The 61808-nt window shown below is 37.7% G+C and overlaps 6 protein-coding genes and 1 long non-coding RNA gene across 11 annotated transcripts; 5 read left to right on the top strand and 2 right to left on the bottom strand.

Moving 5' to 3' along the window:
- The first annotated feature begins 3653 nt into the window (after positions 1–3653).
- On the top strand, positions 3654–10737 carry LOC306988669 (serine protease 1-like). Of its 2 annotated transcripts, none has more exons than XM_079593779.1 (6): positions 3654–3854; positions 5873–5990; positions 6397–6516; positions 6601–6663; positions 7442–7533; positions 10558–10737. In XM_079593779.1, the coding sequence occupies exons 1-6, from the start codon at positions 3763–3765 to the stop codon at positions 10667–10669; spliced, it is 597 nt and encodes a 198-aa protein (XP_079449905.1). In that variant the 5' UTR covers positions 3654–3762; the 3' UTR covers positions 10670–10737. The 2 variants fall into 2 exon arrangements, with proteins under 2 accessions (XP_079449905.1, XP_079449904.1); XM_079593778.1 differs by having other exon boundaries at positions 3730–3854; positions 6601–6741; positions 10558–10722.
- Positions 10738–16598: 5861 nt separating this feature from the next.
- Positions 16599–35797, top strand: LOC306988216 (transmembrane protease serine 9-like; the record flags this gene model as incomplete). Its single annotated transcript, XM_079593019.1, has 14 exons — positions 16599–16682; positions 20490–20591; positions 20723–20873; positions 21053–21194; positions 21375–21632; positions 21709–21824; positions 22367–22444; positions 23661–23793; positions 24223–24338; positions 34605–34732; positions 34815–34965; positions 35056–35194; positions 35279–35539; positions 35639–35797. The coding sequence occupies exons 1-14, from the start codon at positions 16616–16618 to the stop codon at positions 35795–35797; spliced, it is 2001 nt and encodes a 666-aa protein (XP_079449145.1). The 5' UTR covers positions 16599–16615.
- LOC306988668 (mast cell protease 1A-like) lies at positions 24988–26923 on the top strand. Its single transcript, XM_079593777.1, has 5 exons — positions 24988–25173; positions 25331–25481; positions 25747–25876; positions 26405–26653; positions 26736–26923. Exons 1-5 carry the CDS (start codon positions 25119–25121, stop codon positions 26907–26909), a joined length of 759 nt encoding a protein of 252 aa, XP_079449903.1. The 5' UTR covers positions 24988–25118; the 3' UTR covers positions 26910–26923.
- On the top strand, positions 27801–33458 carry LOC306988667 (cathepsin G-like). Of its 4 annotated transcripts, none has more exons than XM_079593776.1 (8): positions 27801–27848; positions 28009–28083; positions 28200–28224; positions 30497–30566; positions 30651–30801; positions 30892–31030; positions 31586–31846; positions 31940–33458. In XM_079593776.1, the coding sequence occupies exons 4-8, from the start codon at positions 30509–30511 to the stop codon at positions 32087–32089; spliced, it is 759 nt and encodes a 252-aa protein (XP_079449902.1). In that variant the 5' UTR covers positions 27801–27848; positions 28009–28083; positions 28200–28224; positions 30497–30508; the 3' UTR covers positions 32090–33458. The 4 variants fall into 4 exon arrangements, with proteins under 4 accessions (XP_079449902.1, XP_079449901.1, XP_079449900.1 ...); XM_079593775.1 differs by having other exon boundaries at positions 30494–30566; XM_079593774.1 differs by having other exon boundaries at positions 28196–28224.
- Positions 35798–36635: 838 nt separating the features above from the next.
- micos13 (mitochondrial contact site and cristae organizing system subunit 13) lies at positions 36636–41289 on the bottom strand. The gene is made up of 4 exons (XM_079593771.1): positions 40892–41289; positions 40444–40600; positions 37274–37325; positions 36636–37150 (listed from the first exon to the last, which is right to left on the bottom strand). The coding sequence occupies exons 1-4, from the start codon at positions 40918–40920 to the stop codon at positions 37053–37055; spliced, it is 336 nt and encodes a 111-aa protein (XP_079449897.1). The 5' UTR covers positions 40921–41289; the 3' UTR covers positions 36636–37052.
- On the top strand, positions 41157–45566 carry hsd11b1la (hydroxysteroid (11-beta) dehydrogenase 1-like a). Its single transcript, XM_079593770.1, has 6 exons — positions 41157–41845; positions 43157–43287; positions 43370–43573; positions 43960–44053; positions 44141–44306; positions 44547–45566. The coding sequence occupies exons 1-6, from the start codon at positions 41758–41760 to the stop codon at positions 44728–44730; spliced, it is 867 nt and encodes a 288-aa protein (XP_079449896.1). The 5' UTR covers positions 41157–41757; the 3' UTR covers positions 44731–45566.
- Positions 45567–50253: 4687 nt separating this feature from the next.
- LOC306988328 lies at positions 50254–56162 on the bottom strand. Its single transcript, XR_013795373.1, has 3 exons — positions 56122–56162; positions 53304–53408; positions 50254–50544 (listed from the first exon to the last, which is right to left on the bottom strand). It is a non-coding gene; the product is annotated as an uncharacterized lncRNA (long non-coding RNA).
- Positions 56163–61808: the final 5646 nt, after the last annotated feature.

The following is a 61808-nucleotide window of genomic DNA, read 5'->3' as shown; positions in this document are numbered from 1 at the left end:
TATATTGGTCCAATGGGGGTTTCCAATAGCACGGGGAAGGTTTCTTGCGCGTTCCGTCTTTCCAGCATCTCAAAGTAATTGGTTTAAATGCGATACATTTCTCATATGTACTGTATTTACTCGTTATTTCATCTGACTCCATAAATGAAAGGTTTTGATAATATCTATGCATCACTAAAAGTGAGCGAATGTTTGATTATTACTTTTAGACTATTAAATGAACAAGGTCAAAATCAGTTTGAATAATCAAATGTAACAATTTATTAAATCAGGTGTCAGGTCAATTGTATAATCAATTCAAAGATAATCCATATAAAACATGAATAAAAAGAAGAGATGCGAACCCAACCTGAATAAATACATGAGGCTGGAAGTCTCGGTCACTCCCAGCCATCACGGGCCAGTCTAGATACAGAAAGCGCCCCGATGCCTCCACTGCATGCCATTAAATAACCAAAACCTCTTTCACATTGTTAACAATGGGAATTTACATTCGGAGTTGACACCTTTTGGGGGTAGGAGACCATTTGCCTAGAGACAACCTTCCTTTGTGTGCCAGTTTCTCTAAACTTCTCAAAACCTGATTTCTTTTTGTTTAACTAAGTTGGAAATGAGACATTTGTACCACTCACTCTGAGACATTTTAAATGATACTAAACATAATAATCATTCATATTAAACCACATATATATTCTTGTGTGAGTCTTTAGGCGTGAGAGGGAGTGAGACTGTATGGGGGAGGTCAGATGTTAATTTCCAGCAAGGTCCTTTGTTTCATAGACCAGTCTATCTCTCCAACCAGTTTCTCCAGCCTTACATAGTAGACAGAAACGGAACAGTCAATAAGCATTTGTTGTTTTTATGTTTGTATGTGAGGTTAATCTAGGGCTGCGCGATTTACCGAAATGAAACCAAAATCTTTATTTACAAAATTAGGTTTTATTTCCAAAGATTGGGAGGAGCACGTTCAGATAATTAAACCTAATTAAACACATGTGGAGCACATGTGGAGGTAGGCTACTCTGGGTTCGGGCAAAAAATTCAGAGCTCGGAGCCCTCCCCCCGGGCAGCGAGCCAAATACACATAATCTTTACTCTGTTTAATTGATGTAAGTGTGAACTCATGAAATGGCATTTTTTTTTAATAGCACTACGATCAGAGTGGATCAAACTTGGAATGAGTAGCATTTACAAACCTGTGGTCCAACAAAATACATTTAATGACATGTTTTTACTCTAAACTCGTAAGTCTTGACATCAGTCGAGTGTTTTAATTTTTTACTGATACTGAAGCACATAAATGACCACTTATGACATAAATGATCATTTCTGTCACGGCCGGAGAAGAAGGAGACAACACGTTGGATAATGATCAAAAAGACATAACATTTATTCAAGTAAGAATAAAATAGGAAAAGGATGAAATGGAAACAAAACAAACAACTGAAAAGGGAACAAAAGTGTCAGGAGAAGGGGAGAGCATGCGTCGTCACAACTGAAGGGAACTGCTTAAATTGCCGACATCAGTTCCAACACAGGTGTAGGCTAACTCCTCAAACATAATGCACCCGCCATTTTTAAAAAAGCTGTGTAGACACACAAATTATAGCCTATGTATTTAATCCACAAACTAACTCTACGAACATGGAAAAAAAACAGTGATAGGTGGACCTCTTAACTTTTATGCCAAGGAGAAAATCCAACGCAACTTTAAAGGGGAACAACCGAAACTTGATTATGTATTTCTGCTCAGCAACACTTTGATATCAACCACATGCCATACGCTAATGCCTTTCATATACTGTCTTTCTATGTAAAATAGTTCTATCTAATAACTTGTTAGACAGATTGTAAACTAATGAACACGGATAATGCGAGCACTGTGTGTGGTCAGGCTCTAGAGTTTTCAGCGCAGTCAAAATAAAGGTCAGCCGTGCCGTTAAAATAAAAGTCTTAACAACAAGCGGGAGAACCTTTTAAAACTCTCCTAAGAAGGAGGGATTTGCAAATTGGCAGCTTTCAGATTCAACGTTCGGTGCTGTCTGACGTGGCCACCGCATGCGGTTAATTTGCATTGTTTAAAGTTCATGTTTGGAACAATGTCTTTAAGGTTTTTCCTATAATTAATTCACTTTCCAAACCATTAGACATTGTGATGAAAACATAAAGAACAAATATCATTGGATAATATTTAACTTTTATATGATTATAAAACTTATAAAGCTGTATATACGTACAAATTTTGTATCCAGATGGATTCTGTGTTTTGGGAGCCTGAAACCGCTATATTTTGAAACCAGGTCCCAGAGTGGATAAATCTGAAAACGACACCCTTGCGTTTTCATCATAGACAGGAAAAGAAATGGACACAGCGACCCCATAGATTTCAACGGAGAAAGTGAAGCCAATTAGAAGCACTCACTTCCTGATGGATGACCGTACTGCGCAGGCTCAAACCTATAAGCTTCTCCGTCTGTCTACACGGTAATTTCTCGACTGTGCGACAGAGAGTCGAGTGGTTATGACGCCATCGTTAGCCTATTTTTACAAAAAAGGCTTCTACGGGGCCATAACGTAAGATAAAAGGTAATGGAGCCTTTTATACTTTGTCGAGTTTCTTTAGAAATAAATAATGGACAAATGGAGTCTTTGGATGTCTCAGATGTAAAGTTATTCGCTGTCAAAGTGACGCCAAAATGAATGGGAGTCAATGGAATGCTAACAGCAAGTGATGGTCTGCTACAATGGCGGCCCCCGGGGAAGCTTCAGTTTCTGGCTGATGGATTACCCCCTTCTCCGTTTTTAGTGTATCTCTGTGGCAAAATTACAGCACCACATACTGGTCTGGCATGTATACTACATCGTTTTGAGTCGGATTCAGTGGTTTCGAGTTTATGCAGATATTTCTTGAGAAGATGCTGTGTTTACGGATTTTTTTTTTAGAATGAGGGAAAAATAAGATCAGATAAGGAAAGCTCTGGCTTTGTGTGGATGTGACCTGCTGAGAGTCACTCACACCTTGGTTTCAGGACTGAGGGACTGAGGTGAACAATGGGCAAACAGTGATGGGATCAGTCTGTGATCCTTGACATGCTAATTTCAAAATTCTTACCTTCGATAAATAGTACCTGGTAATTGTCTTTGCAGGCTTGTCTTCTAGCCCACCTAGTTCATAGTTTGTGGAACTTCTTTTGGAGGTGTGAGTTTTAGAGTCCTGTCCTTTTTATCATGGCAGATGAAAGGGGACTTCTGTTGTAATGAGGGAGTCTGCCCTCATGTTTACCTGCTGATGATCACTAGCACAATATGTTCAAAATATAGCACAAAATATTCAAAATGTACTGTATGCTGTCCTGCTTTAATCTTCTAGATCCAGACCAAACCATCTGTGGCCTGAAAATGAGACCACAGGGATTAACAAGAACAATATTTACTCATCCACAAACTGAAAAAAAAGACTTGCGGGAAGCTCAATGTCTTCACCCACCCTTATATTTATACAGTGTTTTATCATGAGAGCTCACTGATCATCTTCTTCATCATGACCATCATCATCATCATCTCTCTGCTCCTGCTGGCCTCTCTGCTGCCACACCTGACCTTCACTGGGGAGATTGATGAGATAAAACCCTATTACAATGATTTTTATCTGTGTTTATTTGTATGGGCTGAATAAGTTGACTGACAGCTCTATCTCTCACAGCTCATGTGAATGTGGGTATAGTGAACGGCACAGAAGCCAAACCCCACTCCAGACCTTACATGGTTTCTCTTCAGACGTATGGACAACATATCTGCGGTGGATTCCTCATTTCTGATGACTTTGTCTTGACTGCTGCACATTGCAGGAACGGGTAAGAACTTGTTTAGCAATGTTGATGACTGCAGTGCAACCATACAGTATATCGTGTGACTTAAATTAACATTTCCAATATGCTCTTGGAAAATATGATTCTGGTTGTGGTTGGTGCTCATGACTTAATAAATAAATAAATTAACTGGGCTTTTACGGCTTCTGTACTAACCTCAACACAACAGTATAATCCACTAAACTTAAGTCTTATACAAGACTGTTTAGTAAAATGGTTTTATTTTGAATTACAGCTAGAGAAAGAAGTCAAACTAAACAAAAACATTACATGGATATCATTACCAAAGAAAGGAGAAGAGGTGGAAGCAGGTATTCTCTGTAATGTTGCCGGTTGGGGAGGCATGACTATTGGCCCACAGATAGTCTGCTCCTGATTATATTTAAATATATATATATAAATATTTAAAATTTGTCTATAAAACTTCTTTCAATAAAATCACTTGGCAAGCATCAATTATACTCAAAGTGTTCTCATAGTCATAACCACACCCTCACTTTTCAGTTATGACTGTAGACTCATATCTCATTGAATGGGGAAAAACTGAAATACCCAAAACTGTTGCTAAATTACAATGATAAAAAAACATATTTCAAAACAGGAATGATATAATAAACTGTGCTGCTTTAACTTAATTTTAACCTTGACAGATGGGTCAAGGTTAAAAATAAGTCTTGAAAAGCCTCCAGGATTTGAGTTGTAAAATGAAGAGCTTTGTGAAATCTTCTTACAACAGTTGTTTCAAAATGTGGCAAGTCAGCTTTACTAAGCTCACGCCTGTTTTCTCACATCTAACAGAATTTGCAATAAATATTAGGCATATATTACATCACACATGTGGCAGATTAGTCAACTTCCATTAACAGCACAAACATGACACCTACCCTATACTGCCAAACTTATTAGGACACCCCTCCAAATCATTGAATTCAGGTGTTCCAACAACTTCCATGGCCAGAGATGTATACAATAAAGCACCTATAGGAATGCAGACTGCTTCTACAAATATTTGTGAAAGAATAGGTCGCTCTCAGGAGCTCAGTGAATTCAAACGTGCTACCGTGATAGGTTGCCACTTGTACAATAAGTCAATTCGTGAAATTTCCTCACTATTAAATAGTCCACGGTCAACTGTTGGTGGCATTACAACAAAGAGCAAGCAATTGGGAACAACAGCAACTCAGCCACGAAGTAGTAAGTCACGTAAAACCACAGAGCGGGGTCAGCGCATGCTGTCGCCAACTGTCTGCAGTCAATAGCTACAGACCTCCAAACTTCATGTAGCCTTCGAATTAGCTCAAGAACAGTGCGTAGAGCTTCATGGAATGTGTTTCCATGTCTTCTACATTTACCATAAATGTGCACTTTTGTTTTTTTTTATGTTTTTTTCTCTCGAATGGCTCTCACTACACTCAATAACTTGATCTGAAGGAACATTTAGTCAAATCTATTTCTAATCTAACCAACCTAAACAAATTTATTTCTCAGCATCTGTGGATGTAGGTATAGTGAACGGCACAGAAGCCAAACCTCATTCAAGACCCTATATAGTTTCCATTCAAAGAAATAACAAACACAAATACGGTGGCTTCCTTGTGTCTGAACAGTTTGTCATGACGGCTGCACACTGCTTTACAGAGTAAGTTTTTTTGTCCAGTTAGAATTTCGTTGTGAGTCAGACTCCCAGACTGCTGCAAAAGGGTCTTCACTTGGTGTGACTACTTTCGAAATGACATACTATGATAGTACCCAACCTAGTATGTTCTAGTGAGTCCGCCCATTATAAACCCAAAAATGTGTTTTTACTTCAATCGAAACCATAGTTACCAAGGTAAAGTTGAGCAAAATATTTGTGGCTTTGTCTTGGAAGCATCATAACCAAGTAAGTTAATACAATATGGTTCTAAATTCATATTGTTATAGGTCTAGTCTAAATGCAAAACTCAGTTTTGAACAGTCCTTATTTACCACTAAAACGCATGTTTTCTTCCTCGTCTTGACAGACGCAAGAACTTGACAGTCGTGGTTGGAGATCACATTAGTTCTAGCCACATGGAAGTCAAGTTCTACCACATCCATCCTGAGTCTAAGAGTCTGCTAAATTGCATCATGCTACTTCAGGTAAATGACTGAGATCGGTTTTTCATGGAAAACTGCAATAAAACAATTGTGTTCTTAACCATGTACTAATATTTTTAAGTAAGAGAAAAATATCATGAATGTCCTAATCCCCCATTGTTCACAAATCCAATTCAGTTTCAAATCTGATTTATAGGACTGAATGTTAATTTTGCAAGTGATGGAATGCATTCATTCAGAAGGTGATGTCTGGATGTCTGATATCTGGTGTATCTACAATTTTTCCTTATATATATATTGGCATTCAAATATGCCAAAAAATAAGATTTTTGTCTGAACAGTTTATATTCATTATGAAATTTCTCAGCTTTAAGGATTTAATTACTTGCTGTAGCTACATGTAAAGGTCAAAAAGAACAACAAAGTCAACTGAATCTCAATTCCAAAGAAGGATAAGGACATCAAGGCCAAGGCCCGATGCACCCCAAAAGCATGTCAGAAGTACTGGGGGAAAACGTACTCCGCCTCAAGGATGGTGTGTGCAGGAGGTCATGGAGGATTTTGTCAGGTACAAAGTATATTCTGGACAAATCACAAATAGTGTAGCAGTTCAGTATTTTATTCACAGCCTGTTGCTTTCTCCACTTCTCAGAGTGATTCTGGAGGACCGTTGGTGTGCAGCAAAGTTGCAGTTGGTGTCGTTTCATTCAATCAGGCAAATAACTGTGACTCATCTACATTTCCAATGTCTACACCAAGATTTCCACATTTATGCCTTGGATTATTTTTGGAGGTGTGAAGCAAGAACTCAATTGACAAACATGTTATTTCCTAAAAACACACTGTTGATTGTATGTGTGGATTATTGGAGATCATGTGACAAACACCAAACACTTTTCAGTAGAAAGATTATCTCGACCCTTCTCAGCAGGCTTGGTTTCCTGTGGGGGCCTGATCGCGTCGCATGTGGTTTTACACTTGACACTGCAAACACTCTAGTTTCTAATCAGTCATGATATTCACAATAGATTAGACAAGGTCTATTCTTACTGGAAGCACCTTAAAATTTACATGTTAGCTCACACACCTATCATGACACTTCTACAGTAAAAAAAAAACAAAAACAAAAAAAACCTAAAATGTGTTATTTATCGTATTGTAAGACCAAAATTCTCTGATGACACTGAACACAAGAGCTCTCACAAAGAAGACACCAAGCAACAAAACAATAAACCTGCTAATCTGAAGAAAAGACCCCAAACAATATCTCTCAACTCATTCAAAAGCCCCCCTAACCTGGGGCATATGAAAGTAGGTCACTGAAAATAGACTCTGGATGTCAGAAGCTTGAGATTTCATGATTTTAATTCTGTCATGTTTGGTATCATTTTAAATGTCTCAGTGTGATTGGTAAAATGGTCTCAATATCACAACAGTCACTTATTTTATGAGAAGATTGAAATAATTAAAATAATTCTGTTCTGCTGTTAAAGGTGTGTGCCTCTCACAAGGTCTCTGTGGAGAATGCTTTCCTGTCCCTGACTGGGCGTGACCTTTGGGTCATGGGATCCTCTTCAACCAAAAGGTCTTCTGTTATTTACAACTTGGGGGCTGTTTTATACTTAGGGGCAGTTTACTGTTTTACCGTTTTCAACAAAAAATTTAAAACTTTTTCGGCCTTTCACTTACACAACAACAGCATTTTGGGTGCCTGAAGACAAACATTTGAAAAACGGTTTCAAAGGGCAAGATTTAAAAAAAACGGTCTCCATGTAAACAACAAAAACGAATCTCTGAAGACAATGACGTCATGCACATACATATTACGTGTTAAGTCTATAGTGTTTCATCGCCATCTAATGGCCAAGCAGCAGTATACAGGGTTTTTAGTCGTTTTCGCGGATCTGTGTGAATGGGGATAATTTTGCATCCTGATAGCAATCACTAATTTAAGTGGTATAAATGTATTTATATGTATAAATATATTGTCTGTGGAAGGTGTAGGACCATAAAATGTTCGTCCAATCATTGCATTTGGTCCTACCAGCTTTGTATTTTCATAACACCGCGCACCCTGCTCATGCACATCACACGTCATCAGCGTGTTTCATGCTATGCAGAGTTAGTCAGACGTCAGTCATCAATCGATCGAGCACCACAACCGAAACAGCAGCCACCTTTTACAGTTCCTCCTGAACCAAAACAACGAGCTAATGCTGCGTTCACTGTTCAACCTATGACGTTATAGTCGGAGCGGCAACACTATCAATGCAGAAATAAATCTGCAGCAGTCAGATGCAGGGTTGCCAACTCTCACGCATCTGGCCAACTCTCACGCACCACTCACGGTTTCAGCATCAATCTCATGCTCTCATGCACACGCAAGAAATGTCACGCCAAAATCGTGGTTTTCTCCTCTCTCAGTTAATTTTCTGTTGGTGACTAGACTAGACCATAGCGTATTAATGACAGGAGAGGAGCCCACAGCTGTAACATCTGCCTACAACGTTCTCACTGCAGTATTCTCTGATCATTGATTCGGTGAAAACCTTGCACCTGATACGTCAGTCGCATGTGAAAAGTTCAGAGAGAGTTCAGAGCATACACTCTAAAAAAATGCTGGGTTGATTCAACCCAAATTTGGGTCCAATATGGACAAACCCAGCCGTTGGGTTACATTTTTAAATAAAAAATGTTAAGCCAACGGTTGGGTTCGTCCATATTTGACCCAAATTTGGGTTAAAACAACCCAGCATTTTTTAGAGTGTCGGTTCGGAGTTGGAGCCACTGATGCGCGTTTGAAAGTTTGGATGACAATCAAGGTAAGCAGATGATAAAATAGTGTGCATTGTCAGTCGTCACTACAGACGTAGCCTTGCCTAATCAGTCTGTGTGCCGAGAGTACAGACTTCAACTATAGTTGCAAACGTTGTCTGACGTGCGTTATGTGGACTAGCTAATTGCTCGATAAAAATAGGCGCATGGTACAAATTACGTTTTGGCAAATCGGGCAAGTAGCATTTTAAAATTCCCCAAATTATCAAAGGTTGCCCAGATTTTGTTGAGCCTGCCACACTCAAATGTGGATGTCAAGTGACAGACTGTCACTTGATGGCACCCTGTGAGTGATGGGAAGTTCGGATTTTTTGCTGACTCGTTTTCATTTTACTGACTCGCTTGTTCGATTAATCATTAAAACGAACAAATCTTTTTTCGAGTCATTTCGTTAATTTAAGGGGCTTTAAATGTTATACTTTTAACAGCCAAATTCCTCGAACACATCCACCTATGAAGTCTTTATCATATTCTGAATCAAGAAATCATTATAATGCAGTCAAAGATAATTTATAGGGAACATAAATAATTACTTTACGGGTATTCCACAAAAACTCACCACCTCGGGCGTTTTCATCACAGTCGCCGCCAAAGAGTGTTTAGCACCACTGACCTGTGATGCACTGCGAGGGACCACCAGTCCCGGGTTGAGTTGTACATCCCCGGATAGTAGCAGTAGGAGAAGTAGCACGCTGTGGTCCTTCCACACTGGTGAGGTAAATGCTGTTTTTTATGGTTAAAATGGTCAATCGAGGCACAACCATTACGTAAAACAGATGAGTAGATGGCATAGAGTCCAGCCAGCTATGATAGTAGAATATAGTCCGAAAGGTTGTGACACAGTTTGAGTGCAAAAGCCAGTGTTCTCCCGTCCCAGTCACCAGTTCCGCTTGTGTCTTCCAAGACAGGTAGACTCGTAGTGGAGGACCGACCGTGGTAAACAGCAGCAAAGTTATAAATAGCATGTTGTAGATTTTCTGCCAAATCGCGGTTTTGTTGTGCGAAAGCAGGTGGCACTGCTTTCAAGCTGTCGCCATATACGCCTGCTTGTGCTTTCCAACGCTCTGTTTGTGTTTGGAAGGCTAACGCTGGCTTCACGTCACTACTGAACGCGGAATCGTTCGGACCGTCCCTCACCCTCTCTAAATAATATAAATAACAGGTTTTGTGTAAGTGTTGTTACCAGAAACTTAGTAGATCGTGGAAGTATTGTGAAAGTCTTCTGATGTAATATTGAAGTCACCATTGTATATGCTATTTGTTCGAAATAAAGTATATATATATATGTATATGTGGCGAGCAGGACGAGGTCGAGGGACGTGAGAGATACTCGCGCCGCTCTCACGTCCCTCGACCTCGTCCTGCTCGCCACAATATATATATATATATATATATATATATATATATATATATATATATATATATATATATATATATATATATATATAAGAGTTTATCCTTAAACTCACCACCAGAGGTCAATCTGCGTACTTCTTCACATGCATTGTTTAGTTGTCAGTTGCCTCTCTCTTTTTTGAATGGCATACACACAGCATCACAAAGCAAGCTTTAACCCATAATTTAAGTAACCTATAGGTTGACTGTAATAATAACTGCATGCAACTACATGCTCAACATGCAAGAGAAAATAGGAAGAGGATGTGTTTGGTGCCTTCAAGCTGCAATCCTTTTACCTCATGAATAAAGTAATTTTGCAGCAGTGCAACCATATATGACATAAATGAATGACCATCATGGCTTTCTCTTTCAACAGCTTTGAGATTCTGACGGTTGTTGTTGGTGCTTATGACTTGAGGAACAGCCAGAGTTCAGATCGCATCAATGCGAAGTACATCCTGAGAATATACATTGCACACATCACCTAATTTCTCAAAGAGTCTGAAAACGGTTCGATCGAAGATTGTCATTAAACTCTGAAATAAAAAATTTCATTCATCTTCTTATTCTTCTTCCTTGATGTTTAATGACGGTTGGCATCCAAATTCAATGGTGCATTACCGCCACCTACTGTACTGGAGTGTGGACCAGAGCTAGACAGAGATAACTTCGTTTGTGTCCATGGCTTTTCCACTCTGGCTAAATAAATAATGACACTGTAATATGTAATTTGTTGTTGTTCATCTGAGGTTGAATTTACCTAATTTTAAGACATGCTAATGACCAGATGATGCATTAAAGTTCAATGTCAGTTTGACAAATGCTTTCATTTATTCACAATAGCTTTGCAGCCTACCACAAGTAAAGTCACAGAAACTTGTTATCAGCACTACCCGCGGTATTATATCGTTTAGGTTTGGTACTGAAAATCAACATGGTATTTCTCAGTAATAAGGTGATAACATCTCTGTTAGAACGAGCCGCACAAATTCAGACACACCTCTCTCTCTCTCTCTCTCTCTCTCTCTCTCTCTCTCTCTCTCTCTCTCTCTCTCTCTCTCTCTCTCTCTCTCTCTCTCTCTCTCTCTCTCTCTCTCTCTCTCTCTCTCTCTCTCTCTCTCTCTCTCTCTATATATATATATATATATATATATATATAGCTGGAAACTATATCATATCTGCCACACCTGTGTCCTTTAGGAAACTAAATAAATGTGTACTATTGTCATTTAATGCTTTTCCCAATAGTTCCTTAAGGGATTAAATACAGACCTGGGAAAAACAATATAGATGCCGACACGCTCTCACGCATCCCACTCGATAACCATGACTGGCAAGGGGAATGCAGAGATGATGGCAAAAGTTTTTGTAGAAATACAGTTCTGATAACCTGGAGGGAAACTGGAAGAAAGGAAGGGAAAGGACATTAAAGGCTTATCCTGGAGTCTTGGAAAAAAGAGAGGAGGTGGAGGATGCATTAAGTGCACCTTTTTCTAAGGCAGAGATGGAGAGAGCGATTACCAGAGCAGGGATGACATCACCATTATGGAAAAGTGGCAGAGATGTTGGATAAAGAGGAGAAAGGGAGAAATGTATACAGTATACAACGAAAGGTTGGGACAAGGAGGATCACTGAGGAAACGAAGGGAAGAAATATTTTTTACTAGACTAAGGGTTGGACACTGTGGGTTAAATCAGTATTTATATGTAATAGATAAGCATATATCAGGAAGGTGTGAATTTTGCAATAGTATTGAATCTGTTGAAGATGAGCTGTTTGAATGTCAGAAGTATGAGAGGGAAAGGACAAAGATGAAAGAAGGCATAAGAAGAATGGAGGTTCAAGGGAACTCCCTTAAGGAACTATTGGGAAAAGCATTAAATGACAATAGTACACATTTATTTAGTTTCCTAAAGGACACAGGTGTGGCAGATATGATATAGTTTCCAGCTATATATATATATATATATATAGAGAGAGAGAGAGAGAGAGAGAGAGAGAGAGAGAGAGAGAGAGAGAGAGAGAGAGAGAGAGAGAGAGAGAGAGAGAGAGAGAGAGAGAGAGAGAGAGAGAGAGAGAGAGAGAGAGAGAGAGAGAGAGAGAGAGAGGTGTGTCTGAATTTGTGCGGCTCGTTCTAACAGAGATGTTATCACCTTATTACTGAGAAATACCATGTTGATTTTCAGTACCAAACCTAAACGATATAATACCGCGGGTAGTGCTGATAACAAGTTTCTGTGACTTTACTTGTGGTAGGCTGCAAAGCTATTGTGAATAAATGAAAGCATTTGTCAAACTTACATTGAACTTTAATGCATCATCTGGTCATTAGCATGTCTTAAAATTAGGTAAATTCAACCTCAGATGAACAACAACAAATTACATTTTACAGTGTCATTATTTATTTAGCCAGAGTGGAAAAGCCATGGACACAAACGAAGTACACCCTATGATTCAATTGCTTGTAGAGACACTTTTAGCAGCAATAAGCTGAAAGAATCGTTTTCTGTATGACAGTATCAGTCTCTCGCATCGTTTTGGACGAATTTTGGCCCACTCTTCTTTACAACGTTACTTCAGTTCATTAAGGTTTGTTGGCATCTGTTTATGCACAGCTCTCTTAAGGTCCCGGGTTGAGGTCTGGACTTTAACTGGGCCAGTGCAACACATTGATTCTGTTATAGATGAGCATTATGGCCAAACATCTCCACTATGGTCTCGTCTGTCCAAAGGACATTGTTCCAGAAGTCTTGAGGTTTGGTCAGATGCAACTTTGCAAACCTAAGCTGTGCTGCCATGTTCTTTTAGAGAGAAGAAGCTTTTCCATTTTGGCCTAGTTTTTGTTAAATAATGATACGATACGGTGTAAAATGTCATGTGGTGTTTATCTGAGGTTGCATTTACCTAATTTGATTGTATTTACCCCTATGATTTTTTTATTATGTCCTTATACAACCATAGAATTCAATTGGGTGACTTTGGGTAATGCGGACACAACGCTAAGCTTTTTTAAAATATATAATTCAAGTTAGTTATTCTGCTTACCACATTTACCACACCTCAAGACATGTTTCAGTGTTTTATTTTGAGACTGGTTCAGGTTTTTGTCCTTAAAATGATCTTGTGGAACTCGAGTAGAACTTTCAGAGGCATTCTGTCCCAATCATTCTGTGCTAATTTCAAAATGTCATTTCAGAATCAAAATGGAGGCTAGAGCCATGACATGCTACTATTGCTACTAGTGTCACACTACTAACATAGTGAGAGAGAGAGAGAGAGAGAGAGAGAGAGGGAGGGAGGGAGGGAGGGAGGGAGGGGGCATTATCTCTATCGTTACTGAGAAATGCCATATGGTTTTTCAGTACAAGAACTATTTGATCGATAAAATACTGCGGTTAGAACTGATAACAAGTGTTGTGACTTTACGTGTGCATGTGGGTTGGAGAGAGAGCAGAAGAAAGAGATATTTTGGGATGTTTAAAGATAAAAGGTCGTTTAATTAAAAAATGTTAATAGATAGTCATTTGTATCCTGTTTTTCATGTTTATTTGCTTGATCAGGGCCTTATGCTGTTTTTGATTCTTTCGTTGTGGTAGGCTGCAAAGCTCTTGTGAATAAATGAAATAATTTGGCGAACTCACATGGAACTTTAATGCAGTCAAGATTTGGCTGGAACTACTTTTGCCATGCTTTTATAGAAGAAGAAGAAGAAAAACAACAACAGCATAGAATGTTGATCAATCAGAATCAAGCATTTTAGCAATTAAGCTGGTTTTTAAGAATGTTTAAATTGATTTTGCTGATTAAGATTTATAGCAGCATGTCTTTTAGCCACTATGACAACCAAGCTCTAAGGAAAAATCTCTCTCTGCATTGGATTGTCCCTGTATATCCAGCATCAAAATGATAGAGCTTGGCCTTTTTGGAATTAAATTGTACTTTTAAGGGTAAAAAACTGCATACCAGCTGTATTATGAACTGTAAAATATACTAAAATGCCCCATACAAAAAATAAGTATACTTCAAGTTCCATTTTATTAAGTATACTTCGTAAACGTAACATCAACTTATAGTTTGCTATATAAATATTGTTTTTGCATTAAGTATACTACTATGTTCCTATTTAGGTATTAATTTTTCTACTTGAAATATAACTTTAACTGTACTTTAACTCTTTCCCCGCCAGTGGTGACTACTTAAAGAGTTAGCTCACCCAAAAATTCTGTCAGTAATTACTCACCCTCATGTTGTTCCGTCCCCGTAAGACTTTCGTTCATCTTCGGAACGCAAATGAAGATATTTTTGATTAAATCTGAGAGCTGTCTCATTCCTCCATAGGTTTCTATTGTAAGTGAAACTTGCCAGCCCATAAAGTTATTAAAGACAACAAAAACAAAACAAAAATAACAACTTTATTCAACTATTAATTTTCACTTTCATTTTAGTTTTTTCGCTTGATGAACTTTTGGTTGAGCCACTGTAGTCACTTGGACTATTTTACCGATGTCTTTAATAACTTATCAGAAGTCAAAAGAGTAAACACAACTACAAGCAATGTTTACTTGGAATACTTAAGCATATTTTAAGTATATCTCGATCAAAAGAGTACTAGTACAATATACTTAGACTTTTCTGTCAGTTTAAGTCAAGTATACTTAAGTGTAATTTTAAGAATATTTCTGAGAAGTACTGTAGGCCTACATAAAAAGTAGACTGAAAGTATACTTTCAAATTTTCAGTTTAAGAAAAGTATACAAATAGCATACTTGAATAAATCATTTGTAATGGGCATGCATATATGCTCGATTCTTATCTTCTAAACCATCTTTAGTCTGAATGCAAGACTGGAAGGATAAACAGGAACAGTATCTTTTCATCAATGTGTTGCTTATATACTGTAAGAAGAAGAAAATACTTTGGGGCAACTCCGTGACAGTCACCTACTTTAACAGTACATGTATACAGTCTTTCACCAAACCCACGTCATGTCATCTTCATCATGACCATCATCATCATCATCATCATCATCTCTCTGCTGCCACACCTGACCTTCACTGGTGAGAATGATTACATAACAGTAAATTATGATGCATTTTAAGAGTGTTTGTTTGATTTGTATTTGCTGAATAAGTTGACTGACAGAACTAGGTATGTTGTGATTGGTCAATAATTTAAAACAGAATGTAGCTATAAATGGGGAAGGTTCTACTCAGTCTCACAGATGATGTGCACATGTGGCCACAGTGGATCCTGCTTTGTACAAACAAAAAATGATTCACACACATTGATTATGTTCATTTATTATCTGAGTTTAAACTGATACAGTATGGCACTTTAGTGACGTGTAGATCTAGTTTGATTCAGGAGGTCCTTTGTCTTGTGGGAAAACTGCAGTTGGTGTCACATCGTCTGGATATAAATATTTCTGAAATTCGCCTAAATATGAAAAATCTAAATATGACAACGGTCATGTCAGCATCAGAACTGGACTATGGCGCAATGGAAGAAGGTGCCAGGCCACCTTCTTCTAATGAATTGTTTTCTTTTTGATCAGGTGTGTGTGTGGGGGGTGTGTGTGTGTGTGTGTGTGTGTGTGTAGAAGAAGAAGAGAAGGAGGAGGCAGTGTTATGCTCTGGGCAATTTTTCTTTGACATGTACAACTATCTAAAGATTGTTGCGGTCCACATACACCCCTTCATGGCAAAAGTGTTCCCTGATGGCAGTGGCCTCTTTCACCATGCCATACTGCAAAAATGGACCAGGAATGGTATGAGAAACAGTTCAAGGTGTTGCCTTGGCCTCCAAAATCCCCAGATCTGAATCCAATTTCGAATTTATGGGATGTGCGGGACCAACAAAACTGATCAATCATGGAGGCCAGACTTTAGCAGGCGTTAAAGGATCGGCTGCTAATCTCACAAGGGGAACTAGAAAATATTAGGCAGGTAGTTTTAATGTTGAGACTGATCAGTGTTTATACCTGTACATGTTAAGTGTTTGCTGTGGTTCATGAAAGCCAATGTTATGTTTGCCATGTTAAAAGGTACAAAGCACATTTTGTAGTTCAAATATGTTTGTAAACTAACATTTATGAAGGTTACTGATTATATATATATATATATATATATATATATATATATATATATATATATATATATATATATATATATATATACATACATATAATATATACGGTTATGATCTGTAAAATATTATAATATTCTATTCTAAATATTCTTAATTCTTATCATCCAAACCATCTGTGGCTTCATTGAAACCGCAAGGATTTACAAGATCACCACTTTATTATCATGTTGCTCATACTACAATATATATTTCCAAATGTAATTAACCGTCAGCTCCACCCACCTTTAAAGTATATTTATACTTGTATATCCAGTGAGAGCTCAGCACAATCGTCTTCTTCTTCATCATGACCATCATCATCATCATCTCTCTGCTCCTGCTGGCCTCTCTGCTGCCACAGCTGACCTTCACTGGTGAGATTGATTATAGTTTTTAAAGGACAAGTTCGGTATTTTACATTTAAAGCCCTGGTTTCAGATCGTTTCTGATGAAATAGAACGGTTAAGATTGAAATTTGGACACATGCTGCTTACCCGAGAATTTTCGGTTTCTGTGGTTCTGCTTCAAGCTCTTGATTATGGCATTTCTTTGAGGTTTAGAATCCAGTATTCCTGTAATTCTTTTGTCTTTTATGAATGTAATAAAGAACTCTGTCTCGTATTCTGTCCGAACACACCGCGCCTTCTAAGTCAGGTGACCTGTAAATGCGACCTTTCCATTGCAGTTTTGCAAAATATTTATTTTTCTAATTGCCTGAAAAACCACCTCGTGCGAGCCTAAAAACATTTTTTGCGATAAATGGGAGTTTTTGCGAAATTGACGTTTTTCCATTGAGTGTATCTTAAATTCGCAATTTCAATTTTCGCAATTTGAACGGTAATGGAAACGCGGCTACTGTTGTTGCTTGTGAAAAACCAAATGGTGGCGCCGTGGGTGGAAACGTGCAGTTGAAGGGCCGGTAATATTATAATAAGATCCCCTTCCTACTTCTATATTCAGAAGGGGAGCGGAATCTGATCGGCTTATTTTTTTACATGCTTGCCCTGCAGAGGCTCCAACCACAAGTGGACAGTTGTGGTTGGAGCTCATGATCACAATCATGGTTCTAGCCACATGAATGTCAAGTTCTACCACATCCAGCCTGGGTGTCTGCTAAATGACATCAATGCTACTTCAGGTAAATGACTGAGCAAGATTTTTCAGGGAAAAACTTAACCATGTACTAAAAATTTTGAGTAAGAGAAAAATATCCTGAATGTCCTAATCCCCTATTGTTCAAATCCAATTCGGTTTCAAATCTGATTTATAGGACTGAATGTTCATTTTGCAAGTGATGGAATGCATTAATTCAGACAGACAGTGATGTCTCCAGAGGTCATGGAGGATTTTTTCAGGTACCATTCTGGAGACATCATAAATAGTGTAGCAGTTCAATTTTATTCCCAGCCTGTTACTTTCTCCACTTCTCAGGGTGATTCTGGAGGACCTTTGGTGTGCGACAAAGTTGCAGTTGGTGTCGTGATTCAAAGACTTGATGATGATATATAATAAAACTTTATTTATCCCCAAGAGGAAATTTAGGCGTTACAGCAGCATAAACAGGACACATAAATATTACAATATTATAGGCCTATGTAAATATTACACATAAGAAGACAAAAAAACATATTGCAACTATACAGTTTATTTCAAAGATAAATTATGTTGGAAGACCAAAAAGAATTATTACAGATAAAGCATTAAATATTATTGAAAAATATTTTAAATAATAAATAAATATCGTAAATAAGTATATGGGTAAATATACTCTCCTAAAAAAAATAAAACTGGCCCCATAGTAGTGTCTATTAAGATGGGCAATGACATCATGCTTCTAAAGGTAAAGCAACACTTGTTGGGTATAAATAAATGCTGCTGGGTTTGATATTTTGTAATATAATGCAAAGACATATATAATGCATTTTTTAAGTGTAGGGTAAGTGTCCACATTTGGGACACTGTATGTGAAAATGGTTACAGTTTACGGTAAAGGACACATTAAATAATTTTTTTAGACAAAAAGGTCCATTGTCTATTGTCAGTATAGTGTATTGATGTATGTACTGTAGCACTGCTCACACTTCACTTTCAAACCAAGCAGCTTTTTTTCTGTTTTCATTTAACCCTTATGTGCTGTTGGGGATGTTTTCATCCACTATGGGTTATTTTTGAGTCTTAATTTGGCCATCACTTTCTCCGTGTTTCAGCAAATGGAATGATTTTTGGTGACAAATCTTATTTTGACACATATTTTGGGAAAATGCTTTGAAAATTTTCAAAAACTCAACAGTACACTGTAGGCAAATTCACTACCCTTTCGTTATGTTCGTGGCTGAAAACAGCCACTACTTTAAACTGCTGTAAAAATTGATCAGATAAATATTTTTAAATATTTTTTTTGCATAAATCTATTAATCAACCTCAGTCCTGATCAAAACTACTAAATGTTTTTTTAAAAAAATTCAGGATTTTAACTCTTTAATTGCCAAATTCATAAATTATGTCACTGATTTGGGGGGGAAAAAACACACAAAATGACTTATTTTCAATATAAGATGTGATTGTGGACTGGATTTTTTTTTTTTTTACCTTTTATCACAGTCTTGGACATGTCAAAGATTAGAAATAACATTGGTTTTGATGCATTGTTAGTTTTTGTGCAGCATCAGATTTGAACTTTTTCTCCCTCATTTACTGTTCGTGGCTGTTTTTGCCCCATTGACTTCCATTATAACCAAATTTTTTGATTGCAAAGCTATGACACCATATAATCATGTATTTTTTATTGTTGGTGGTTTTTCCTGTTGGGAAGAGGTAAAATTTGTAATTTTTACTGTTGATAACCAGGTGGCACCATTAACCCTTTAGATAGGCCTGTGCAAAAAAAAAAAGGATGAAAAAAATGATTTCCCCCCCCAAAATCATTGACATAATTTATGAATTTGGCAATTAAAGAGTAAAAATCTTGAATTTTTAAAAAACATTTAGTAGTTTTGAACAGGACTGAGGTTGATTAATAGATTTATGCAAAAAAAAAGTAAAAAAAAAATGTATCTGATCAATTTTTACAGCAGTTTAAAGTAGTGGCTGTTTTCATCCACGAACATAATGAAAGGGTAGTGAATTTGAACAATGCACAAGGGTTAACTTGGTGAATTTGTGTGGAAATGCGCTTTGATGGACTGCCAAAAAAATATACCCATTGACTCCTATTATAAGGCTTGTAGGAGCCAGGACATTTTTAATATGACTCCTATCGTATTCGTCTAACATAAGAATGTCATTTACACCTAGGATAGGTTCAGGGTGAGCAAATAATGGGCTAATTTTCATTTTTGGATGAACAATTAAAAACACAACTCAGACATTACATTTAAGAGGAATGAGGAACAGATTTTGGGAATCTTTCTCGCCTCTGAGTCTTTCATTCTGTTTGCAATGTTTCAGATCTTACAAAGCTGAAGTGTAAGATAAATTGTTTATTCAGTTTCAACTGAATATTATTCTGAACAAGTTTGCCATCCATCCTACTTCATCTACCTCTGCAATTCCCTCAACTCAACACCAGAGGTCAACATCCCCAGCTTTCTAAATCTGACTTCTAAATGGAGCCTTTTCACATCTCCATTGTTCTCAGAAGCAGAAGTCACCATAGTTGGATAAACTTCTATTGCGGTTAATGTTATATTCCCATTTGCTCCATTAGACTTTTCGAAAGAGGGGGAAAATATGGAGAGATTGGTCAAAGCAGTCAGAGAGAATTAGAGAGAATGATGTGGAATTTGCTGTCACTCCCTCAGCCGTTGCATTAGAAACACACTCACAGCAGTGTTTGTTTTGTAATTTACTGCCTAACACGGTAGTGTAATTAATTCGATTTGCGATGTTGATACCTGTGGAAACACGTAATCAGTCTGTGAGAAACAGTTCTCTTTCCTCACCACCTGGGTTATTATGTTGGTTCTCCATCAATTTATACTGATATTTAAGGTTATGAATTGTAAAATATTCAAGTAACAATATGTATGCTGACCTGCTTAATACTTCTAGATCTCGGCCAAACCATCTGTGACCTGAAAATGAGATCAAACTGATTAGAACAATATTTACTCATCCACAAACTGAAGAAAAAAAGGCTTGTGGTCAGATCAATGTCTCCACCCACCCTTATATTTCTACAGTGTTTTATCATGAGAACTCACAGATCGTCTTCTTCATCATGACCACCATCATCATCTCTCTGCTCCTGCTGACCGCTCTGCTGCCACAGCTGACCTTCACTGGTGAGACTGACTGAACTGAACTGCATATTGATTTATCACTAGTTCGATCATGTCAGTATGGTCTCTTTTGCTGATGCCTCATATGTTTCTTGTCTGGTGAATATGTCAACTAATAGCACTATCTCTCACAGCTCATGTGAATGTGGGTATAGTGAACGGCACAGAAGCCAAACCTCACTCCAGACCTTACATGGTTTCTCTTCAGAAGAACTGCCTCCATATCTGCGGTGGATTCCTCATTTCTGATCAGTTTGTCTTGACTGCTGCACATTGCCGAAAGAAGTACGACTTTTGTTTAGTCTGAACTACAATAGTGATTGATTATTTCTGAAGTTTTTTTTTTTTATGAAATGCCAGTAGTATATAGTTTACAGACTTTTGTTATCAAATCAGTATGCGCAATATGCTTTTATAAAAGAATGCATAAAACTATGAGAAATAATACTACTTTCTTTCAAAAGAAATGAAATCCTGACAGCTGTGGTTGGTGCACATAACCTAAAAAACAGGAATGAGGGTTCAGACCACATCGAAGTAAAGTCCTACATCAAGCATCCGGACTTCAAGTATCCGGACATTAAGAATGACATTATGCTTTTGCAGGTAAATATCTACACTTGTTAAAGTTGCTGAAAAACATAATCAAAGAATAAAATAAATCAATAAAAATTCACCTTAAGGTCTTCTGTACATTAACTGAGAAAACAATATACTAAACTGTGGTTTAATCTTTTGGAAGATTATTAAATATGTTCGTTAACAACGAATGCTTTTGAATTACAGCTAGAGAGAAAAATCCAACCAAGCAAACATGTCAATTTGATATCAATACCAAAGAAAGAATCCATCAACAAAAAAGATCCTGATTGCAGTGTTGCGGGCTGGGGACATCTGAACATGAACGGTCCAGAGAGTGATCGTCTAATGGAGGCCAATGTGACGATAATGGATAACGCAACATGTAAAAAAAAATGGAAAAGAAAACAGAGAAAGTTAGGCTCACATATGATGTGTGCATATGGCTGCGGTGGATCCTGTGAAGTATGTTATCATTTTCAAGTGAGTTTTAATTGTGATATGGCATTTTAGTGACGTGTTGATCTGTGTTTCTTAACAGGGGGATTCAGGAGGTCCTTTGGTTTGTGGAGACACTGCAGTTGGCGTCACATCTTTCGGTGACCCTGATTACTGTAATTCACCGGAGTATCCTAATGTGTATACTAAGGTTTCACCGTATCTTCCATGGATACATAAAATCTTGAGAAATGTTAAGTAATTTTATTGAAAATAAAAAAGGAAAAGTTTTTCCTGAATTCTTCCAAAAAACACAACTTTTATCATTAAAAGTATCACATGGCAAGCATCAATCAGTCAAAGTGTCTTCATTTCACAACCATTACATGTGTGCAGTCAATGAATCAAAACAGTGAGAGTGAAATCTTTAATAGACTAAAACAATGCCTTCGTGATCTACGTGGTTGTAGTCCTGTTGGATGGGAATTGATTTTCAATCGGAAACCGAGCACTGAAGAATCGTTTGAGACATATGCAGAAAATTAGTTCGAACTTTTTGAGGAGTATTCTGGAATTGAAGGTGTTATATCCGCAACAATGTAATTCTCCTTGACGGCCGCGTGTACACCAATCGCTGATGTGTGTTGCTTCTCCAGCACAAAATACAGTCGAAAGTGTTGTTAGCTGGGCAACAAAAAATGAGTCACGCAGACAAATGCATTGTGAGGTGTTAGAATGTCATGAAAATCCTACATCTGCAGGAGAATTCAGAAAGCCACACCGTGGCAAACTGAGGCAGATTCTGTAATTCCTGTCACAAAACAGGCCATGGAGGAAAAGTGCTGGTCACTGGGCAGAGGCAGACCTCCACCCTATTTCATAAAACGCAGACAATCACACTCTAATGACACAAACCAGCACTCTGCAAGTAACTAAAGCTCATATGCATCTAAAACTCTTACTGAGCTAACAACTCTGGTCACTCAAGGCCTTCAGCTATTAGCATCATTTGCTAGTGGGCTAGCAGCCCAATATCAAATAGTTTAACATCTAAATTCATTGAACCTGTCTGCATTTTCAAAATTGTAATTGTTCATAACATTGTCGTTTTCATAAAACACACAATAGTTATTTGTGTTATTTCGTGTACACATACAGACTAATTGAGTTTATTCCATAAAAACACTTTGTTAGGGGTTGTAGATGCTACATGTGTACTAGACCACATGTCTTGTGTTAAAAATGAATAACTGGAATTGTTACTCAGTTTTAAAGTTAAATGTGTTCATCTCCTAAGTAGCACACTCTGCTATTCTCCATATAGCTGGAGTTAAACCCACTGTAAAAACTTAACTTAAAAAAGCAAGTTACCTTGTTGCCTTAAAATTTTGAGTTTGTTGTAATACAAAATTCGAGTTAATACAATGAAGAAGATATGGTTTAATAAACAGAAACTCAAAATAGTATGTTATCTTCACACATTAGTTATCAAAGTTGATTTGACAAAAGATAAAAAGTTGTGATATCAAATCATGAAAATATGTTTTTTTACAGTGAACGCCACACGGCTACAATGTGTTTCACAGTTGCATTAACCATGTAAATGCTTTTTTCATAAGCACTTTGTCTTTTACCCTGCTCTAGTAACAAACCTAGGTGAAAAGTCATTTGAGCCCAATTACAACCTGATCACATGTCTCACTCCCCATCTCACTTAATAGAGAGGTGCCACATTTGCAATCAAATGTATTGCTAAACTATTATATAAATGACCAACAACCAATTGTCAATCTAACCTAAATTAAAGGTTGTGATAAAATGGAGTCAGATAAAAGTTGAATTGGAATTAAATTAGCCTACTTTGCCACGCAGAAAATACAGTAAATTTAAACAAATTACGTCAACATCCAACATTTGAAGTCAGTTTGTCTTGACTGCTGCACATTGTTGGGAAAAGTAAGTATTTATGAATTAAAATCTCCTTTGACTGTTACCACAGTGCAACCCTACAATATATCGTATGACATGCGCATTTCCAATATGCTTTTTAAACAGAGAAATGATTCTGACGGTTGTGGTTGGTGCTCATGACTTGGGTAAGAGATCAGAACACATCGGAGTGAAGTCCTACATCCCGCATCTAAAATATAGATCCAGGCATATGCAGAATGACATCATGCTTTTGAAGGTAACAACCTGTAATACCTAAAAAACAGTATAATCCAACAAACTTAAGTCTCATAAAAGATTGTTTATTAAAAATGGTTGTATTTTTCAATTACAGCTAGAGAAAAAAGTCAAACTAAACAACAGAGTTAGACTGATATCACTACCAAATAAAGAAGATGTGGGAACAGATTCTGTCTGTAGTGTTGCCGGCTGGGGAAGACTGACGACTAATGGCACACTGAGTGATCGTCTAATGGAGGCAAACGTGTATTTAATGAATAACAAAGAATGTAGCAATAGATGGGGAAAGTTCTACTCAGTCTCAAAGATGATGTGCACACATGGCCGTGGTGGATCCTGCATTGTATGTTCAAAACATTATTCACAGACTTCTGGTAATGTACGAACTGGTTTCGGTAGTGACGTGTTGATCTGTGTTTCTTAACAGGGGGATTCAGGAGGTCCTTTGGTTTGTGGAGACACTGCAGTTGGTGTCACATCTTTTGGTGACCCTCATCGCTGTAATTCACCGGAGTATCCTAATGTGTATACTAAGATTTCACCGTATCTTCCATGGATCCGCAGAGAAATTAAAAAATATTAAGTGACTTCAAGGAAGATTTTTTCCCCCTTAAATTTGTCTATAAACCCATTAAAATATCACATGGCAAGCATCAGTTATAGTCAAAGTGTTCTCATTGTCACCTCACCAACACCCTAACTTTCCAGTAATGCCTATACACTCATCTCAATAAATGGGCGAAAAACTGAAACAGCCAAAACTGTAGCTAAAATTTACAGAAATAAAAACAAAACATATTTCAAAACAGGAATGATATCATGAACTGTGCTGTTTAAAAAAATAAAAAAAATAAAAAATCATACAAATTATATATATAGCTATATTTTTTTTTTAATAAAAAATTGTTTTCAGACAGGTCAAAATTAAATAAAAACAGTGAAAAGCCTCCAGTATTTGAGTTGTAATATCATCCTGCAAAAGTTTAGTAAGTCTTATCTAACCAGTTAGATTACCCTTATCTTGAGATTAGATTAACCTGAGTTAGTTTCAAGCTCACACCTGCTTTCTCACATCTAACATAGTTTACAAGAAATATTAGGCATGGATTACATCATGTGGCAGATTAGTCAACTCCCATCAATAACGGTAACATAACACCTATATTTTCCACTTCGTTGCAAAGTGAGACCCACATGAAGCTGTGAAAGAGGAAGTACGAGCACTATAAGGGGCAAAACCATGCAGCCCACTTTACATGAAATATCACCGTCAACACTGAAGAGGACTTCTGCACTCCAGAGAAACCTTCCCAGAACAGCATCATGATCGTCTCCGCGCTTTTGCTAGTCACACTGTTACCATATCTGACCCTTCAAGGTGAGTCTGATAGAAAAAGACAGATGTCTATATTGCATTGTCATTTTATGTCATGCATTTTTAGCATTGCTATCACTACTCTCAATATATTGATCTGAAGGAACATTTAGTCAAACCTATTTCTTATTTAACCAACCTAAACTCATTTCTCTTCCAGCATCAGTGGATGTAGGTATAGTGAACGGCACAGAAGCCAAACCTAATTCAAGACCCTACATGGTCTCCGTTCAGAGTAAAAACAAACACAAATGCGGTGGCTTCCTTGTGTCTGAGCAGTTTGTCATGACGGCTGCACACTGCTTTACAGAGTAAGTTTTTTTGTTCAGTTAGAATTTCGTTGTGAGTCAGACTCCCAGACTGCTGCAAAAGGGTCTTCACTTGGTGTGACTACTTTCGATATGACATACTATGATAGTACCCAAACCTAGTGGTATTAGGTTAAACAAGTTTTCTATTACAATATGGTTCTAAATTCATATAATTATACTGCAGGTCAAGCCTAAAATGCCAAACTCAATTTTGAGCAGTCCTTATTTAACACTAAAACGCATGTTTTCTTCCTCGTCCTGACAGAGGTAAGAACCTGACAGTCGTGGTTGGAGCTCATAATCACAATGATGGTAGCCGCATGGAAGTCAAGTTCTACCACATCCATCCTGGGTATGAGTCTAAGAGTCTGCTAAATGACATCATGCTACTTCAGGTAAAGGACTTTTCAGGGTAAATTGTTTAGAGACCTATTTTAGTCATAACTATATGCTATACAAAATTCTGAGGAATTCTCAGGCTTTGTTCACATTGCACACAAATTTGATATGGATGTGTTTGTATTGGGATTGTAATTGGTTTATGTTTGTTTGTTTTTTCAAATGACAAAAAAGAAAGAAAAAAAAAAAAGGTCTGAACAAAGTCAGATATAATCGGAGAACTGGTGTAAAACTGCAGCCTCATGCGGTTATACATTGGCTGCAAAATGAATAATAATTCATTACTATGAATCATTTAGTACTCGTATTTTTTATATAAAATAAATAAATAAATAAAAAACACACACTGATGAGCCAAAACATTATCACCACTCACAGGTGGAGCAAAAAAATGTTGATCATCTCCTAGCAATTGCCACATGTCAAGGTCTAGGTTGATTAAGCGAACAATAATTTCTCGTAATCAACGTGTTGGATGCAGGAGTATTATCAGCATTAATGATTGAATTACTTGATGTACGTAGCTGCGTATAAAGGTCAACAAGAGCGACAAAGTCAACTGGATCTCCATTCCAAAGAAGGATAAGGACATCAAGGCCAAGGCCCGATGCAGTGTTGCAGGATGGGGGAAAATAACCACCAATGGTGCGGCGAGTGCTAAACTTATGGAGACTGATGTCACAATCTTTGATAAAAAAGCATGTCAGAAGTGGGGGAAAACGTACTCCGCTTCAAGGATGGTGTGTGCAGGAGGTCATGGAGGATTTTGTCAGGTACGAAGTATATTCTGGAGACATCATAAATAGTGTAGCAGTTCGATTTATTTCACATTCTGTTACTTTCTCCACTTCTCAGGGTGATTCTGGAGGACCTTTGGTGTGCGACAAAGTTGCAGTTGGTGTCGTTTCATTCAATGAGCCAAATAACTGTGACTCACCTAAATTACCCAATGTCTACACCAAGATTTCCAAATTTGTGCCTTGGATACAATGTATTTTTGGAGGTGTGAAGCAAAAGCTTGATAAATAAACATTTTATTTTCTAACAAGACACTCTGTTGATTGTATTTGTAAAAAAATTTTGATGATTTTATGATTTGACATGTTGATCAGATGTGACACACTTTTCGGTCGAAAGATTGTCTCAACCCTTCTCAGCAAGCTTGGTTTCCTGTCGGGGGGCGACCTCATCGCATGTGGTCAGACACCCTGTGAGAAACACTCTAGTTTGCAAAGACATCTGAAATAGAAAATCTGATGACTGTGCAAATTAGTTAGACTCTAGACAATAGATTAGAAAATGTATATTCTTACTGGAAGCACTTGAAAATGTACATGTCAGCTCACACCTATTCTGAGACTACTAGTAGGCTACCATTAAATTGTCAAGGAGAAACTTGAGGAAATTATTTAAAAATAAAACTGTTTCCACACAGGTTTCTCAGAACATTCTCCTTATCTGTCATTGGTCAAACAGCCCAGCCTCAAACTCACGCCATTGGTTGAACTGTTGCTATGTCAGGCTGTTCAGGTTTTCCAAGCAATTGAGCAATTTAACAAACAAAGCCACAGTATTTACACTTTTCAGGGAAATCAACCTAAAATGTGTTATTTATTAGAGGAAAAGTTCACCCAAAGAAATTCACCATTTACCCGCTTACTTTTTTCCATACAATGAATAACTTTAATGGGGTTCAATTCAATCATTGTTTGGGTGAATTATCCCTTTAAGCTAAGAAACCATGTTTTAACATAACAATTTACACAGTTTACATCTGATTATATATATATAAATAACAGAAGAAACATCCAAGAAATGCAGAACTGTGGTTTGCTGTGAAGGGATGCTTGACCTTGTACTTTTAGTAAAAGGGCAGTGACACATTTTGCACATACCACAAGCACAACAAGGCGCTTCACTGCGATTCTGCTCGCTCGCCACAGCTGTGATTCACACTGCACATCATTAGTAAGTATTACTACTTTTTAATTAGTCATCCTTGACCTTTACACATTGCACTAGTGCCAATAAAGGGACTTTTTTTTGAGTGTATAGTTATTTTTTGATGACATAATCGATGGGAAAAAAAGTTTTGCAAAATTCTTTGCATTATACGTTATTGGTGCAGGTCGGGAAAAAAACATGAATTTGGAGGATTTCTAATATCTCCTAAATATGGGCCTACAGCTGCACACTGTGAAAGGTAAATTAAATGTTTATACCATTTTTACAGCATAGCTTTTTAAAGAAATAGTTAACCCAAAAAATTGTCAATGTGTTGCAAACTCATATGATTTTCTTTCTTCTGTGGAAAGATAGGTTTGTGTGAAGAACAGGCCAAAATGTGAGTAATTATTCTGTGAAAATCTTTCCTCCAGTGAGCTGTGCTTAAGAAATCTGCTGTAGCCGGATCATTAAAGGGATACTTCAGGATTTAGCATTAAGCGTTGTATCAGTAGAAAACATGTAGTATTTTTGAATTACCATGCTTTCCTCCTCCCTCATGTCCCCCTGAGACAAGAGATTTATGTATTTTTTGTCTGGAAAAAATCCTCCTATGACGCAAAAATCATAATTTTTCTCAGTCTCGTCCTGCTCGCCACAGTAAACATAATGAATGGCGACTGTAGAACGCAAAAGCCGAATCCTGGACATTTTGGGCGGTCGCAAAATCCCGGGCAGACTCATCACGGAGACTCACTAGTAGCCTAGCCTTGTTGTTTAACTGCGGTCTCTTACCGGTAGGCGTGGCTTGGAAGTGGCCTCCTAGGGCAGCGAAGCAAGTGCATTCTGGGAGTTGTTGTCTTTCATTCCCATAAGCCAAAAATACCTTTTCTGGCTTTTCTCAGTCTAGAAGGCTCCAAATTCAAAAATAGTTTCACATTTCTACTACATAAATGACCCATTTTAAATACACATTTATCTTTCCAGAGGTGAAGTATCCCTTTAAGCAATTTGTGAATAAACTGTTCAGTCCGATTTGTGGATCATACCAAGCGGTTATTAAAAAAGAACCATCATTTAACTGATCTGGTCCAGGGCCAGGCTGTTGTTGCAAGTGTTGCAAGTGTTGGTTTTTAGTGTCCAAAACATGGTGCAAGTGTTTTTTTTGCTAGTTTAAGCCCAATGCAGTCATCATTTTCACATCCTGCGCCACGCCAACGTCCACCTGTTCGTCCATGGGGAGTGCTGGTCTGAAAACGAGGTGTGTTCAGGCTCATTGTTGGCGCGTTGCTTTTCCGAGGCAACTGAAATAGACTGCACCATTGAGCAACAAAAACCTAGTCTAAAGTCAAGTCTAAAGTCTAAGTTTTTTTGTCATTTAAAGGGAGCATTAATAATATGCGCTTATAAGCGGCTGCACAGCATGCGTACACTCTGCTTATTACACACATAGGGACGCGCAGCAGCACACAAACATGCCAAATATTAAAAATTAAAGAATTACAATGTAAAAGATTATTATTGTGTACATAAATATATGGTGGAATCCGGCTTGTTCCGTAGATGGTCTGCTTGCAAGCTTTAATCTCGCGCATGAGCAGATGCGCTGGGTGCGCTGACCATTTTCCCCGTCGTTAAACTAGCAAAAGTGGATTCGGACACGCCCTCAGGCGCCCGACGCTTAAGACCATGCGCTTAGATCGTTAAATAAGGCCCATTGACTCACTTATCTGGTTGGAGTGGTTTATCAAGTCAACAGCTCACTGAAGGGGAAGATTTTCTGCAAATAATGACTTTTAATGTGACGCCTTTTATATGAGCCATGTTCACCATTAAATGGAAGGAAAAAAACTATTCAGAATGTCTGATCTTTGGTTCCACTGGAAGTCAAATGACATTAGAATGAGTAAATGTGTGTTTGACTTCCTGTGTTGTATTTGATTCCAGTAAAGAGGTGACTGTTGTTCTTGCCAAAGAGTAGAGTAAAGAAGGTGTAAATGGTTAGGGTTAGGGTTAGATTTAGAAAATGTTGATTGTCAACATCTTTGACAATACTAATATTTGGGAATCTAAATGAAGTTTAAAACTCTAATTAGTGTGATTTTTTTTCTAGAAAGATATGGGTTGGAAGACTGAATACACCTCAAAGTTGTTGGGACAGGCCAAAGATACCATAAATCAGACATTTGATGTGTTTAAAACTAGATACAATTTTATACTAGATGAAATAAATCGAACTTATAATATTTGCACAACAAATAAACATAGGATGTGTGCATCTAATGCATTAAATAAAGTAATGGGACACTAGTCTGTACCCTATACAAAATGCCACATGCAATTGCACGTTCTCTGCTGTGTAAAATCTGGCAAATTCACAGCATACTATCCATTTACCTACTACACATTCACAATAAGCCATGACTTTGGGGTTTACAAAAGAAACAGGTTTAAATCAAACTAGAAGGTCACAGGAACCCATAAATTGAGTTTCCCCCAGTTTTTAACCAAGATTAGCTGGAGAAGATATTGTATTCAAGGAAAGCTAAACTTATTTGTAGCACACTATGCAATAGGTGGCAAATTCAGCATTTTGCATCATCTCAGTCTGTCAGGATGTGTAGTGTCATGTGGTTGAGACCTATATAAATGACTGGTGGTCTCAACAGCAGCATCTTATCAAGATGACTACAGCGTACAGCCTGTTGCTCTCAGTGGCTTTGACAAGCTTGACACTGACTGGTTAGTAAAATCATACTTTACTGATAATACAATGATAAATACACTGATTCTGGTTAACTCAAATTTGGATCTTGATTGGTTTAGGTACACTTGGAGCTGATATCATCAATGGCAAAAAAGCCAAGAAGAACTCAATGCTTTACATGGCATCAGTTCAGATTGATGGACAACACAACTGTGGAGGATTCCTGATCGACCCGAGCTACGTGCTCACGGCCGCACACTGCGATAAAAGGTAAGATCTTAGTTAGTCTACTGATAAACTGGGATATGTTCGGTGTTCAACAAAACTGTTCACTAATCTGCAATTGTGTTAATGTTAAAGTGGCAACATGACTGTGGTCCTGGGCACCCACAACATCAGTCCACAAGGGGCGAATCTGAGAAGATATGCAGTGCAAAATAAACATAGGCACCCATCTTACAAAAACCAGAACACTGGCAATGACATCATGCTTCTGAAGGTATAATAAATACTTAATATTTAATGAAAACATTTTTTTATAATATAATAATGTTTAGTAGGTTATAATTTAAACACAATTAAACAATTTAATTATACATTTATATTACTTTGTTTATAATTAAAATATTAATTATTGAATGTTTTATCATTACATTCTAAAATAAAGTTAAAATAAAATATTTACAAAATATATTTGTTTAAAATTAAAATAGATTAATTTCATTACAAATGTATAATTACATTACATAATTACAATTACATTACAAATAATAATACATATTTAATTATACATTTATCATTGAATAATATTCATGTATGTAGATATTTTTTATTTCACTACCACTAATAAATTGTGTTGTAAAGTAAATACAAAAATTATAATTAAATATTTTGCATTTTTAGAATGTAATAATAGCATATTATAATAATAAAAAATAATACATTAAATACATTACATAATACATTTGTATCTTAATTATAAAGTAAGACATTTTAATAAAAGTAACACTTACGGTAATCATGAACACTGCACTTTTCTTGTGTGAAATTCTAGCTGTACAAGAAGCTGAAAGCCAAAGGTGTGAAAACCATCAAAATCCAGAGCCAGGACAAACCACTGAAGCCTAAATCCAAGTGCCAGGTCGCTGGATGGGGTAAAACCGAACAGCATAAAGTGGTGAACGATCTCCTGGTCACAGACGTCTCGCCTATCAACTTCACAATCTGCAAGACGATGTGGGAAAAACTGCGAGTAAAACTCCCAGAAAACATCCTGTGTGCTGGGGGCTCCAAGACTAAAAGTGGCGCTTGTCAGGTACCTCCATTTTGGTGAAAGTTCATCATTTGTGAGTCTATTCTTCTGAACTCAACAATGTGATTGTAATCAATATCAAACGTATTATTGCAGGGTGATTTAGGTGGACCGCTAGTGTGCAGTGGGAAAGCGGTGGGCATCGCATCTTTGGATCGCTGTGACAACCCTAATGTTCCCAATATTTACACTCAAATTTCAAAATACACAGTCTGGATCAAGAAGGTGATCAGTGGAGGCGCCTGATGCCTTTAAAACTGAATTGTATTGTTGTGCAGGGTGGTGATGTGTTGAGGTCATTCAGTCTCATTTAGCTGTTTCTTAGACGGTCACAAAAATGTTGTTGGTGAATGAGGCAGGTTGCTTCAGAAAGTGCATTTGCTGCCACATTAGTTACTCAACAGGAACGTTCTCATTATTTGTTGTATTTCCTTAGGTTTTAAACCGATCTCTGCTCAACTATGTTGGCCATAATGCACACAAAACCAACAAACCCCATATATTTTTTCCACGCACATATGTTCTCTTAATCGAACAAGTTCTGGTAATACAACGTATGCGGCCACCGAAAACTTTCAAAATGAGTCAAGACGTGCAGAAAGGAGTTGGGGTCCATCTTGACACAAATGCAGCATCACTCTGTGGTAAAGCTGATTAGTGTTACTAACTTGTGCTTTCATGGTTAACAGATCATTTCCAAGATTAACTTCCATAATATTGTAAACGATGTTAAAAAAAACATAAAAATATTTGACATGATTTATTTCACATTAGACAAAGCAACATGGGATTATGAACTATACAAAACTCCATTTGTGTCTATATGAAAGGTGAATGTTGGTGAATCAATGCCAGAACAGACCATTTCCAGGAAGAGATTTCCCTTAATTTTACGACTAGCTTTACGACTTCAAGATTAATTTGTTGTTGTTGTTATTTCTGCAACCGAAGAGCACATACGCAAAACAAAAATAAAGTGAACATTTTGGGATTATACCATTATAATCTTCATATTTTACATTTGACAAATTCTAATTGTCTGGACTCTCTGGATCAATAATTATCCCAAAAAAAAGATGAACTTTTGCATTTGGAGGGCTATAACAGGGTCATTTAGAAAATGGGCGTGGCAAAATTACAGTCGAAAGCTTATAAATCCTAAACGAAAACTCAGAACTTCACAAAAATTGGTGAGCTTATGTGAAATAACATTCTAAACAAGCATGCAACATTTTATGGAGATCGGACCATAGGTGGCGCTATAACTGTCAAAAAGCTTTAAAACCCATGTATTTGGTAAATTGGCTGTAAATGGTATTTTCCTTCTGTGATTTAGGTGGTTACATTCTTGCTAAATAAAACAATGTATTTTGATGCTTATGTGCTTAAAGTCTTAAATGCTTGAACCCAGATAAATGCTGCTTGCAGCTTTAATTCTAATTGTTGTTCCTCAAAACTTAATGTGATTCAGTCCGACTTATATGAGGGTGAAAACTCACATTGGATCAACTCAATGATGGACAAAATAAAAAATATTAAGAGTTTCATGCTTACTGTATTTTGCAAATTATGATTACACATACAATAATGACAAAAATAAATGGTTTTGCTAATGACTGAGTCTGTATTTTCACAATGGCAAATCTAGACATGCAGAAAAACCTTTGTATGAGCTGCTTGTATAATATGGGTTACTTTAGATAAATAATGTATTCATACACAGACGTAATAAACTTGGGATGGGATCACCATAAAGATGACATTTGATGTGCCTAAAACTCAGCAAAGGCCAGGTTTCAGAGACAGGGCTTAGATTAAGCCAGGATAAGACCTTAGTTTAATTAGGGCATTTAAGTGGCGTTTATAAAGGCGCTTTAGAAAATAAAAACATTACTGGTGTGCATATTAAAAAAAAATATATATATATATATAAAAAATATATATCAGTGCAAGTTGCTTTCAGTTAAAGGGTTAGTTCACCCAAAAGTAAAAATTCTGTCAGTAATTACTCACCCTCATGTTGTTCCAACCACGTAAAACTTTCGTTCATCTTCGGAAACACAAATTAAGATATTTTTGATGAAATCTGAGAGCGGGCTCAGTCCTTCATAGGCTGCTAGGTAATTTCATCTGTCGGCCCATAAAAGTTAGTAAAGCCATCGTTAAAACTGGGACTTTGTCTGTCGGTCTCTCCCGTTTGAAAAACTGCATCGCAATTAACCAGCGACTGACAGATGCAGATTCAAGTAGCTTTATTTGCAATTCAGTGATTGACAGCGCTCTGATCCAATGGCTTTGAGCATTAACAGTTCCTGTTTGTGACAAGTGCCAGTTTAGAAAACAAGCGCTTCCCAGCACTGGTGAGAGGTGTTGTGCTGAATTCTGACCACCGCCAGATTATTACCCCCCTGAGTCCCCAGTATAGGTGAATTTAGGATTACCTGTAGGTGTGGGAGAAAGTTTAGGATTAGGATTAGGCAACCAGGTAGCAGCCTCAACGAGGTATTTGAAAACCTCCATCCAAGTACCACTAGTAATTACTAGTACTGTAGAAATAGATTAATCATAAAATATTTGCATAAACCGCTGAACAGAGAGAGACCCCTTGATCACGTGGGCTCCTAGTTTACAGCCTAGTTTTACCAAGATATACTGAAAAGATCTTGTATTCAAGGAAAGCTAAATTATATTGCACACTATGCAATTGGTGGCAAATTCATCATTTTGTGTCATCTCAGTCTGTCAGGATGTGTTGTGCCAGTGTCGTGTCATGTCATGTGGTTGAGACCTATATAAATGACTGGTGGTCTCAACAGCAGCATCTTATCAAGATGACTACAGCGTACAGCCTGTTGCTCTCAGTGGCTTTGGCCAGCTTGACACTGACCGGTTAGTAAAATCCTACTTTACTGATAATACAATGATAACTACTGATTCTGGTTAACTCAAATTTGGATCTTGATTGGTTTAGGTACACTTGGAGCTGATATCATCAATGGAAAAAAAGCCAAGAAGAACTCCATGCTTTACATGGCATCAGTTCAGATTGATGGACAACACAACTGTGGAGGATTCCTGATCGACCCGAGCTACGTGCTCACGGCCGCACACTGCGATAAAAGGTAAGATCTTAGTTAGTCTACTGTTAAACTGGGATATGTTCGGTGTTCAACAAATCTGTTCACTAATCTGCAATTGTGTTAATGTTAAAGTGGCAACATGACTGTGGTCCTGGGCACCCACAACATCAGTCCACAAGGGGCGAATCTGAGAAGATATGCAGTGCAACATAAACATAGGCACCCATCTTACGAAAATGTGAAAACTGGCAATGACATCATGCTTCTGAAGGTACAATATTTCATAAATAAAAACATTAATAATAATATATACATTTACACTTTAAGACCTCATATTTCTTGTGTGAAATTCAAGCTGTCCAAGAAGCTGAAAACCAAAGGTGTGAAAACCATCAAAATCCAAGACAAACCACTGAAGCCTAAATCCAAGTGCCAGGTCGCTGGATGGGGTAAAACCAAAAATGATAATATCGTTCTGACAAACGATCTCCTGGTCACAAACGTGTCGACTATCAACTTCACAATCTGCAAGACGATGTGGAAAAAAGTGCGAGTAAAACTCCCAGACAATGTCTTGTGCGCTGGGGGTTACGAGACTAAAAGTGGCGCTTGTCAGGTGCGTCTACAGCAATATTTGGGTGAAATTTCATAATTTGCTATTCTATTTACTTCTGAACTCAATTGGTGATCAATCTGAAATGCATTGTTCTTGCAGGGTGATTCAGGTGGACCGCTAGTGTGCAGTGGGAAAGCGGTGGGCATCGTCTCTTTCAACATTAAGGATCACTGCGACTACCCAAATGTTCCCAATATTTACACTCAAATTTCAAAATACACAGTCTGGATCAAGAAGGTGATCAGTGGAGGCGCCTGATGCCTTTAAAACTGAATTGTATTGTTGTGCAGTTTGACTCCGATTTTATGATGAGGTGAATGCTATCTGTCATTTTTTCCTTTTAATTAAATAAAAACTCAATAAGCAATGACTCTGCATTTCTTTATTTCTAAAGTGCCACTTCACAGAGAACGAAACCGTTCAGGGGCTGTTTGATACTCAACCACAGCTAAAGTTCACGGCCATCACCACATCCTAGAAGTTACACAACAGTCTGTTTAAACAAAAATAGATGCAGCACTGGGGGTAAAAAAAAGGTTGAGAAGACACATACACTCCTTCAAAAAATAAATGTTCAATTTTAAGCTTCGTTTAAAATAACCCTGACACAAGCAATGAATTTGTCAAGGTGTATTAAGTTTCTCAACAAAAATGAACAGAGGTCATTCAGTTTTATTTAGCTGTTTCTTAGACTGTGACAAAAACATTGTTGGTGCATGAGGCAGGTTGAAAGAAAGAAACTGCTTCTGAAAAAGTTTAACCGATCTCTGCTCAACTATGACCATAATGCACACAAAACCAACAAACCCTGTATTTTTTTCCACGCGCATATGTTCTCTTAATCGAACAAGTTCTGGTAATACAACGTATGCGGCCACAGAAAACTTTCAAAATGAGTCAAGACGTGCAGAAAGGAGTTGGGGTCCATCTTGACACAAATGCAGCATCACTCTGTGGTAAAGCTGATTAGTGTTACTAACTTGTGCTTTTATGTGGTTAACAGATCATTTCCAAGATTAACATCCATTGTTTGTCTTGTAAACAATGTTTTTTTTTTTTTTTTTTAACTTTCACACAGAAAAACTCCATCCATCAAAATATTTGACATTATTTATTTCACATTAGACAAAGCAACATGGGATTATAAACTATACAAAACTCCATTTGTGTCTATATGAAAGGTGAACCAATGCCAGAACAGACCATTTCCAGGAAGGGATTTCTCAAATAAATAATAGAGTCCAACAACAATATACATATAGAACACTCTTGTATTATTATTATCTTTAAATTTGGATTCATCTCAAAACTATGCTTCTGTTATTTCTGTAACTGAAAAGCGCATGCGTAAAACAAGTGAAAATGTATACCATCGTAATACTCATATTTGAATTTTTCAAACTCTAAATGTTGTTCCTCAAAACTTAATGGAATCCAGTCCGGCGTATATGAGGGTGAAAATCCTTCTTGCTGTGTGTCTTCTCAGATGTTGAAACTTTGAAGGTCTAAATGCTCATTTTAAATGGTTTTTAGCGTATTGCAGGCCTTGTTTGGTGTAGTCACTAACTGTGGACGGAGCAACCGATAGAGCGTGGATGGACTTCTGGACCCCTGAGTGGAAAAAACAGAGCAATTACAAGACTACAATATACTTATATATGTGCTAAAAACTGATTTTATATATATACACACACACACGTAAAAACATGTTCCACCAAATAAACGATTGTTTACCTGAGTTCCATGCGTTCAGTGGGGAGAACTCAATTTTGGGCGTGGCTGGAAGCTGAAATATTGCATTAAATATGTTATAACAAAGTGGCTTGAAACAGCAATATTGTGAAATATATATTCTATTTAAATGCATTTTAAAATGTAGTCTTTTCATGTGAAAAAGCAGAATTTTCAGCATCATTACTCCAGTCTTCAGTGTCACATGATCCTTCAGAAATCATTCTTGTATACTTTAAAGTGCCACTATTATGCTATTTTTAAGGTTTCTATTTTGTCTCCTAAAACAGGTTTGCATTAGGGCTGTAACGATTAATCGCGATTAATCGCGATTAATCAAAATTCAAAATAAAAGTTTGTGTTTACATAATATATGTGTGTGTATTGTGTATAATTATTTTGTATATATAAATACATACACATGCATGTATATATTTGAGAAATATTTGCATTTATATACTGCATATATATTTTTATATGATTTATATTATATATAAATAGAACTATTTTATATATAAATAACACATTTTTATTAAATATATACATGCATGTGTGTGTATTTATATATACAAAATAATTATACACAATACACACACATTTATTATGTAAACACAAACTTTTATTTTGAATTTTGATTAATCGTTACAGCCCTAGTTTGCATGCATCAAAGTAGGGCTGTCGCGATAACCGCAATAGTACCGCGCTACTGACAAGCCATCCGCAGAGGACTGCAAATACCCGCAATATTCGAGCGTTTTATTTTTTCATTAGGGTATTTATGAAATACCCTTCTTGTTTTGAACTTCGTGCATGTGTATTGAATGTTAAATAAGTTAATAAGGATATTAACTTATTTAACATCATGGTGATTTGTACAAAGGCTTTCTGGATTTGCACTTAAAGGGATGGTTCACTTTGAAATTAAATTTTGGTATGTTTTAGCTTACCTCAAGGGCATCCAATATGTAGGTGTCTTTTTTTTCCGCAGTAGTTTCAATTTTGATATTTTTAGGTCAAACCGTTCTTGTCTGACAGTCAAATCATCCAGGTCTATGGTCATTGTCTCAAAGAGCATGCACAGAGTTAAAATTAAACACGTCACACACCAGGATGCGCTCGCGCCCTCAGATCATTTGGACGTGGCTGTGTTACAAGAGGTAAAAACTATATAAATACCGTTCGTTTTCTCACACAAACCGCTCGTTTCGTGTCTTAGGCCATCAATGTGTACTTACGATGGGGAATTGTTTAATTTGGACGATGGGGAATTGTTTTTATTTTAACTCTGTGCATGCTCTTTGAGACAGTAACCATTGACCTTCATGATATGACTGTCAGGCAAGAACGGTTTGACCTAAAAATATCACAATTGAAACTACTGCGGGAAAAAAAAGACACCTACATATTGGATGCCCTTGAGGTAAGCTAAAACATACCAAAATTTAATTTCAAAGTGAACCATCCCTTTAAGCCTAAACAGTGAAAGAGAGAGATCGACTGAGCGCGTGCGATTACCTGCGTCTGTCTTTGAGGTCAAGTCATATATTCGTAAAAAGGTTGCCGTGTCCAAGGAAAGCAAAATATTTGTCGTATTATCATCCTTTAAACGTGTAAGGGTATTTACCATGCGTCGTGTGAGCGCTGGTTAATGGATTGAATCAATGCCATTGTACTTTATTAAAGGGATGGTTTGGAGAAATTTCAACCTAGGGTCCTTTGCACCATGACCTCGAGCCAAACATCCCCCCCCCCAGAAGCTTTTTTCCCCTTGGTCGAACATTATTAATTAATTACCCCGCTAATAATGCCCGGAATGGTACCAAACTTCTATAGTAGTGCAAATAGGTTCTGTACTCATACAGCGAGCCATTGGAAAGTTTGTAAGTACATCAGGGGTTTATTTAAATAACACTTGCCTGATGGCTTATGCTACCGCTAACCCGGACGTCGAGGTCACTTCCGTGATTTGGGAAAAGCCCGTTTTCATCAATGATTGATTTACAACATCAAAGGTCAAAAAACACTTTAATTTTCACAAAATAGATTCAATCTCTCTAAATCCCTCTTTTCTGTGAGCTACTCCGCTCTGATTGGCCAGACACCCAAGCCTGTCGTGATTGGTCTATCTCCATCAACACAAACTGATGTATACATTTCAAATGTATTGTTGTGCATATGCGGGAACTGTATCATTAATAGTGCATATGTTCGCCCAGCACTAACGTGAATGACTGATATAACAAATGTTTGTAATACAAATCTTGCTTCATCCTTTATCTTCTTTACTCAAAGTAGTAACAACAGACAATCTGCATTGATAGACACAGATTTATGTAATAGCGGCCCACAGCTGATTTGCAGAAGTATTTCAGACAGTTATAACGTCAGTTAGCCAGAAACTTACACAAAATAAAACACAAAACTATGTATTTTTACCACCCGGTAGAAAATATATACGTCCATAATTAATCATACTTGTGATTCTGAGGAGCAAGTTGGTCCAGAAGCAATCATCAAAAGGTAGGTTATACTACCGTTTTATCGCTATGGTGTTTAATAAAAAAAAGTATAAATTAGCCTTAAGACTGTAATTACTGACGACATGTTTCGGCACTTCAGAATCAATTTGTTTGTAGTGCACTTTAATCTTTAAAACTTTGCAGACCTTTTACATTCACAAACAACTGTTTTACACGTGAAAGAGAATATTTGAAAAAGCATAATAGGGGCACTTTAATTTAATGCTCAAGAAACGTTTCTTATTATTATCAATGTTAGGAACAGTTACGTTGCTTAATATTTTAGTGGAAACCATGATACTTTTTTTCCAGGATGCTTTGATTACTAGGAAGTTCAAAGAAACCGCATTAATTTGAAATATAAATCTTTTGTAACTTTATTAAAGTATTTACTGTCACTTTTGATCAATTTAATGTGTTCTTGTTTTTTTTTTTAACACCAACTTAGCAATACTACATTTTTAAATAGAAGCTTATTCTTTCCCTGCCGTCACATCTTTGTAAATAAATGCCTGGTGATGTTTAGTTGGTGTCATCTGACGTTTATATAATATATATATATATATATATATATATACACCTTTACACTACACTGAATGTCACAGACTGCACTTTCAGTTTCAGTTACACGTTCAGCTTCAGTACTCTACGTACCTCAAAGCCAAAGTACTTCATCCACTCCTCCACAGCTGGTGGGATGGCTGCTTTAGCTCGGCCCAAGGCAACAGATCCCTCCTTGCTACCTCCAAGAAGTCCCGAATCATATGCCACATATAGGGCTCCTCCTGCAATTGTCACTTTTGTGGCAAACCTAATATATATATATATATATATATATATATATAACAATTCAGTCATTCGAAGTCAAAAAGCCACATTGAGCGTATGTTTGTTAGCACGCTAGCTATCCTTAACTTACTATGCAAATGAACACAGCTACTCAAATGCATGCTAATTTAATTTACAAGTATTATAAATATATAGACAACTATCGACAATAATAATGCACAAATATGCCAATCAACATAACTCTTAAGCCCAAACAGACACTTGAAAGCTAACTGCTAATTAGCTCCATATACCACAACGCAATGACACTTACTTGACTACAGGCAAAATCTTGGCAGCCATGGTCTTAAAAGCAACAGTGCTAAAAAGTGCAAAACTGTGAAACAAAACTCAACTTCACTAAATAGTTTGCTCTATCTTGACAGTGAATTCCACTGACAAGGGCATTTGCACCAGTGGAATGAACTGGAGTGGAGGCAGCAATAAAGTTGGTTTTGAATGCCTTAAGACGTTCGCAATCCGCAGATTCGACAAAATAAACGTCGGATGCATATAAATTAATGCATAAAAAAATAAAAGCACATGGTTGTTAGTGTTAATAATAGACGACTTGGTTTTATTTACTTGTTGAACGTCATGATCACTCCGTACACTTGCTGTCAGCCGCTGTTTCAGTAATATTCATCATTAAGAAAGAAAGAAAATTAATGCGATATTGTGGTTTTATATTAAAACATATGTTAATGGAATCTCTTTCCAAGCCCTAACAACGTCAAAGTCAAATCTAATAAGTAAGTAACTCAATAGCTTAGCCATGCAGAGGTTATTGAAAATTAATCTTAATCATGACTTCTAGCCAGTCTTTGCCAGCCATGACTTCTAGCCAGTCTTTTTTATTTGATAAACACACCAAAAAAAACGTTTTTAAATAACAATGACAACAAAACTTTAAATAATTGTTAATACACCAGTAATACGCTAGGCTTACTAGTGTGTTTGTTGTTCTCAAGATTATTTAAACGCCACTTAAATCGGATTGTACTTTGGTTTGGCTCCGCCTGTCTGACACGATCTGGTTCTGCAGGTTCTTTGGTTATGTCGACTGACTTTTGACAGTTGATCGGTTCAAAGTCACATTTATGTTAGCTGTGCTGTCGTATCTTCTAAAACAGTTCACAAATGAATATTTATGCCAAGTTACTGTTACTGTGCAGCATAGGCGTCGCTTTCATTGCGGTTCGATGGAGTGCTACGTCATTTAATGAGGGTGAGTTGAACGGACGCATTTTTTTAATTATTTTTATCTGTGCTGTAATAAAATGTAATATTGCGTAGGCTATAGCCTGTAATACCGGATTAAAGCCATGTGCAAGACCCGTGATAAGTCAGTCCAGGATTTAGGAGGAAGAAATGTTTTCGTCTTCCTTTTTTGTAGCAATATTTGTGCGACTAATAGCTAAAGTTATAGGCTATGTCATGTAATTAGAGTAAATAGCTAGGCCTATTTGCACTTTTGCAGACTAATATTTTATATAGCCTACCTTGCTGTTTTCAGATTGTCTGTTCTCTCTCTTGTATGTGGTCAAATAATAGTAATTCTGAAATAATAATAACAATAATAAGAACAAAAATCCTTTAAATGTTTTTAATATGTTCCTCAAAACTCAAGTCAGCACTCAGAAATGTGATATTTGTCCAATAATATACTGTAGAAAAGTTTGGAGTATGACATCAGTAAAAAAATAATCATAATATAATATATATATATATTAACTGTCAGGACTCAGGAAAGTATTGAAAAATGAAAAGTGAAATGCCATACATCATTATTTTTTTGTCACTGAGATATTACAATCAGCTCTGTGTTGCGCAAGGCAAGATTACAGAAATGATCTGTGCAGTTGCATATGCAATGCATAATGTTATTTTATTACTTTATGTGTTAGTAAGTGGGCGACTCAGGGCGAGTGTGTTAAAGAAAGAATGATAAAACTGCATGAACTGAAACCAAAATGAACTCTAGATAGAACTCTAATAGTTGATCATTGCACTTCATCTAATTGAAAATTGATTTTCTCCATTTGGCAACTCATGTGATAGATTTCTACAAATGTCAAAATTTGATTGCCATCAACATGACTATTCAGACAAAAGTGCCACACACATCACCACATATTTGCTCATATATGTATAAATGTTGAATGCGGTTACCAAACATCCCTCCAAGAATCAGTTCAGGCCTACAGTGACATTTATACAATTAAGCGTCTCTGCCCCGCAGGTTAGCAGCTGTACAAAGGACCTCGTTTTGCCCTCAAAATAATTACTGTAACCGCAGACTGTTTGTCATAACACAGAGAGACTATTGGAGAAGTGTAATATAACTTTCCCAATGGGCATGCATAACTAATGGGAAACATCCATACATAAAATCTTTTATCAAACTGATATTGCGATAACCTAAAAAGCATAAAAGCTGGTTTTATCATTTGACCTTTACAACCACATTAAGTACACCATTATGAGGCATCTTTATGTAATGATATATAGTCAACATTAAACTGTGATTTGTGTCTAGAGTCTTTGAAAGGTGCCCGGGTGTTGGTGACCGGTGCCAGCACTGGCATCGGCGAGCAGTTGGCGTACCAATACGCCCGTTTAGGAGCCCAACTCGTCATCACGGCGAGGAGAGGAAATGTCCTAGAAGAGGTCAATGAGCTTTTTTTCTTTCGTTCATTTACATTTGATTCAAGGAGGTATGATTGTTTCAAAATGATTCCTCTGACTGCAGGTTGTGCGCAAGTGCAAGGAAATGGGGGCTCAAAAGGCCTTTTTCATCCCCGCGGACATGGCGAGCCCCCCCGACGCCGAGCGCGTGGTACAGTACGCCATCGAACAGCTCGGGGGGCTGGATTTCCTGGTCCTGAACCACATTGGGCCCAGTCCATACAGTATGTGGAATGGAGACGTGGAGCACACGCGATGGCTGCTACAGGTGTAGAATCACACAGGTTTTCATAAAAGGATAGTTCATCCCAAAAATTAGATTTCTATTATTATTTACGCGCCCTCATTTTGTTTCAAGTATGATTTTCTTTCCTCAGTGGAACACAAAAGAAGTTAGTTCGCATAATGACTGCTCTTTTTCATACAGTGAAAGCGAATGGGGTCCAAAAATGACTTCCTGTAAAATGACCATTAATAGTAATGTAATAACTAATTAATAAGAAAAAATCACTTTTGCTCTCAAATCTCATTCAGACTGTATACTCAAATGAGACACATCAGGTCTTAATATTGGGTGAACTATACCTGTTTTGATCTATTATGGTCAAACTAACCGAAATATCTGACTTTTATTCATCATACACTCTCTTGCAGGTGAATTTTCTCAGTTACCTACAGATGGCTCAGAAAGCTTTGCCGACTCTTGAAAAGAGTAAAGGATCGATAGTTGTCGTTTCCTCCCTTCTAGGTGATTAAAATATGAAACTTTTCTCACAGCTCTTGCTGCTTCAACCAATGAACAAATGCTGAAATAACATCTAACTGCTTTTCACAGGAAAAATGTGCAGCCCCTTCACTTTGCCGTATGCCGCAACTAAGTTTGCACTCAACGGCTTCTTTGGAGGCCTCCAGCATGAGCTAGCAATGCAAAAAAGTAATGTGTCCATAACCATCTGCATACTTGGACTGATCGACACAGATAGTGCTATGGAGAAAATCAAGTGAGAACAACATCAAAATATTTGGTTTTTAATGCTGATAAATTACAATTCAAAGTTTAAGAGCTTTTACCTAGTGGTACTTTAAGCTACTAAAGAACAAATGGCCAGACATAAAGTCATATATAGCAGTTGTTCACTTACTTGTGTAACTCATAGTTTTGTAACAAACCATATGACACATGACAGCTCATGTTCCAGATAAAAGGCTCATTCTTCATGTCTCTTATGTGTTTAATGCAGAGGTTACATCAACATGACCGCCTACCCTGCGCATGTGTCCGCCCGGCACATTGTCGAAGCTGGAGCATCTCGACAGCCTGAGGCATTTTACCCTTGGTACACCTTCTACGCCTGTCTCTTCAGGGATTGGTTCCCCTACTTTAGAGATCTGGCCATTCAAAACTCCTACACGTATAATCCATAAGTTAATACGGAACTAATTACTGAAAGCTGACAGTTCCTTTGAAATCCATGTGTGGAGAAGTGCATTAGTGGTTAGTGCCCTGGGGACAGTTGCATAAACATTGCCATTAAGTTAAGACTGTCTTAACAACTAGTATGACCAACTAGCAGTTAGTTTAGGGTTATTAGCCTTACGTTTCATTATCAAAATAGACTAATCAATTTTTTTTATGTAACTGACTTAAAACAAAACTTTTGAGAACCTGTTGTGAAATATTTTATGTTTTAACCGAATTTAGACTATTGATTAAACTAAAGTGTTTTATACTACATTGTCAAGGAATTATTGCTGCTGTGAGGATTGTCAGGATGTCTGTTCAAAACTGTGTGCCCTTTTTTGGAAGATGCTCAAATTGTTTGTAACCTCTGTCTCTGAAACAGTCCCGGGGTTTTCTCCATGACTGTAAAGCACTCTGAACTTACCTCATGTTCTTATCAGTGACTACCTGACATATTGCCGACGAGAAAATCTACTATCATACTTGACAATAAAGACGTAGCCTACACTAATGCTTGCCGCTTTTTTTTTCTTTTTTCTTCTTCTTTTTTTTCTGATTCAATTCAACATTTAAAGTTTACAACATTTGATAACGAGTAGCCTATGATGTCAAAGACAAAGAAGTGGGCGCGCGCTGTCTGTGTTGTATTTGGCCGCGCCCTGTCTGTGTTGTTTTTGTTGTTTTAAATCAGAAAAAGCCGCGAATACGAAACAAAGATACTTTGTGTTAACTTTAATAGCTATTACACTGATTCGAAACAATAACCATATCATTAAGTTACATTAAACCTCTGTCCTCGAAATTTGAGTGTTCTTTTTTTTTACCTCAACTTCTTAACGCTATTTACTTTGAATGTTATAGCACAATATGTCCGGCAGAGGGCAGCAGTCTCTTGATAGTAGCGAGCGACATAAAACAATCGTAAGTGCACGTGTTCCTCATTCAAGGTTTGACCAGTAGGTGGGTTTATTGTATGACCGCCAAGAATCAAGATTAAGACTTTTCTCTTTTGAGTGAGTCCTTCATTAGAAAGATGCTCCACATTAATTCCCTGCTATTACCAATTGGGTCATAATTCACAGAAGAGCTAGATGAGCTGAAATTATGCCAGGCTGTATCAATTCTCATGTAGGCCTACTTGACTGGGTTTAAGAGGGAAAATCAAAGCCAGAACCGCCTCCTACTTAACGTGCACTGCCTTAAGCATTACGCATACGCTATCTCTTTTTTACTCACACTTTCCCCTTCTTTCTCAGACACACACCCACACCGCATACACACTCATGATGGGGCCTCCAGGGGGAAGGCGCAGGCCCGGCTGCCTGGGATAGCAGCCAGTAACACCTGCAACAGATTAGAGCTCCTAATGCTGAGCAATAAATCCCCCACCCGACCAGCATCACCATGAACATGAACTGCAAAACTCTATCTATCTATCTATCTATCTATCTATCTATCTATCTATCTATCTATCTATCTATCTATCTATCTATCTATCTAGCTATCTAGCTATCTATCTAGCTATCTATAAGTAGCATGCTTCATAAAATAACTGTTTAGATCTTTTAAATAATCAGTTGGTTCTATTCACAAAACTGGTTTGAATGATTTGTTCACAAAAACTAGTCCATTCTCGAGTCTGTCTAATTAGGTACGGATCTCAGTATGTTCTATTATATTTCCAAATTATCCAAACATCTTTAAAAAAAAATTAAGAAACAACAAAAACACTTAAAAATAACACTTAAAATCCAACTTTTTTACTTTCTAAAAAGACCCCCAGTGTCCCCAAATTGCATCTGAATCTAGAAACAGTACCGCTGTTGTTCTGGACCCAGATGTCCTGTTCGGTGTGGACAGTGCTAGTCAAGCGGAGGGTAGACGCCGGAGGGGGTGTTTGTAGTTAGATGGAAAGGGTGTGTTAGCCCACCCTAGCCTCCTAACCCCTTTCTCGCCATGCTTTTCAAAAAGCACACAATGGTTGACACCTGTGTCCTTTCAGAGCGCCCACTGTTATTGTTTACACTCGGCAGAGGGGAGGAAGAGGCCACAGGAGCCGTGAAACGGGCCAAAGCTGCAGACCCTTTACCTCCCTCCTTTTAATTAGGACGCTTCACCCAGACCCAAGCACACATGAGGTGTGTGTGAATGTGTCTGTTCATTTCTGCACCAGTAGACATGCAATTTAAAGGAATAATTCACTAAAATAATGTCCAATTAATTAAGGAATTGTTCTTATGACTCAAGGCTTTTCAGTGGCTAATTGGGCTTAAGCCCCGAATGTTTTGTCAAAAGCCCCGAATCTTTTAGGTTTTTTAAAATAACTTCAACTTTGTTCCATTCCTTCTCAGTCTTTCTGACTGGAGCGGCAAAAAATTAAACAAAAGCTCTATTACCGTGCGTGGTGGCGGACGGTAATGCATCGCGCATCACTCAGCTTGTTTGCCAACTGCCAATAAAAACGAACGAAGAATATAAATCTTCTTCTTCGTCGTTGTCATCAGGGGCTGGGGCATAGATATTATATAGAGACTAGATGCCCTATTGGCTGCTGGGCACCGAGAAATACCATAGACAGTATATAAACTGGACACAGCGACCCCATAGGTTTCAACGGAGAGAAATGAAGTCAATTAGAAGCACTCACTTCCTGATCGCAAGGCGAACTGCGCAGACTCAAACTGAGCTTGACGACGTAGATGTGACGTGAGCAACCTGTAGGTCTTCTAGTAGCTGTGCCGAGAGAAATCTGAATCATTCCCTTCCGAATCTCACAGAGACGGAGAGCGTGAGCATTAGCTGTCCATGAGCTAGCAACAGGAGCAACTTTATCACTCTCTATGGGCTTCTCCCTTGACTTTATGCCTCCACGTCCTCCCGATTGCTTGCGAGCTTCTCTGCCTGTCCATACGGTAATTTTTCGACTTGTGCGACAGAGTCGCGCGGGTATGACGCAATCGTTAGCCTATTTTTACAAAAACTGCTTCTACGGGGCCATAACGTAAGATACAAGGTAATGGAGCCTTTTATACATTTTCGTGTTTCTTTAGAAATAAACAATGGACAAACGGTGTCTTTAAACGCCTCAGATGTAAAGTTATTCGCTGTCAAAGTGACGCCAAAATGAATGGGAGTCAATGGAATGCTAACAGCAGGTGGGGGTCCGCTAGCCAATGGCGGCGCCCAGGTCGGCTTCAATGTTTTTCGGAACACTGCCCCCCTGAGAAATACGGCCGCCATCTTAAACCGGTCGTACTCCTAGTTTCGTTGCTTAGCAGCAGTTAGATTCCAGAGCACTGTGGAGCATTTTCCTGTTCTAATCGGCGGACCATCGCAAATAGGGCCCGGGATTACTTTTCACAAGTACATTTTAACATTACCGTACTTTTGGTTGTGTTTTGTGAATAGAATATTACCAGATAATTGAGAAGGAGCAAGGATCTTTGATATTACTGTACAGAAATCGTAGCCAGCTAACGTTCTAGGCTAGGTTTACTGCACCACTCGGCATGGAGAGGTTGGGTAAAGTCAGTTTATATACTGTCTATGGGTAAAGTAATTATTACAAGAGCTTCTCGGTTATCAGATACAAGCATTCAACGGCCATGTATCATAAACATATACAAATATAGGTTAATTGTGTTTGCGCACGTGATATCAGGAAGCAATGTAATAATGTTAACTTACCTGTGTAATACACACATGACGGCGATGCGCAAATCGAGTGTGTGTGTGTGTCACAACTTATTAAAATATCTTACTTTACTGCAACTATCTGTTACTGCTTCTTTATCATATTTATAGTGTGTGCTTTATAAAATACCTTATCCTGTATCACATATTTTGATTTTGGACGTCTGGTCACTTTATATCTTTATTATTACTGTTAAGCCTACTATGAATATTAAAATATGCCGAACCATGTGTCCTTTATCATATTTATATTGTGTGATTTATAAAATACCTTATATCCTACATCACATATTTTGATTTTGGACGTCTGGTCACTTTATATCTTATATCAGAATATTATATTACTGTTAAGCCTACTATGAATATTAAAATAAGCCGAACCATGTGTCCTGTATCATAGCTACATGAATGACATTTGCAGAAAAAAAACCTGCGTGAAAATCAGTTCGGTATTCAGTGAGGTATGATTAATTAAATGCGCTGACAGCTCATTGCACCTGCTATACAGATTACACTGAGTGGAGCGGGTGACCGGTTTAAGATGGCGGCCCCACGGCTCGACCGCGCTAATAGGCAGTAGCGGTCGATAGGGCGTCTATCTATATGATGTCTATGGGCTGGGGGGCTACTGTGTGTTTTCACCTGCGCCGTAGCGAGCTTACTGGCTAACCGGCTGAAGTTAATATGGACATAACAAAGTTTTTTATATGGAACACTAACAGTAAACCTCACCGGCCGGAGAGAGATTCAGAAGCAGCGTCGGACGAACTGCGGACAAGTGTAGGCTATGTTGCGTTCACACCGAACGCGAATAGAGCGTCTGGCGCGAGTGATTTCAATTAAGTCAATGTGAAGACGCGTTTACGCACGTCTGGAGGTCCTGCGACGCGAATGAGGCGTTTAGCGCGGCGCGGTAGACGCGAATTCACCTCATTCGCGCGTCCAGTTTTTTTTTTTTTTTTTCTGAGTAGGCCTAACAATCATCATTTTCCCAGATAGTGTATAGTTTTTTAAGCAGTCTATTATCTCAAACAGCCTGAAAAATAGTGCATTTAGCTGACGTAAATGGTAAAAAAATCTCCCGGGGGAGTAGGCCCCCGGACCCCCCTAGGTTTGGGCTAAGCCCCGAATGTTTACATCATCTGCCTCCGCCCCTGTTACACAACCAGTCTGAGATAGACAGACAGACAGACAGACAGACAGACAGACAGACAGACAGACAGACAGATAGATAGATAGATAGATAGATAGATAGATAGATAGATAGATAGATAGATAGATAGATAGATAGATAGATAGACAGACAGACAGACAGACAGACAGACATACAGACAGATGATAGATAGATAGATAGATAGATAGATAGATAGATAGATAGATAGACAGACAGACAGACAGACAGACAGACAGACAGACAGACAGACAGACAGACATACATACGATAGATAGATAGATAGATAGATAGATAGATAGATAGATAGACAGACAGACAGACAGACAGACAGACAGATAGATAGATAGATAGATAGATAGATAGATAGATAGATAGATAGATAGATAGATAGATAGATAGATAGATAGATAGATAGATAGATAGATAGTTGATCCAGTTTACACAACCAGTCTGAATGATTCTATTAACTCTGTCCTTATGAGTTTGGAACAACATGGTGATGAGTGCATAATGACAGAATCCACTTTTGAGTGAACTATACATTTAAGTCCAGATTTGACTCGTTCAGTGTTTGTACTTCAATAGATATGGCGAACAACAAAAGAGTGTATGGGTTTATTTGTTGTTTTTTCCTGCTTGCTATTTGTACGGTTGTCTGTTGGCTTGGCTTGTATTTGTGGTGATGTATTGATTAAATAATTAGAGGGCATCTGCCGTGGATCTGAATGTGTTTGCGGGCATTATTTCGACATGGCATGTTTTCGCCCTGTATCTGAGCTTAATGAAGTCCAATGCACAATTATGCATCTTTTTGTACCCTAGCCCTTCTCTTTCCCTTCTGTTTTGGGGGCTCATGGGTGGTAGGGTGGGGGTTAGATGAATTCTTCTTTCTCTCTCTGTCTCTTTTTCTCTATAAAGGAGAGAAATACCAATTAACAAAGGATAAGAAGTGAACCGTAAATACCCTCAACAAGGCCCAGCAAGAACAAGAACTGGCTTTCTCTCTCTATCTCTCTCTCCCCCCCCATCTTCTACTCCCTCCACCTTTCACAAAGGGAAGGCTCAGAGCTTACAAAGTGCCAATTAACACTGAATGTTTGGCCCTTGCGCTTCCCTCCTGGAGCCGCTGACAGCGATGGTGTTTGGGTTAATACCGAAGGCCTGCAAAGAATTATAATTCTCCTCCTTCGCCCCCCTCCCCCATCCCTCCATCTCCTCCCATCCTCAATCCCTTTATTTTGTTTCCAATGGGGTGGTTTTACAGTTCAATGCACGTTCAAAGGGTGATATAAGATGACTTTCCAAAGAATTTCGTTTGGAGCGGTGGAGAGGGACCGGGTAGGGGTTGCCATTGCGGTGGGACGATCGGTTAAAGGACAGCAATCGAAAAAAATGTTCAGACAGACAGCCGAGGCTTCCTATATAGTGGTGTTTGGCATGCATTTTGGATTTGAACAAAAAACAATCACTAAGGAGTGACTAAACGGCTGTCCAGTGTTTATCTCCTCAACAAAATGACTGAAAAAGTTTGTTATTGAGGGGTTGGAACCGTTAAAGAAAGTGAGACGAAAAAAATCATGAAACGGAAGTTGTGATAGTCTTTTCTTCCATACGTAAGGCTCGTTCTTCCGTACTAGAGCATGAATGCACATGCGCACTCTTCAAAAACAGTACTTTAAAGGAACACTTGATTATTACGCAGGAATGAGAGTATAGTTCCTATAGTCATATTGGCCTAGAAAATCGCAACTTTTCATTTTCTGTTGGTCTTAGTACATAAATATCGAAAATATCGAAACTCTTTGGTTATAATTTTGAGAGAGATGCTAACGGTCTAATCAGATTTAATGATCTATGCTAAGCTATGCTAAAAGTGCTACTGCCAGAGATCGGCTGAATGGATTCGAAAACAGTTAAACTCAACTTTTTAACTCTAGGGGAGTTGGGGAGTTGGAAAATGAGCCTATTTCCCAAAAAAGTGGAGTGTTCCTTTAACAGCAATTCTAACTCCAACCACAGGACGAGAGCTGTCGTTCCAACCACACAACTTTGCGACGCTGTTTGCGGATGTTTGCTGGAACTATGGTTTCGGAAAACATAGACTCCTTGAACTACGGTATGCTGATTACAGCAGAACTTGCGACCATAGTTGGCTAACGATGTTTTCGGGAAACACCCCTCTGTAGTTCCAGTCTCTATGAAGCCCCTCCTTCCGAAAAGCGCAATGTGCTCTGATTGGTCCTCTGGACCAGTGTGTTGTGATTGGTCAACCGCTTTGAGCGTGTTTCTCAAGTGTCGTGCATCCAAGTGAAACGGCTTGTCCATGGGGGATTGAGTGGATGGTTGTGGTTTGCTATTGGTCGATCTCATGTGCAGGCTTGTGCAAAATTCAGAATTTCAGAATTGGCCTCCATTCAATTCATGAATTGGAATTTGAAGTGAATTGATTCCGCCTCACAGGAATTTTAATTGGAATGACAGGAAGAGGAATTAAATTCATGGCAATTCAAAGAAATTCCACACAGTCACAGAAAGAATGTGTTTAATCTCACACATTACAAAACATTCAGTGTTAGGAAGGTTACATTGGAAATGTAATTACTGTTATAAGTTACCCATTATAAATGTGGTTTGGATTAATTAATTTATGCAAAGCAATTTCCTTTGAATTTGATTAGTAACTAATTGAATTTTTTACCTCAGTAATACAACTAAATACAATTACATTAATTTTGTAATCTAATAACATAATTTCATTACACGTAACTCACTCCTCAACCCTGCATACACTTTGAACTAAAATATAGATAATGATCAAATTCTTGAAATAAATTACCCCCTCAATGTTGTTTAATTAGTTTTGATCCAATGTTATTTTCATTTCAAAGTAATCAAATAACACAAAGTGCATAATGCAATTATCTGACCTATACCGTAAAGCTTCATTGTTAAACACTTCACTTAAAATATGTATATGAATTTCTTAGAATTGTTATTGAATTGCAATTCTGCTTCCAGATCCTGTTTTTGACATCAATTCAAATTCAAGAATTGAATTGGAATTCAGGAGTCATTCTCAATTCAATTCTGAATTGTGCACAAGCCTGCTCATGAGTGACAGGTTGTCCCGACGTCACGCCAGTAAACACGTCATAGAGAAGAGAATGTCACTGTAAGAGGGAGGGGAAGTTATTTTAATGAATGATTACGAGGGCACATGAATTTAAAGAAATGATGCGCATGGATAAATCATTTATAATAAACACTGCAATATTCCATAAAAACAAAAACAAGATTGGTCCATTTTGATTTCATGGTGACTTTAAAATGAAAAGAATTCACAATATTTTATTACAATTGTATACTCTATAGCATTATTTAATGAGCTCAAGTCACAACAAGTACAGTTTAGATTTTTTTTGTTCATTTTGACACATTTAAATTCATATAAGTGGTTGAATATTTTCACTAGGAAATATTTTAGTTCTTGTAAACTAAAATGTAATTTTAGTTATATGACATTATGATTTTGACTATATTTGAAGGATATTTTGGTCAACAGACAAAAACACTGACTAAAACAAAAACGGAAAAAGTGAGCACCATAACCATACAGCAAATTATGGCAAATATGTAAAACACACACACATGCTCAGCATAATCACATACCGGAGGCTCCAGTGGGCGTCCCCATGCTGGTTTGGGTCATTTCGTGGACCATATGGCAGTGACATGGCTGTTTCTCTTCTATGCCTGGACTCATAAATCAGCAGGCTAAATAAAAGAAAGGGCAAATGGGGTTAAACCCTTGAACATGCCCACGTCTCTAGTCAGGACATCCTTCACAGTCAATGTGGGATTAGTTGATCATCAGTGAAGATCACAGTATAAAAGGAAAAAGCGACCTCAAATTAACCTTTTCAAGTCCGAGTCTAAATGCATGACATTTTGCTGATGACAGTGAACTAGAGTCTGTAATTGTGGTGATCATGACCCAAAAAATCATGAGAACAAGGACTATTACTTCAGGTTCAACTTTATCAGGTGAGTGTGATGTAGAGCAAAATGAGTTTCAAAGTTTCATTTTGTTTTTGGGGTCTAGAACAGGTTTTCATGCTTGATAAAAAAAAAATATATTTTTTAAATATTTTACATTGTTGCAGCACCTCTTTTCCCGGTCTGTCAGTGCATTTCCCGTACAACCACGTAACTCCCTGATGCATCGTTGAAGAAATCAACTAGTCTCAAATTTTCCCTTACACCGTATTGTCACAAATTTGTCATTCAACCCCGTTGGTTAATGAATTCACACAGGTGGTGGATTAATAACTTATTTTAATGAATCTGTTCAGAAATCTTGTCAGAATTCACAGTACTCATAAAAGAGTATAGGCAAAAAGTACCCGGATGACCTTATTCCGGTGAGATTCTGAAGTGTGCAGAAACTTTACTATCCCATGAGGCCAAGGCAGAGGATTTATGAATGACAGTGAAGTGATGCAACAACTGTAGGTCACATGATAATGACAACATGGCGAATGTACGTCTGGATTGCATTCATAGGCTACACACATTCATGCTATATAGAATATACTTTTTTAGCGGTCCTGAAGTAATTACTATATTAAAAATAAGTACCTGTTTAAAAGAGTACGCGATTATGGACACAGCTTATGCTTCTAACCACAGGACGAGAGCTGTCGTTCCAAGCCACGCTTTGCGACGCTGTTTGCGAATGTTCGCTGGAACTATGGTTTCGGAAAACACAGACTCGTTGAAGTATGCTATTAATGGGAGAATTTGCGACCATAGTTGGCTAACGATGTTGACTTGGGCTGGAATTATTTGAAGAAGGAATATTGCGACGCTTTCGTTCCCGAAAGAATACTATAAGTGAGGCGTTTCAGGAAGCTCAGAAAAAGTGGACTGTATATCTTTGCAGACATGTACATGTAAACTATCTCAAAAATGTAAATTTAAACTAGTTCATTTTATTAACATATGATGGTTCAGTGCTGGCTTCAAAGAAACAAAATGAGCATTTTTCCCTCCTCATGCTGCATCTGTTTTTGTGCCGTGGTGGAATTTCCCGAGTGTGTGTCGTGTGAAGCGCTGTGTCTGCCTGTCTGGGGCCTAGCTGACCTCTTCAGGAAGGTAAGCAGAAGTTAGAAAGAAGCAGAGAGAAAGACAAAGCAACAGACAGAGAGAGAGAGAGAGAGAGAGAGAGAGAGAGAGAGAGAGAGAGAGAGAGAGAGAGAGAGAGAGAGAGAGAGAGAGAGAGAGAGAGAGAGAGAGACACAGAGATGTTGGTCGGCAAGTGTTGTTTGATGCAGTGACTCATGAGGCAGTATAGAGGGATGATGTGAAGGTCAGGCAGACAAGAGAGAGGAGAGGGAGCTCACAAACACTGTCAAGAACAGGTTTAGGTCAAAGAAAAAATATTTTGCATATAGAATAAACACACACACACACTAAGTTTGGGGTTGGTATGAATTTTCAGCATCATTACCTAATAATAATTACAATATGATGATTTGCTGCTCAATAAATATTTATTCTTATCATCAATGTTGAAAACAGTTGTGCTGCTTATTTTGCGGAAACCGTGATATGAAAATAAAGTAAAAAAAAAAAAAAACATAGCAATATCTTGTAACATTATACATGAGTATAAATTTAATCCAGACAACAAATACTATGATCTATAAATACTTCATAAAATGTATATGTACCATATGCAATTGTATTTTTGTTGGTCTGAAAAATCGCTGAACTTTTTGGTCACCAACGGTCGCTGTCGCTCATATTTTAGTAAATATACATTTACTCACTTTATACATTACTAAAGTTAAAAATGCATCAAAGTATTCTAATAAAATTAATAATTATACATTGCTTAATATCTTCACATATGACTTCGAGGCAAACATAGAAGGTCGGGTTAAGACGGCGTCGCCTCACACAGCGCGAGCGGACCAATGGAAATGATTAAAGAAAAAATATTCAACATCTGGGAGCGATTCCCGCAGAAGACGAATTTCAAAGTGTATGCAAACGACAGCGTAAAAAGCAATTGCACATGATCTACCAATTTGGTATCTTATTCACATCTTGTTCCGTGACTTTTGACCGCATGTATTCATACATTTATGCATGAAGGCGCACGGTGTCACACGCTCACTCACAACACACACACACACACACACACACACACACACACACACACACACACACACACACACACACACACACACACACACACAGGCACTCGAACCTGTTGTTTTCCTAAAGATGACCCTAAAATTGTTTAGACTGCATCCACTGCGATTTCCTTTGGACTTGCACAATGAGCAGTTGTGAACTGAAAAGGTTATGTTTTTTTTAATGCCTATTCTCTGAGTAATCAATTCAAAATATAGCCACACACGACTTAAACATATAGGCTACGTTTTAACATGAAACTGTAATTTAAAAAAAGCATACTGACCTTTAAGCCTGATATTTCCTCGAATATCCATTTTATTAATCGCTGACAGGATTGGCATTTTAAGCTCGCCCCCTACTGACGAGATGCCGAGTTCACTTTCTAAAAGGATAGTTAACCCTAAATTGAGATATTTTGAAAAATATCTCAATATATGATAGCAGTCAATGGTCACAATGTTTGGTTAGCCTACTAATGTTCTTTAAAATATCTTAGCCTATGTTTGACAGAGCAAAGAAAGTCACACGGGCTTTGGAACATGAGGGTAAGTAAATAATGGCAGACCATCACTATAAAAGTATGATGTAAACAACGTTTTATGATTTATAGAACAGTTTTTAAAGGGATAAATATTACAACATGGTACTTTTTTGAAAATATTTGGATTAAATAAAATCTTTAAAAAGCTAAAGTTTGTAAAATAAAGAAACTTTTGTGGATTTGAAAGTTTCCATGATGTCAAAGGTTCTTTATGGAACCATCAATGTTAATAAAGAAGCTTTATTTTTAAGAGTGCATGCATACAGCAAGAATGGTCAGTGATAAGAGGAACCTAAAGTACTGCAAAAAACCATTGCCGAAAATAGCAATTTTCGTAAAAACGTAAAATGATCAAATCGCCAACTTGTTTGCAGATGACATGGCACGTATGTCCTCCATCTCAGCTGTGGCTTTGATGGCGGCACAGTAGCGGGGTAATCTCTCTGCACAGTAGCTACTGTTCCCCTCCATCCACCCCTCTCTATGCCCCAAGCTCCCCCAGCCCTGGTCTCCCCTTCACAGCTTGCTGTGACCCATCTTGCACCTCCCGGAGTCCACAACAGACGCTTGGTGTGTGAAGAGGGTCAGGAGTTCAGTGCACGACTCTAGCCGCCCCCCCTCTCTCTGTGCAGTGAGCGCTCACGAGGTTTATAATTGTCTGCTGTTGGCATCCAGGGCAGGTTCAAGCGCAGTGCAGTGTCACTGATTAGATGCAACTAATTGACAGGGCCTTGTTTTTACTCTCCTTTTCCCAGCTATAGCTCCCTTCCTGACAGACATACACACACCTCCCTCTCTTCAATGTGCCCTTTTTATTCATTCTTCCTGGCATTTAAACGCTCGGAGCTGCGGAACTGTCAAATATCAGTTTTTATCATTTATTTTTTTACGCACATTTTTGTAATTTATTTATATTTATTAATTACATGTAATTTATATACGCACATACATATTAGTGCTGGGAAACGATTAATCACATCCAAAATAAAAGTTTGTGTTTATATAATATATGTGTGTACTGTGTGTAATTATTTTATTTATATAAATACACACATATGCATGTATATATTTATGAAAAATGTGTTATTTATACATAAAATATTTTTATATATTATAAATGATGTATGTATATATATATATATATATATATATATATATACATGGAAATATTTCTTAAATATATACATGGAAATGTGTATATTTATACATACAAAATAATTCAGTACACACATATATTATGTAAAAATACTATTTTGTAATTATTTGATATATTTGTATTAATTAATTTATATATATATATATATATATATATATATATATATATATATATATATATATATATATATATTACATTCTATATATATTATATAAATTAATTGTCAACATATTTTATTTATAGCAATACATTCAATTTCCTGTCATTCCAGTTTAACTTCCTATGAACTTGGCCAATTAATTTCAAATTCCAACATCTCTGAGTAAAATCTGGGCATTATTGGGTTAATTGATATCAACATTATAGAGTAAATATACAGCTTCATAATATATACAGTACTGTGCAAAAGTCTTAGGCGCGTTAGTATTGTCACTAAAAAAATGGTTTTAAGCCAGTTATTTATTTTATAAAGACGGTTATTTACATTTCCAAACATTCCTTGCAGAAGGAGTCTGACAACAGCCGATATGATGCACACTGAGATCTGATCTTACCATCATTGATTCTATCGGGGATTACATGAAGAAACAGAAAAAAACTGTGACTAAGAAGAACTCAGGCTTAAAGAAACCTGAAAAACTAACCATTTTTATCCTGTCATACCTAACCGAATGAGGAAATGAAGGAACGCCTTGGTTCAATTCTAATCCATAGGCAACGTGTCATTAGTGTCTTGCTAAAACCTGAAAAAGTGTGTGCGCTGCAAAAAAACGAGAGCAGTAAGTGTAAAAATACAAGAGAGAGAGAAGTGCAACAGCAGTAGAGCAGATGTGGCTGGAATGCAGCCAAATTCAACCTCTCTGTAGTCCATAACCCTCATCTCAGGAGAACGCCTAGGAGACAATAAGAGCAAACGAAAGGATCGGAGTAGAAGTCTTTCATCTTCTTCCATCCTCGTTCCGTCACCCGAGCATGTCCCGATGAACTCGGTGTTGATAAAAGTCGCATGTTTCTTAGAGCAACCTTATTCTCTGACAAAACCGTCGCTGTTGTGTCCTCGGCTTTCAGCGTGACCTAGTTTTCATGCAAGCAGATGGTTTGGACTGATTACTAAATCAATAAATCAACCAAAGAATGAGTTTCCACATTTGATGCTCTCAGATGAATGGAGACAGCAAAGAGATGAGAAAATTGGGCAGCTGCCACCATCCGATGTTCTGATGTGGACTTTCTCAGGCGAGTGTTTGGAGAGCGGCTATGAACATCCGTCTGCAGATGGCCAACACATTGCATTCCAGACAGGCCCTTCTGTCTGGACTGGACCAGGAACGGTGCAATTCCGGCTTCATGGCTCTCCAGGGCCACATGGAACTGTGTGTCTCTCTCAAGCAACACCCGTAAGATCTTGTGTGCGTCACAGTGCAGTTTTTCCATCCGCACTGGAACAGGTCCGTGGACATCAGGTCTCACCTTCTTGGTGTGTGTGAGCGTGCACTTCATCATACTGCCTAGAAACCAATTGTTTATAGTCTGATTATTCAAAGTTTAAAGGCTGCTGAAAACATAGTCACATGGTCATAAAATATTGTAACATAAAAATGCTCTTGGCAAAGTTGTGTTTTTGCATGTACTTGTTGAAAGACATGGTGATGGCTGGCAGATGACCTCACTGTATATATAAGGCTCAGCTGCAGAGATTTAGACTAACTAAAATATGACCTTTGTGGACATGCAGTCTCAAACCCTTTAGCCACTATCCTGAGCTGTGACATCAAAGATGGAGAAAATATAATCCGTTTCACACAATGAAAAAGAATCAGACTCTGAGGGCGTATTACAGAAACTTTCTATTTTAAGTCTTAAGTTAGGATCTGAAGTTAATTTAGGATTTTTCACAAATTCGTATAACAGAAGCAAATCTTAAATTGATTTAGGATTCTTGTCCTATCTTACAGAATCTCATCGAGTTCGGAAATCAACTCTCAGGTCTGTTACCAAGCAACCAATGACGTGCAAACAGCTGCTGTGAAGTAAACAGAAAAACTCTAGAGATAAAAATGGAGAAATAAAATAAGTGGTGCTTTCATTAAGAGAATTTTTGATAAGCTTGGTAGAAAAGGCAAAGCCTAATCCTTTTATTTCATAGGAGTCTGTAATTATTTGAGTTTTGTCTTCAAAGTGCAGCACATCATTTGGGTGTTCACAAACATCGCTGTTCTTCATCTTGTATCATTAATAAATGTAATGCCATTCTCACTCAGACAGGGCAATGTTTTTGTGATTGGCTTTCAAATATTTTGGAAGTTAGGACACCATTGGGGTTGTTAAGACAGTTTTTAGGATTTTTTGTGGAGGTATGATGCTTCTGTAATACCCTTTTCCCATCTGTATTTAAGATAAGATTTTGCACTTAAGAAAAGTCATTTTGTAATAGCTTTTTTCCTAGAAGAGGTCCTAACTGAAATTGCCATGGTTACCAAACAGATAAGATAGGATTGTAAAGTTAGGATCTTTCTGTAATGTGCCTCCTGGTAAACATCTACTGTGATAAACCCCTCACCTTGTTCTGCTCTTTTTCCTGCTGTGGCGGTTCGCAAAAAGATAGATAGATAGATAGATAGATAGATAGATAGATAGATAGATAGATAGATAGATAGATAGATAGATAGATAGATAGATAGATAGATAGATAGATAGATAGATAGATAGATAGATAGATAGATCTAGAAGTGCCACTGACAGACAGATACTGTAGGGCTTTAATCAACATAGATTAGCTCTGGCTAGCATGGAAATCCATACAGTTTTAACCTGGCCTGTACATCAGGCAACATGATAATGTCCTTTAATTTGTCACTGGACATATATTGGATTTTTGCCATGTATATGCTGAGAACTTTGGCCTTTCACAGTATTTCAGCAAGTTTACATGAAAAGACACTGGGAATTTGAGATTTACCAGTCAGAGTTACAATTTGCTCAATTCGTTCCAGATTATATTCCTGTTAAAACTGCCTCATCTCAGTCCAAATGCTCTGACGATGAGACCATTTGAAGAAAAAGAGCTCATTATTACATGTGCTGTATTCTTTCAGACAGTTTGTTGAGATGGAGATGGTTCCAAGTAGCATCTGCACGGCTCAAACGGACCAGATGTGTCTTTGGCACCACGGCCAAGTCGTCTTTAAGCAGCAGTGGACCATGCCTGCTGCCTCCCTAGGGTGCCTGGAATAAAAGCACAACTGTTAACAGGTAGCCCCCCACCATTCCTCACGCCCCTTATAGACTGCACATAGGAACAGGCGGAATTGTTGAGGTCTGCTGAAACAAACAAAGAAGCAGATGAGAAAAACCGCCAACGTCTTGTCAAGGAGACTCACTCAAAACTACTCTAGACTAGGCCCCCTAAACTCTGACAAAGGCACGACAGAAAGTTATTTTCATAACCTCTTTTAAACGCAAATTAAACTCACGGGGAAAAGGATTTGGGCCAAATTTGTCTTTTACACTGACGGAGATCGCCGACGGGGATCGTCGGGATTGGAATGTTTGACTCCCATCCTCCCAAAGATCAAGGGGGGTCTTAAGCTACTCAACCAGAACTGTAAGGATTATTGGCTTTTTACAAGGAGGCCACTTGTGTTATCCGAAAGACTGAGCTTGTTAGCTTCCTTGTCTGCTCTCAAGTCCAAAAAGCCATGCTTTCCAAGCGTTCCGAGATCACTGAGGTCAATGACGTAATGCCCCCCCCCCCCCCCCCCCCCATTCATTTACTAAAAATGCATTCAAAATTTTAATATAAACGATAACTTGAATGCACTTCTTCTATGCATGCATTCATTCATATTTATGTTGAATTTTTTTTGTTTTGCAAAGACCCCCGCGCCTCTTAATTACTGTCGCTATGTTCCGACAAGCTACGCCGCTCTCACGCCACACCATGTTCTCACGCAGTGAAAAATACATCACGGAGCAGAGAGCACACTGACAACGCGCTGACAGACAGGACAGACCAGGTTACTTTTCGGTTACTTTTGATACATATTAAACAAAGTCTCACCTTTCAAATTTGGTCATTTTTTGAAAGAAATGTAAACAATAAATACCGTTTTGTGGCTCTTTAATGTGTCTGACAGATCACTGTGTCACCTCAGTTAAAGCTGCTCGTGAACCGATCATCTCTTCCTTCTAATTTATAGCATAAAATAAACATGAATGAACATAAGAAGGAATGTTGTTTTAACCACGGAAAGGCATCAGTACACTCCGTTTT

This window comes from Phoxinus phoxinus, assembly GCF_949152265.1.
Source record: "Phoxinus phoxinus genome assembly, chromosome: 20".
Classification (NCBI taxonomy): Eukaryota; Metazoa; Chordata; class Actinopteri; order Cypriniformes; family Leuciscidae; genus Phoxinus; species Phoxinus phoxinus.
Note: the sequence above shows the minus strand (reverse complement) of the source record. Positions and strands in the feature narration are given on the sequence as shown.

Excerpts from the sequence above, each read along its gene's own strand:
- hsd11b1la (XM_079593770.1), top strand. The coding sequence starts at position 41,758 with ATGAATATTTATGCCAAGTTACTGTTACTGTGCAGCATAGGCGTCGCT. Across the intron at positions 43,288-43,369 it reads GAGGAAATGTCCTAGAAGAG|GTTGTGCGCAAGTGCAAGGA; the intron begins GTCAATGAGCTT and ends CTCTGACTGCAG. Across the intron at positions 44,054-44,140 it reads TGTCGTTTCCTCCCTTCTAG|GAAAAATGTGCAGCCCCTTC; the intron begins GTGATTAAAATA and ends TGCTTTTCACAG.
- LOC306988668 (XM_079593777.1), top strand. The coding sequence starts at position 25,119 with ATGATCGTCTCCGCGCTTTTGCTAGTCACACTGTTACCATATCTGACC. Across the intron at positions 25,482-25,746 it reads GCTGCACACTGCTTTACAGA|AGGTAAGAACCTGACAGTCG; the intron begins GTAAGTTTTTTT and ends TCGTCCTGACAG. Across the intron at positions 26,654-26,735 it reads GTCATGGAGGATTTTGTCAG|GGTGATTCTGGAGGACCTTT; the intron begins GTACGAAGTATA and ends TCCACTTCTCAG.
- LOC306988667 (XM_079593776.1), top strand. The coding sequence starts at position 30,509 with ATGACTACAGCGTACAGCCTGTTGCTCTCAGTGGCTTTGACAAGCTTG. Across the intron at positions 30,802-30,891 it reads GCCGCACACTGCGATAAAAG|TGGCAACATGACTGTGGTCC; the intron begins GTAAGATCTTAG and ends TTAATGTTAAAG. Across the intron at positions 31,847-31,939 it reads CTAAAAGTGGCGCTTGTCAG|GGTGATTTAGGTGGACCGCT; the intron begins GTACCTCCATTT and ends GTATTATTGCAG.
- micos13 (XM_079593771.1), bottom strand. The coding sequence starts at position 40,920 with ATGGCTGCCAAGATTTTGCCTGTAGTCAA. Across the intron at positions 37,326-40,443 it reads TGAAGTACTTTGGCTTTGAG|CTTCCAGCCACGCCCAAAAT; the intron begins GTACGTAGAGTA and ends GCAATATTTCAG. Across the intron at positions 37,151-37,273 it reads ACTGAACGCATGGAACTCAG|GGGTCCAGAAGTCCATCCAC; the intron begins GTAAACAATCGT and ends TTTTCCACTCAG.
- LOC306988669 (XM_079593778.1), top strand. The coding sequence starts at position 3,763 with ATGGTTTCTCTTCAGACGTATGGACAACATATCTGCGGTGGATTCCTC. Across the intron at positions 6,517-6,600 it reads GTCATGGAGGATTTTGTCAG|AGTGATTCTGGAGGACCGTT; the intron begins GTACAAAGTATA and ends TCCACTTCTCAG. Across the intron at positions 6,742-7,441 it reads GCCTTGGATTATTTTTGGAG|GTGTGTGCCTCTCACAAGGT; the intron begins GTGTGAAGCAAG and ends CTGCTGTTAAAG.